Here is a 72,089-nt window from a genome sequence, read left to right on the forward strand (position 1 = left end):
TCTGACGTGGTAAATTACTATCTCCTATCTAAGCAGGGTTACAGACAGATCATAGCACTGTTATTATGTTGAGCAGGTGTTATGAGGCTGAGATGCACTCCTAGCTCATGACACATAATAAAGAGAAAGTAGTTCACCAAAAAGGCATTCACTTAACTGTGGTAGAGATATCCTTCACAATAGAAGGGCAAATTTCAACACAGAAACACAATAGGAAAAGAGCAACACAATAAAATGCCTCCAAAGGTTTAAAACTCTCACAACAAATAAATTGAGTGAAGTGGAGGAAACACTGGATAAGAATTCAAAAAATCAATTGTTAAAGAAATTTTAATTTTTAAACAGAACACTTTTGTCGTATTTGGATACAGGTACTAGAGGGCATTATTTTAGTAGTAAATTCAGTTATTCAAAAAATTTTAAAACTAAAGTTTGTGATATATTGGACAAGTGAAACTTTTTCAAGTATGAATTTTATGAAATTTAAATATGTATCAAGTATCTCTTGTACAATTTAGCGTCTACATTGAGAGGGGCTGTCAAGATATTAAGGTAACACTATTTATACAAATAGGATTTGTATGAATGTTCTATGATGATTCATTAAGCAACATGTAAATTTGATTCTAAATAATGACATTCAGAAAAGAAATACATTTCTGAGTTTGTAAGACAATCACACTTAGAAGATTTTAAGTGCTAAAGATATCTCTCTAAAGTAAATCTATCAATAATTCAAACGTCCTTATTGTACAATTTTCAAATTTTTTATTTCAATCCAAAATTGTACATAGGTCTGGAGAGTAAAGGGAGTAGATAGTTAACAGATTAAAAAGGACACTATTTCTTTTAAAGATATTTCTGCTTTATGTGTAAAGGTACCATTAGCGTTAATGGGAGTTAAACACATAAATGCACAGTGCATCAATAGAAGAGTGGAAACTATAATCTATTAAATGAATGAATTAAATCATTATGAGTAATTCTTTGGCACATGACCTCCTCTAAGTTTTATCAAGTACATAGTCTGACATTTTGAAATGGTACTTAAAAAGATTTTACACCCTAATTGAACAGCCATTCACTGAGCTTATTTTTCACTTAGATATCTCCTAATAACTGTGAAGTAGGGCTTTTAAAATAGGAGATGGGATGGTAAAAGCAGTAATTTTGCATAAGGGAATATTTAATAAGTGAAAGCTATTAGCTCACTAAAGGACAAAAAATAGATTAATCTTTCAAAGATACGTCATTTTGGAGTTATAAATTGTTCATTGCTTTAGGGAAAATCTTATAGTTGTATAAAGGTAGATTTACATTTACACCATTTTCTTCATAATTTTTAAGAACATATATTTTCCATAATCATTAATTTGACTATTCAAAAATCATCACCAAATATTAAAAGATTATCAAATTTGGGTGAAGTTTACTTCTTATAAATTCTGATATATTTTCCTTTGAAGATGATGCTAAGAATTTAACTTTATTACTATCATATCACTTTATTTTATTTATATGCATGCTATTATATAAAAGAAAATATAATTCCATGTCCTTTGATATAATGATTTAAAAAAACCAAAAACAAATAGTAATCTTACTGACAGATCAATGGTTTCTAATTAAAAATGTCGTAGCCCACAAAAATTATTAGATATTAACAGCTTTCACAACAATCATACACAAGTTCAATTCTATTGCTTTTATTTTCAGTTAAATTATGATACTCTAAGTGCAATTCACACTGAGCTTTAAAATTTCTGTTATTTGTTTTGGCAAAATTAATCACGCTTCCTTCTTATAATACATAACACCATTATTCAAAGATCTCAAAATCTCATGAGTCCATGATTTTAGATTTACCACAAAAAATAAACTCAGAACTATCTATATGGTAATTCATGGAAAATATTCTGATGGATCCTTGAGGTCATAGTTATTAAGACAAAAGAATGGAGCACAGATTTTACAATATTGAAGAATAAAGATTGGGGGCACTACTGGTAGGTAATTTATTATTAGAGTTTTCTATCCTTTTATCATATATAAAATTAATTTTAAAAGAAATTTTTTGACCCAAAATCACATGCCTATAACTACATTTTATAAGAACTTGTCCTGATACAAATATCTTTTCTGAATTTTTCACTTTCCAATTTTATTTCTCTTATTTCTTACCTCCATCCCTTACTTTCCTCCTTCTTTTCTCATTCTGATATAATATTTTATTTTTTTAAAATTATAATAATACATAATGAATAACTTTCATCACCAAAAGCTTTTAAAAAGTATTTTGTAAGTGTTAATTATATAAGATTTCTTTTAGGGAGTTTATGCTACTGACTCTATAATACATTTTAAGTGCCTTAAATATATTTTTAAGTAAAAACTTTATGAGGATGATACTAATATTTTCTCTATTTTACACTCATTACTGAGACACAGAGATCTTAAGTAACTTGTTTAGCCGAAGGGTGAAGATTAGACCCCAATATACTATGGCTCTAATCCAAGTAATCATCATGCTATGATGCTATCACAAATTGTAGCAGGCATCCAAAAACAAAAAAGTTTTTCTCCTGAAAACTGAAAATGAAAAAACTATGAAAGTGTTAATTAGTAAGTAAGATTTTTATATTAAGTCAGGTGCATGCTCATTCCATCTAGGAATCTGAGAACAATCTAATACAATCTGTTTTTAAAACCATATCTCATGCTGTGATTTATAAACCTATTTAAAACTTTATGAATTAAATTATATTTTCTTTATAAACCACACCTTGGGACTATTTATCTTGGGCATTTAGTATCAATTAGAGGGAACAGTATACTTCCTGTATTTTCCCCTTAACTTTGCTTCATTTTATAGGTCAAAATAGAGTGAGAAAAAAATAAAGATTTTTTTTTTTTTGGTGGCATAGAAGTAATGTTTATTTGAAAACTGACTCTATTAAAATAGTAAAGTAAACTTTGCTTCTTTTAGAGAGAGAGAGAGAGAGAGAGAGAGAGAGAGAGAGAATTTGTTTTCAATATTTATTTTTTAATTCTCGGCAGACACAACATCTTTGTTTGTATGTGGTGCTGAGGATTGAACCTGGGCCACATGCATGCCAGGCGAGTACGCTACCGCTTGAGCCACATCCCCAGCCCTTTGCTTTTTCTTATGGTAAGGTGTTTAGAAGATAAGAAATAAAACTAATTTTTGCATTCAATGATATTTTAAGGAAAGGTCCTAGACAACCTAGAGGAATTGAATTTAATATTTCCATGAGAACAATTTGATTTGAAGTATAGCCATGCTACACATTTTGGAAGTTGTGTTGAATGAATCCAAGAGAATTTCACACTGATTTTCTCTAGTTTGTTCACATTTCACATTCAAGCTTTTAGGCTTATGTTGAAAAATCAATGATTTTAGATCACATAATCACCACATTTCTAAATAAATGATATTGTTTAGTAGGGAGAGGAGGGAAAAGAGTACCAGGTGATGAAATAATATAGGATGCATAATTTAAAAGATAGTTAATATGTTACTATTTAATATTTTGTGAGCATTTATGTCTGTAAAATACTTTTAGAAAAAATGCTTATTGCAAAAATGGAAATACAATAATTTTGAGAAGTTTAAAGGAAAAACACTGGAATGTGAAGGTATGAGAATACTGTTATCAACAAGTATGAAACTGTTAAATTTGGGAGAAAATACAGATAAAAAAAAATTTCTGGGAAGAAATAGCAACCCGCAGCTGAGGTTACAGCAGCTGTCATCAGGTTCAGGAGAACCACATCAACTGATTCCTGGCTTTTAGAGAGGAGGATTTTGTGAGAAGTATCATTGATATCTATTTCCTTAGTATAGCTCCTATCTGTAGATAAAACATACAGAGTGAAAATTGTAAATAGCTATGACAATTAAATATTTTAATTCAGGATTTATTTTTTAGTTCTTTCATTAAAAAATTATTACCAAAGGAAACATTTTATGTTTAATAGAAAGCTTAAAACAGCAAAAAGAGAAAACACCTCATATTTAACTCATGCTTGCACAAAAATTTCATGTTGATTATTGTTATTTAATGTATTGTTTTTTATAATTACATGATGTATATTCTGCAAAAGTATGTGAGATTTTTAACAAAAAAATTACGTTTTTATCAGAAACAAATTTTTTGATGCACAAAAAAAATACATTGTCCTAAATTGTAGGTAAGTCACAAATAAATAATACAATGATTCCACATATGTAGTCAAGGGAATAAGGATTAAAACTAAAATACTGAACTCTAAATCTAGAGTAGCAAATCTCTTTTTCTTCCTCTTCCATTATTCTCCCCCCCCCCAGGGAATATTCAAGTTTTGCCCACAGTAATTTAGAAGCACTGGTCCTGAAATAGAGGGGAAAGACATCACCGACCATAATTGAACCATTCACTCAGCTTTCCTTTGAGAGCATGTTTGATTGACATAATATCAAAATAGAATACACATCTAGAAATAGACTTAAAACTGCTTTTGGAATTAGGACTAAATGGTTCATGAGATTGATGAGACAAAGTTACTATTACTCCAAATCACTGGCTTGAGTCCAGCTTACATGAAAGTGACTAATTCATTACCAGCAAACAATCTTCAGAAAATTATATGGTATTCTAAGTTAATATCTGTCTCCAAATGAAGAGATCTTTCAACAAATGCTGGTTACAAAAAAATAAGTCCAGCTAACCAAAGAAACTAAAAAAAAAAAAAAGACACCACTTACTTGAAGTATGTATCCTGTATCTTATAGGTGTTGGACAAACATTTTAAATACCTGTAATTATAAAATGAGATTATTGAACAAATGGTTCCTGAACCATTATATCAGGATGTGTGTACAAGAGATTATAAATATGATGAAGAGATCATTCAGTTCATTAGAAACTTTTGAGGAATATCATTTTTAATGTGTTTTTTGACTAAATGTTCCACTGGAATTATATTGTATTTCCTTAGATTTCTGAATTCTTACTTTTCTTTCCCTGTTAAAATTTAGCCTCCAGGTCTAACCCAACATATGGAACACTCCAAATGACATGGACAGTTTCTATACCTTATAAAGTTCCAGGATTGTGTTCTGGAGGATACCATTTTTGTGGTCCTCTCCTAGTTCCTCCAACTTCAGTAGTGTGCATTTCCTGAGCCTTGAGGGGAGACAGGATAAATAGATGAAAGTTGGGATTAGTGGACAGGTTAATAAATATTAACCTATTTTTAGTTTAGAGAGGTAGTCAGTGTATAAGTAGACTTATTTCAGTCAATGTATAAGTAGATATTTTACTAAGATTTCACTAGTTAAACTGAAATTAAAAACAATATTATAATTGAGTCAGGAACAGTGGCACGAGCCTGTAATCCCTTTTTGGGAAGCTGAGGCAGGAAGATAGGGAGTTCAAAGCCAGCCTCAGCAACAGTGGGGCACAAAGCAATTAAGTGAGAAACTGTTTCTAAATAAAATTCAAAATAGGAAAGGGATGTGGCTCAGTGGTTAAGTGCCCCAGGTTCAAACCACAACACACACACACACACACTCACACACACATACACTCAATATATATCCATAAAAATAATTCTTTAAAATCTAATTAAAAATTTATCTATAAAAGCAAATAAAATATCTTTTTTTCTTGAGCTTCAGTGATTTACTTTGAGAATAAACCAATCTGAATTAACTCTCCCACTTCCAATTCCACTCCTCAGAAAAAGAAGAAAAAGGAAAGAAAAATTAAAAATAAAAAAAAGAATATACATAATCCTCAAGAAAAAATTTAGTGGTAAACATGACTAAATAAATAGTCCCTGACGATGAAAATTACATTGCCTTATGCTCAGAGATGGCCCACGTGTACCTTATTTACTTCTAACTTTAATGAAAATTATAGTAACTAAAATTTTTTGAGAAAGAAATCATGTAAATAAGTACTTCAAAAATAAAAGGCAATGGAGAATAATGCAGTCTACAAGGCAGAAGATGGTTTGCCTAGATAAAAAATAATCTATTGATACAAACACCTAAAAGTGATAGAAAATTCAAAAGGAGATTGATTGACATATTTGCACAAGGAAAACAAAAGAAAGATTCTCTGGTGATTGGGTAGTAATGTTGCTTCTGTAGAGGTAACAATAGCTTCCTAAAATAAATTAAAATGACCCCTCCTGCTGCAAAATGTCACACTATTCCCATTTCTCTGAGAAAAATCATTCAGGGACTCCTTCTCTTTACATGTTCTTCATGAAAGCAGAGACTTATGAATGTATTCTAGAAACTTCCAAGAAGACATGAAATAAAAGTTTCTATCAAAGCTAGCATAATAAAACTGAAGTAGGATTCTAATAATTCACATTAAAAATCAAAGTCAATGCTTGGAAAGTGTGACTTTAGAACACATCTCTCTCAGAACATTAACAAATACATACACATTAACACATTAAATTAGATATACATTAATTCTAAATAGTTTCAGTTAACACCAATAAAACTTCCCACTTTCCTAAAAGCTGTGGCATTTTAAAAAATTATTTATTACAGTGGGCTGGGGTTGTGACTCAGTTGTAGAGTGCTTGCCTAGCATGCATGAGGCATGGGTTTGATCCCTGGCACCACATAAAAATAAAACAAAATAAAGGTATTGTGTTCATCTACAACTAAAAAAATTATTTTAAAAAAATTACTACAGTAAAATTCAGGTATACACTGCTCTTAGGAGAAAATTCAACCACATAAATGCCATCAGAGAAAAAATTTAAGAATATATGTAACCTCGCATTCTAATTAAAAGATGTAAACAGCATCTAAAAAAATGGTTCTTGAGCTTTCTTACATACTAATTATATCAAATGATAAATACTTCATCTTAAATATGCAAATAGTACTAATGAAAACTTATGAGAAAGAAATAATATTTTCCTATAGCACTGCAATATCTCAAGGAAATGAGAGAAAACATGACACAGAAAAGACAAGTATTTGATGTCATAGGATGAATGACATATTATGCAAAAATATATCACTAGGTCAAACTAATTAAGGAAATTTCCAGAGTATTTGCTTACTTACCTTAAAAACAGTATCAATAGCTTTAATAATCAATAACCAATATAGGCAATTCAGCTTAACTGGGTTGTGATAAAAACCTAGCTGTAACATTAAACTTTTTGAGAGGTTGGTTTTCTGAAGGCACTGCAACAACTTTATGATGAACTATTGCAGCAAAATTCTAGTGGTAGGATTGTGTAAATTATAGGCCTGTTACCTTGAAGATAAATAATAGAAAGTAGCTACTTTTATACTAGAGAACAATATTCTGCAATTTAATGTAGGGTGAATAAGTGACTTTAGGGATCCCATGAAGCTTCTTAGGAGACACTCTGTTCAATTAATAAAAAAGATGATATGAAAAAGTGAATTAAAACAAATCAACAAATACATCATATTTATATTCACCATTTTCCTTTTTAAACATTTAGTAGTAATGCTATTGTTGTTTACTCAGGGCCAATAATAAAACTGATGGGTGAAAACAATTTAGAAAAAATAAATGTAGTTATGACTGAGGTCTAACATAAGTTTAAGTGAGTATAATAAATAATCGTGTTGTTCTAGAACTTTTTCAATTATTTTCAATCTTTGAGTTTGGTATTCTAACTGAATACCCAGAGAAAATATCTGTGATCCACTTCTATGTTCTCTAATTTTATTAACTTGACTGTTTAATTAGAGTTACTAAATCTTATTTTAAACAAAGGCTAGAATTAAAATAATAGAAGAGAAATATTGCAATTAAAACATACCAATAATGCTACAGGAGCATAAAGGAATTTGAACTCCTGTGCCACTATTAAAGACATGACAAGAGGATTAAAGTTATCTGGACTTGGGACAGACAATGAGATTCAACCAGGGTAATATTGAGGTAGTAGAAGGGAGAGCAAACAACAGGGGAAGAAAAGAAAAATGAGGAGAATATTTTTGCTGAGAAGACAGACAATCAAAAGAACATTCATTCTACTGCCTGGTGGAGATATGTGGGTAGTACCTGTTGACATCATTAGTGTGTGTTTTGGTGCAGAGGACATGTAGGATTACTGTACACAGCAGATTAGGATGACAGGTAGTGTCATGTTATAAAGTCAAATATCATTCAACACTGATGGGATGTCCAAATATGATTGCCTATCAATTCATTTTCTGAAAATTTTAAAAGTACATAGTCCATGGTTCTATCCTCACTACCTGTGGTTCTGACGCACTATAATTTCTAATGGTTAGTCAGATTGGGAAGGAACTTCTGCAACTCATCAGCAATAGAAAGCCAAGATGTTTTTGACATGGTCTTTTCTTGATAACTGTACCATCTGTGTTTCAGGAGCTGTGACATTTCCAGTTTCGATAAGTATGATCAAGACCACATTTTCAGAGTTTACTACACAGACTACCAGATGCAAAGTACTCTGACAATTACCCTGTCTCTTAAGTTGTTCACCCCCCCTTCATTGTTGCATTTTCCCTGCTTAGTTGCTCAATTACTTATTGTCTAGTCCCACTCCCACCCTCATCCACGTATGCATACTTCCAAAGAATCTCAAAGAGAGTAAAATGTGGCTGACCTTTCAATGCTTATTTTCCTACCCCCAGAACACTGCATGGTACTGGAATGGGTACTGAAAAAGTGTTGTTATAGTTTACATAAAAGGATGATATGTAAATTATGGGGGGATGTTTATGTGTGTGTGTGTGTGTGTGTGTGTGTGTGTGTGTGTGTGTGTGTGTGTAAATCTAGGCCAAAGTTCTGGGTCCCATTCTATAGAACACACAACTAAAGTTGATTTCTCTGCAAAAAATTCCTCTATGAAGATGGCCAGAAGTTATTATACATATCTGCTCTATGAAGGGATGAACAGCTTCAAAATCAACTTTTAGGGTTGGGAATGTTGCTCATTGGTAAAGCATTTGCCTGGTATATGTGAGGCACTGGATTCAATTCTCAGCACTGAATATATATAAATTATTAAAAGGGTCTCTCAACAACTAATATTAGTGTGTGATTTTATATATACAAAATTAGTTTTTAAGTCAATCAGCATTTAGTAATTTTGGATTCTGCAGGGACTTGAAAAGAAACAGTCTTGTATAAGTCTTCAAAATCTTTGAAATAATCTTTGAGAGAGCAAAGAAAAAAATGTTAATTATGAGCTTAGTACAGTTTATAATCTCATTTATAAATCAAAGTTTATAGTATGAAAGTGCATTTAAGATATTCTATTTAATATATTTATTTTAAAATGAGAAATATAGGCACCAGAAAGAAAAATGATTACAAAAGAGAGAAACAATTAATAGGACTTAGACCTTGATTATCAAGATCTAATTAAAGTAATTTTAAGTTGAAAATAAAATATTAACTAACTAAATTTTAAAATGAAACAGAATAACTCATTGTAGGCTAGAATTATAGTATTTTCTGAAATTTTAACATGGAGTCAACTTGATTGTTTTCAATAGATCTTTATCAAATAAATTTAAAATATATAAATTAGTCACTAATCATACAAAGAAAATATCAGAGAAAGTTACTTGAAATTAGAACTTGCATTGTCCTATTTATTCTTATGATAAATAAAAGTTTACTAATTCATAAAGCAATGAAAAATTTAGCATTGTGTATAAAAAAGGAATTTGGTAACCTGTGTTGTGGGATGATATTTAATTTTAAAGCTTGTTTTCTGTAGTGATAAGGATAATTTCCAAATCTTCTTTGTAATGTGCTCCATATGTCTTGTGATAAAATACTGTGCACAGAAGAGAACACTGCTGAAAATGCATTTGGTTAGTAATGTGCAACATGGGAGGCACACTGGCAACAAGAAAATGTTCTGTACACAGCATGTTAAACTTTTAAAAGACAATCTTTTTTTAAAAATACTTTTTTAGATATTGATGGACCTTTATTTTATTAATTTATTTATATGTTGTGCTGAGAATCAAACCCAGTGCCTCACACATGCTATGTAAGTGCTCTAACACTGAGCCATAACTGCAGCCCCAAAAGATCATCTTAATTAAATAAGCGGAACTTGTATTCCATCTTGCTAGGAAAGCAGCAATCTGTTATTCAATCATCCAGCAGAGAGAAATGATACAGCTGTTTCAATGTGGTCTAGTAAAAGCAACAAGTAATTGAATATATCACAGTCATTGTCTAAATATTCCATAAAATTATTATTTCTCCAAAGTTTTTGAAATGGAAAGAAAGGCATTCTCAAAAAAAAAACAGATATTTTTCTCTTTATTAAAAAAAGAGGGCATGATATTAAGAAAAAAGGGCATGATCACCAACTGAAATAAATAAGTCTCTTTAGCCCCTACAAATTATAGTTTAGGATAAAACATCTAAAAGCCTACTTTGTTATTTTGTATACATAAGTTTCTATTTTGTCTTCATTAAGCATAAGAAATCCTATCAAGGAAAAGCTTACATAACCTCAGAGGGGAAAATAGAACCCTGGAACATTATTGACCAAAATTGTAAACAAGAAAGTCTATGTAAAAGTCATGTAATTCACACATTTGAAAAAAGTTTTTTTTTTCCAATATTGATCATTAAAAACATTTTAGAAATATAATTCTTATTTGTATGAAATAAGTACTCTTTAGAACATGAGTGACAACAGCAATATTAGTCCTAGTGCATTTCACACTGGAAACAGAATACATAAAATTTCATACAAATTTGCTTTCTAGAGCAAGGTTAAAAAAGACAAGAAACTCTCTGAAAAATTCCTTGGGGAAAAGAAGCAACTGTACCAAAAACAATTGAACAGATTATGTCTACTATCCAAAGGAATCAGTTTTCCTTCAATATCTTCTCAGTTCTCTACACAGCATGAGATGTAGAAAAAGAGCAATATCTTGAAGAATGAAGCATGGAATCTACTGGGGAGGGGACCTAAAACATACTAAATATATTTGTGGCAGAATTAATTCCAACACCCAGGAGGAAGCTGATAATGTTAGAGTGAGCTGTCAAGTGAAACGGGAAATTTTTTTCCATGCATTTTCTAATGAGTTTTACTACACCCCCAGTATTTATTTTAAGACATTCTGCTTGTCAAGGTGGAACTCCTGTACTCATTTTCAGATTAGTGACTATTTTAAAAAAAAATCTTTACTCCATTATAAAATATTAATAAAATAGTCCACTTCAGTATAATTCCCTTTATCCTGAAGGCACCTCATTGATTTCTTTAAAAAGCCAACTAAAATAAAAGAGCCCACTGAAGGGTTCCACTGTTATTCATTCTTTGCTTTTGTCCTAACTTATGACTTACATGTATAAATTTATCTTGTTCTATGATCTAAATTCTTGGATGTTTCAAGTTATACAAGTTTGATGGTAAGTCTTATGGCATCTAATATGTGACTTTGACTATGACATTTAGTACATAATATTAGCTATTTCTAAAATCTGCTCTGTTTTCTATCACACTTAAGACTTTTTAAAAACCATTTTTTTCTTGCTTTAAATCATTGGAGATTAAATTCAGAAAGCATGTATCCCAATTTAGAGTAAATTAGTTTAAATCAAGGCAACTAAAATAATTTTTTAGATAAAAAGATTTAATATAATTAAATTTCCATCAAAAGCTTATTGAAGTTTGATAGGAATATTATATGTATTCTCCATTATCCAGAGTTAAATTAGCTTTACTTTGGAAGGTAAAAAACAAACATTTTAAAGTTTCTTTTCTTCAATTAACGTTGCAGATATATAAGAAATTTGGAAGGCCTTATTTAATAGTACAAGATTAAAGTAAACCATAGTATGTACTTCTAAATACATATGAAATTTAAATCAGACAATAAAAGAATACTAAATATTTTGTTAGTAGTAAGTTCTCAAATATTCTGTACAACTTTTTCTTACTTTTCAGAAAATTTAAAATGTTAAATATTTATACTGTTCAATTCCTAAGTGATGCCTCAATTTAAATGAATAGGCCATATCTCATAATCAATTTATAGCAACTAAAAATGAATATTAAACTTAAATACTACCTGTGCATTTCTCATGTTGTTCATCCGTTTGAGATTTAATTTTAAATAATTTCATAATCAAGTTATTTATAGAATTATATAACTCATTAGGAGATTTTAAATAATTAGATTTTTAATAAACCCAATTATTTAAAAGGCTGTGTCTTTAAAGTATTTCCAGTTTGTCTTAAATGGAATATTTCCACCTTAATTGAAAATTAGAATAAAATATGCAAAATGATTTTAGGAATCACATATGTGTATGCTTAGTTATTGGTGCTATTAATAATGGCAAAAAAAGAATGATGGAAAATGTTAGACTGTTTTTCATTTAGTTTTCTTTCTTTTTCAAGTCTATCATACTCTAGCAAAAAAAGCATTTATGAGTGAACTTTTTCCCCAAAAATGTGAAGTCAGGATGCTGCAGTCTGACTGGGCACAAATCACTAAGCTGCCACAAAGCACTTGTATATCAAACAGAAAGCTTTATTGCCCAAACTCCACCAGCACTCCAGGCACACTCCTCGCTTACTCTTCCAGCACTCCACAGGGCTCCCGCCCCAACTCTCTGGGAACCCCATGACAACTCAACTCCAAAGTAGTGGGTGCTCGAGGCAGCAAGAGCTGCCCTATTGCCGGAAAGGTCTAATATACAACTGAATACACAGCTTAACTAACCATCATCATCTCAATGGCTTGCTGATGGCACCTTTCAACCATTCCCTCTGGCAAAATGCCAGGTGTCATTCTGACTAGGCTGTGGCCCTCAACATCAGGATATTAAATGATGATCTTAATTGTCCAAGATTTATTTTGGTTTAAAAAATTAGAAATTATTTACCATTGCAATAGACTAGAAATATGGAAACAAGTTTTGCAATGGGAACAGCTATCCAGATACATAGTGTGTGTGTTTGTGTGTGTGTGTGTGTGTGTGTGTGTGTGTGTGTGTGTGAGAGAGAGAGAGAGAGAGAGAGAGAGAGAGAGAGAGAGAGAGAGAGAGAGATCCACCTGTCTGATATCCTGTTTCTTTTTTTTAACCTTTAAATTGTGTTCTAAAAACTCCAAATGTCCTACAAGAAGATTTTTATTTCTGTCATTTGTACTGTATGATTCTGAAGGGACAAAAGTTTACACTTAAGCAAATCAACAAAGAAGCAATATAAATACAACAAAAAGTCTTATTACATTTCAATACCACATGCAAATAAACTGCAGTTTTTCAGTTTTACATTAGGCTGTATTACTCACAACTTCATCAATCCACCAAAATATGGAAGGTAATACTTACATTTAAATTGGATAAATAAAGTAGTGAATAAAAGCCTTCATAGTTACATTCAGATAGACCATGACTGTCAACTGTGACTTATTCAGAAGCTATATATTACCTCTATTCAAATGCATCCTCAGAAAGATCCAAAAGAAACTGGCCAGTTAGGAATGCTCTAAAGGTGGTACGATATCTTTCCTGCTTGGCCTTCAATGTCAAAGTTATCATTTTTGACCAAATGTTGTACTGATCAAATATTCACTATGTATTGAATGCCTAGCTCCTATTTAAATTAAGTAAATATTGGTGACACATCTGATATAATGAGTTAATATTGATACTAGTTTTCTCTCTTTGGTTGAAATACATACAGGATTGTGATATGCACACATACATATATAGACACAAACAGGTCATTTGTTTGCATACCTAACATACATAGATTGTGCTGTAATCACTCCTTATAAATAAACCTTGGGATGGTCCAAGACTAACAAGGAACATTGCAATTTTTATTGTCAGGGTTTTTTTTTTAATTGGGAGAAATATTTTAATAGCAACTATGCTGGAAAAGAATATTTTAATACAGAAACATCATCACATATTTCACCTAAATCAAAGGGAAAATATGATTTAATTTTAAAATTTGCATTTTAAAGCAATATTTTTGGAACAATTATCCATCACTTTTTTGGCAGTTAGTCTATGTTGTTATTACAGATAAATAATAGTTTTCCAGTACTATTCTTGGTTTAATAACTGTTTTTTTGTGCATTTCTCATTAGATGTGTTTGGGGTTTTAAAATTTTTTTTAGTTGTAGTTGAACACAATACCTTTATTTATTTATTTTTATGTGGTGCTGAGGATTGGACGCAGTGCCTCACACATGCTAGGTGAGAACTCTACTGCTGAGCCACAACCCCAGCCGCTAGAAGTGTTTTAATATTGTTATTTTAGGCGAGATAATTTTTCTATTATTTTTAGCTGGCTATTGTTGGTATGAAGTAAGAATATTTATGAGTATATTGAGCTTGAATCTATGTACTTTGATAAATTCTTCTATTAATTTTGATCCTTTGTTCATTGACTTTCTTGGAATTTTGAGGTCATCATATCACTTGCAAATAATTAATATTTTTCCTCTCTTTCCCAATAGTTAACTCTCATGTTTTCTGCTGTATTATACATTAGCTAAAGTCACTCCAAATAGTTGAATTATAGCTTGCATGCATGTTTTATTGTTTGGGATATAATAGAATTTCCATTGCGTCTCACATGTATTTAACTTTTTTATATTATCATAAACAGGGTTTATCATGATAAATATTTTTCTACATAAGAGATATTGTAGTAAATATTTACCAAATATGTACAATAGTCTTTTGATTAGCCTATAATTTTTTAAATTTATTTTTTAGATGTTGATGAAACTTTATTTATTTATTTATATGTGGTACAATGCCCTACTACTGAGCCACAAATCCAGTCCCTGATTAGCCTATAATTTTAAAATTAATACTTGTAAAAATATTTTAATATCATAAAACAAAATTTCCAATAGGAAGTAACAATGAGCGTTTTTTACTATCATGAAAATTGAAAAAAATGAGACTTATGTCTGTGGCTTGAAGTTTCAGGAAAATAGGAACTACAGAAATGATAATTTTTAATTAATGATTTGAATAAAACATGAGTTTTAAAATAAATGTTTATAAATACACACTTGCATTTATTAAAATAACTTCAAAGTAAATGTGTGCTTGATTTTTATGAGTAGGACATATTTCAGGATGTTTTAAGCAGGAACAAAACCAATATTTATTTTTGGCACCAAAATGAATTGGGATCTTTGGGATTATGACACAAGAGATTCAAAAGACTGAAGTACAGAATTATTAAAATTGAAGTAGTACATGAGATATGAAGGCAAAGAACTGACTTTATCCCTGGTTATGTTTTTAACTATCTATATGTTTGTGGATTCATAATTTATTTTTCATGAACTATAATCAGTCTATATGAAATAAGAGGTAAATGACATGTTTCTAGTTTTTCATCAAGAATGTTTCTGTTTTATTTACTTTGTCCATACCCCCATGGCTATTGTCAATATTCTATCATTGAATTAAAGTATTAATAGGGGAAAAACAATAATTGTTCTCTGATATCCTTGACTAATTTGTTTTCTGGAGTGTCTACATAAGCCTTTATAGAAATGAACAGTTGGTTTATTTATATCAAATTGTGATGATTAACTGGACTATTGATTATGTAAAATATATTGGTTAAAATATAAGCAAAAATAATGGAATAAATTTCTAATACAGATCTACACATAATCAGATCAAAATGATGCTCGCTCTTAAAAATAATTTTTCAAAACATTACAAATCTCTTGACATATCATATTTCATACATTAGATTCAAGTGGGTTATGAACTCCCATTTTTACCCCAAATACAGATTGCAGAATTACATTGGTTATGCATCCACATTTTTACATAATGCCATATTAGTAACTGTTGTATAATTTTAACAAAAGAAGTCAATAAATTTATATACGTCAAGAATATCTCTAATCTGGTTGAGTATTTGAAGTTATAAGTAGATTCACACAGAAATTTCTATACACAAATTTACATACTAAAATTTCTATACATACATATATCTACATGGATACACAATATTCATGCCTGATCCTTTACTTAAAAATATCTTAGACTAGGAAGATTATCTTTCAAGTTACTAGTTTTTTTTGTTATCTTTATTCATAATAAATTTTAGTTTGGTTACTTAAGCTAATTTTTCCCTTAATAAAATTTACATCCAAGTACACACATGGACACTGGTACACTAACATATACAGGAAACAGAGAAAAAAATAATAGGATAATCCCAAGGAATCTCTAATAAATTTTTGCTATACCAATTTCAGACCCACCAATACACCTAAATTTTGAGAAATATTTTGGTAATTTTTCTAATATCTACTTTTCTGGTTGTAATTGTGCAGTTTTCTAAGGAATTGCCATACTGCTTTCCATATTGGCTGCACCAATTTGCAGTCTCACCAGCAATGTATGAATGTGCCTTTCCCCACACATCCTCTCCAATACTTATTTGTTGTTTGTATTTTTAATAGCTGCCATTCTTACTGGAGTAAGATGAAATATTAGAGTAATTTTGATATGTATTTCTCTAATTGCTAGAGATATTGAATATTTTTTCATATATTTGTTGATTGACTGTATATCATCTTTGGAGATCTGTAAAACTAAGAGAACCATAATAGCTAAAGCCATCCTTTACAAGAAGAGTGAAGCAGGTGGCATCACCATACCAGACCTTAAACTATACTACAGAGAAATAGTAACAAAAATGACATGGTATTGGAACCAAAATAGATTTGTAGACCAGTGGTACAGAATATAGGACACAGAGACAAACCTACATAATTACAGTTATCTTATGTTAGACAAAGGCACCAAAAATATTGAATAAAAGTTAGCCACTTCAACAAATGGTGCTGGGAAAACTGGAAATTCATATGCAACAAAATAAAATCAAGCCCCTATCTCTCACCATGCACAAAACTAAGCTCAAAGTACATCAAGGACCTAGAAATTAAATCAGAGACCCTGCACCTAACAGAAGGAAAAGTAGGCCCAAATATCCATCATGTTGGATTAGGCCCCAACTTTCTTAGTAAGACTCCTATAGACCAAAATTAAAATCAAGAATTAATAAATGGGATGGATTCAAACAAAAAAGCTTCTTCTCAGCAAAAGAAATAATCAGGGAAGTGAATATAGAGCCTATAGAATGGGAGATTTTTACCACTTGTGCATCAGATAGAGCACTAATCTCTAGGATATATAAAAAAGTAAAAAATCTTAACAATAATATAATGAAATAACACAATCAATAAATGGGCCAAGGAGCTGAACAAACACTTCTCAGTGTAGTTTTAATTTGCATTTTTAAACTTCTAGAGATGTTGAACTTTTTAAAACATATTTGTTTACTGATCATATTTCTTTTGTGAAATACCTGTTCAGTTCCTTAGCCCATTTATTGATTGGGTTATTTAAGTTATATTTTGTTTTCTTTTGGTACAGATGGAAAAAATTTTTCTCCCATTCTGTAGGCTCTCTGTTCATGTTCTTGACTGTCTCCTTTGCTATGAAGAATCTTTTTACTTTAATACTATCTCATTTGTTGATTCTTCATTTTGCTTCTTGTGCTTTAGGAGTCCTGTTGAGGAATTTGGTTCATACACAGATAGGATGGAGATTTGGGCCTAATTTTTCTTCTAGTAGGTGTAGGGTCTCTGGTCTAATGCCTTCATTATTGATGTACTTTGAGTTGTTCAGCTCCTAATATTATCACCTTGTTGGCTAGATTTCAACCTATGAATATTGAAAGGAGATTAATATTTGGATAATGTTAGACTCAGTTATTTCCTCCATATAGGTATACAGATGGCCAACAAGCACACTAATAGATGTTCAACATCACTAGTCATTCAGTAAATACAAAACAATACTATAGTGAGATATTTTTATAGCAATCAGGATGCTAATATAAGAAAAATTTATATCAAACTTCGCAAGTATCGAAATAGGGAACATTTTGTGCACTACTGTTAGGAAACTGCAATGTTACAGCTACTGTGAGAAAAGTATGCCATTTCCTTCCTAAAAAAGTAGGATTCTTATGAATTATGTTCTGAGTATATATAACCAAAATATTTGAAAGCAATTCTCAAGTCAATAGTAGTACATCTATGTTCATAGCAGCATTATTCACAGCAGCTAAAATATACAGATAAGCTAAATATCAATTGATGAATTTTAATAAAAATATGATATATAGTATATATACATACATATCTAAAATATGTTGCATTATATATATATATATATATACACACACAAATTCATATGTACAAAGGATAATAATCAATCTCAAAATAAGGCAGTTCTCACATATGACACAATATATGTAAATCTTGACATTATGCCAAGAGAAATGAGTCACAAAAAAGACATTTACTGTATGATTTCACTTATAAAAGTAGACAAAATAATAGACACAGAAAGCAAAATGTTTGATGCTAGGTCTGAAGTCGGGGGAAAAAGAAAAGTATTGCATAATTGAGAAAAATTTTAGTTTTTAAAATTGAAAGCAGTATAGAGGTGGATGACACTAATCGTTATATTACATTATGATTGTGTCTAATAATATTAAACTGTATACTTAGAATTGTTTAAATTGGTAGATTCTTTCATGTATTTTACAACATCAAAAAATGGGAAAAAATGTATTGCCACTCTTTTTATTAATAAATTTGACAACAATGATACACAAGTTGAGAATAGGACTACTATTGCCTACACCTACTTTAAAAAAGTATTGTTATATGCCAATTTAAAAATAACTTTTTTTTTTGGTCAGAAGAGATGGCTATCATTTGTGTGGAGCAAGTCAAGTACTAAATAACTTTGGAATGCTTTATGCCAAAAATGTGTTTAAAGATTAGAGGTGGTGAAATAAACAGATTGCCAATCATCAAATTAAAGACTATTGGAATGTTAATAGTGATTATTGGGTTACTTGATTTCAAACACTGGATAAATAAAAATCCAAGAAGCCAAATTGCTACTAAAGAACAATTTGGAATTATATTTGTCACTGGTATATAATACATATCAACTAGTTAATCTAAAACTTGATTCAATTTTCTGGTCCAATGGGGACTTAATGATTTCAATAGCATTTAGCAATATGGAAGTAATATTCCAGGTATGCCCATTCACATGATATATATATATATATATACAGTACTAATGCAGCTCTGCAAATGACTGGTTATATAATGGCCCTAGGGAAAAAAATTAAGAATGCTCTAATATAGAACTTTGGATAAAAATATATAGTTTTCCCTCAATACCTGCTGGGGACTGGTGCTTGGAACCTCAGTAGATACTGAATTCCATGAATCTTCAACTCTCTTATATAAATTGATAGTATTTGTGTATAACCTAAACAAATCCTCATTTATACTTTAAATAATCTCTAACTTACCTGTAACATCTAATATAATGGAAATGCTACATATTTACTTGTTATGCTGTATTTTTCAGGGAATATTGACAAGCAAAATTTTTACATCTTAATTACAGACACACCATTTTCTCTAACTCTTTTCAATTCTGGAGTTATGTAGGATCAACTGTATAAGTACATGCTATTCAAAATTGCTCTTTACATTGTGTTATCAGGCAAGATAGTATTTAAGAAACATGAGACATGTAGAAATGATTGGTGCAACAGCCTTAAAGAGCATTTTTCCCTATTTAGTTGAATATTTATTTACGCTACAGGAATATTATAAATGTTATTTGCTTACCTTGTTTTGCTTTGTGTTAGAAAAGGCAGGCAAGGAGTTTTTTGTTTAGATATGGGGTCTCTCTCAAAAGCTCATGTGAGATAGATAATCCAATAAAGTTCAGAGGTGATTAGATGATGAGAGTTGTAACTAAAAAACTGGCTTTACCCACTGATATAGATTAACTGGGAGGAAAGTGTTGGCAGGTAGGATGTGACTGCAGAAAGAGGTCCCAGAAGGTGTTTGTTTTGAGGTATATATTTTATCTCTGGTGAGCTGAATGCTTGTGCTTGCACTCTCTCTCTCTCTCTCTCTCTCTCTCTCTCTCTCTCTCTCTCCCTCTCTCTCTCCTGTTTCCATGTTCTGAGTTACTTTGTTACTTTCATCTGTTTTGTCCTTCTGCTGCCTCACTTGGGTCCAGAGCAATGGAATTGGCTCTCTATGAATTGAGACCTCTGAAACGTTTTTGTTCTACATTTCCTTTATCAGGTCTTTTGGTCACAGCACCAAAAATGCTAACTAAAACACAAGTTAGGGGAAAAAAGAACATAAAATTACTTGAAATGTGTTAATGAAGAAAATATATGCTATTTGTATACAAGATTGAGTACTGTTATTAGAGAAAAAGGTATAAAGATCCTTTTCATCATTTTATGTTTGTTAAATTACAACTGATGAAGAAAAGTCTATTTTTATAGAGGAATCCCAAATAATAAATGAGGAGAAGAGATAAAATTAACATATAAATTGTTTGTAACTTTAAGCAAGTACATATTCTGAAAAAAGTCACCAATAACCACTAAATATTAGATATGCTATGGTGATAAACAGTGTATTCCCATAGTGTGATATTATTACATAATAGATAAATTGCAAATTGCATATGTAATCAAGCTTGGGATCAATAATTGTAAGTCTTCTGATGTGATTCAAAATGAATTGCTTAACATTATTTACTGGTATTGAAATATTACTTTAGCTAAATTTAATTCTTTTGGTATAGGTTCTGATCTGTATGAAATTTATGAAATGAAATATTTTATAAGATATATATATATATATATATATATATATATATAATCAAAAAGTTAATGGGTAAAAAGTGTCATACTTCTAAATTTAAAAAAAATTAAAAAGTATATAATATCAAGTAACAAGACACATAACTGGATATTTGATTAAAATATATAACATTTTGAGAAATGTTTAGAGGGTTTAAGAAACATTAAATATTAAGAAACATAGATTTATTACTTTAAGTTTAATAAAAATGAATTCTTGTAGGAGAAATCCCATGTGCTTATGAAATGCATAGTAATGTATTTAGGAATGAAAAGTAATTTTGTGAGAAGCATTTCTCCACAAATACTTTAAACAGCTTCACACTCACACACACACACACACACACACACACACACACACATACACACACACACACACAAACCCAGAAACACACAAATACATGATAATACAAATGTGTTATGATTACTTTGGAATATCAACTTTATTTAATTAAGAGATGTCTAGAATTAAGAGATTCCTGGTTATGTCAATGAGGGCATTTCCAGAGATAATTGTTTTTTGGGACATCAAAATAAAGAGGGAGATCAGTGCTGGTATGGGCAACAGTGTCCAATAAACTGGGATACAAGATGGAGCAAAGGGTCAAAAAAGGAAGGAGCCCAGACAGAGGCAAGCATGATTCTTGAATAGGTGCATAGATTGCTGCAGCCATCATCAAAGGACAGCAGACTTAAACTCCAACTCCTTCACTTTTCTAACATGAACTCTGACCAGTTATTCTCCAGGTAGTTTCTAGGCTTCAGTCACATACTTGGACCACATTGTTGGTTCAAGGCTCCATCTCCTTAGACCGAGCAGCTGCTGGTTCCCCTAGCTCTCCAGTGTGCAGATTGCCATTATGTTTTACCTTCCGAACATGTAAACAAATCTACGAAATCCCCTTTTATAATCTTACATGGAGATATCCTATTGGGACTAGAAGTGGTTCTAGAGAAATAAAATTGTACGTTGATATTTTCTTAGTTGATTTTGTGGTTTCTGGAGTTAATTGTCTACATTGAATAGACCTAATGTCCCTAAAGCTGGTAGTTCATGTCATGAACGCTTTAAAGCCATATACATAGTGAATGAATTTGACACTCATTATATGCCACTTGTGAGAGTCAAAATATTTAGTGACTCTATAAACGATATTTTTAACAGTTTTGGAAAACTAAGGAATATAATAATGTTCCCTGGATACTTCTTCACTGAACAACTAAGAAATATAATAATGTTCCCTGGATACTTCAAAACTGAACAAAAAAAGGAAGTAGCTCAGGAACTCATTTTTTAATTTTTCATCCCTAGGTGTGCGTATGCAATCTAAAGTCTTCTTAGTGTGTACTGAAGGATAAACTTCTCTCTTTCAGTCAATGAAAATTGACCATAAACCTCCAACCTCTCATAGATCGAATTACAATGCAATTTTAGCTCTTATCCATAAACAGTGTCTGCAATGAAAGTAAAGTTACTGCTAGGAAAAAAAGGACATTCTGTAATTTTGAGAACAGTTGAGAGGACACTGAATAGGCTGGGGAAATTCCTACATTCTGTTGGGTTTTAGAGGAAGCGACTTTCCAATCCTTAGTGCCAGTGACATCTCCACCCCCAAGTACATACTCTGGTTTTGATCTCTTTATCTCTCTGAAAGAATGGATTCTTCATTGCCTGTGGAAAAAAAGGATCCTTCTTGATGATATTGCCCAGCCAGACAATGCTGGTACTCCTCAGGGCCCACATTCACCACCTACTTCTACTTCTAGACCTATAACTAGACCCAAATCTAAGTAGCCTCATGAAGGAGAGTTACAAAGTGTGAACCATGAGGAAGTGCATTACACCAAAGGAACTTCCTGAGTTTTACAATGTATACAGAGGTCTGAGGAACATGTGTGTGAATGGATTTTAAGCATGTGGGATAATGGTAGAAGAAACATAAAATTAGACTAGGCTGAACCTATTAATATTGGCTGGTTAAGCAGATATTCTGAATTTAATGTAGCAGTTTAAATTGCTAAAAAATTTACTAATAATTTATTCAGTGGGTTGTCTGAATAAGGATCAAATTGTAATTGTGAATGAGCTGAAAATGCCTTATATTCCTTGGTTTACTGTTGATTATGGGACTCAAATTTTCAGAGAAACTGGAATGCTGGATTTTGCAAATAAGACCTTCTTCTCCACAATATAAAGGTCTAGAAGATGTGCATTCATTACTACTTTAAGAAAGATTTATGAGAGGAGAATCAGTATCCTTGATGAGCTCTTTCATTGCTCTTCTTTATATGTCATTTTTTACTATGAGAGCTGAAATTACCCAATTAGAAAACTGAAATGCAATGAGTATTATTGGATTTCAAAGTATCAGAGACCAAGTGACAGCACTCAACAACTACAGGCAACTTGGTTCATACCATAATGCATAGCAAAGTAGAAGCAATAACTAGAATCTTCTGACTTATGTACATCTAAGACCTTGGATAATCAGTCATGGTATTTTCAGAAGTCATTATGATGGAAAATTAAAGTGCATACTCCATTTATATAAGCATAAAAATTTCAGAGCAAATGTGCAATAACAGAAAATCATAGTTTCTCAGCCAATGCCAAGACTTCAGTCAGTTTAAGTCTCAAGGGAATAAGTTAAGGGAAGGCAAGTTACTTTTGAAGAAGGACGTTGTTACAGTACCAAAAAGTTAAAATGTTAATCTTTCTCCCATTCTTCCCCTAAGGGGCCTATGGACTTTAACCAGGGTAAATGTAAATTAGGGAAAAGGCTATGATCTAGTCTTTGGGGGACTATTCAATACCATCTCTGAATTGACATTGATCCTGGGAGATTCAAAATGTCACTGTTACCCTCTGTTCAAAATAGGGACTTAGAGAGGTCAGTGATTTATGGAACATTAGCCAAGACTTGAATAGGAGTGTTTACTGGGTCCCGTAATGCATCTTGTGGTTGTTTCCCCACTCCCAGCATGCACATTCAGGATAGAAATACTTAGAATACTGGTTTTCTAACATGTGGATTGATGGTTATAAAGGTGCCAGAAAGGCTAAATCAAAGCTGGTAGAACTTCCTTTGCTTAGGAGAATAGTAAATCAAACACAATATTGCATCACTGGTGGGATTACATAGATTAGTGTGACCACCAACAACGTGAAGGATGCAGGTGTGGTAGTTCCTACTACAGTCCCATTTAACTCCCCTATTTGACCTGTGCCAAAGGTAGATGGATCTTGGAGAATAACAGTTAATTTTCACTAGCATAATAAGGTAATGACTCCAATAACAGCTGTTGTAGCAGATGTAGTTTATTTTCTTGAGCAGATTAATACATCTCCTACTACCTGGTAAGTAGCTATTGATCTGGCAAATGCCTATATTTCCACACCTATTCACAGGGCTTATTAGTAGTAATTTCCTTTCATCTGTCAAAGCCAGTAATACAATTTTAATGTCTTTTTCAGAGGCATCAATTCTCCAACCTTGTTTTATAACTTAATTCACAGAAATTTTTTACAAAGTGTCACACTGCTCCATTGCATTGATGACATTAAGTGACCTGTCTTTGAGTCTCCTAATATTTTCTTCCATATCATCTAATCATTTTAACTCCTCTATGAGATTTTTAATTTCAGTTATAAGATTCTTCAGCTCGATTATGTGATACATCTGGTACTTTGTATCTTTTCACTTAAATTCTCATCATTTTTCTTGCATTGTTTTCCGGACCTCAGTGAGTATCTTTGTGTTTCTTCTAATTCTTCATGAATCAAATATCTCTGCTTAGTTCCTAGGATTTATTTTAATACTTTACTTGGTATATATTCCCCCATATTTTCATTTTATTTCACTCTCTCTGTTGTATTCTATGCATTAGATCAGAAAACTACTTCTCAATCTTGTCAGAATGGCCTCATATACATGTATTTCACTAATTTATCCACCCAAAGATTTTAAGCTATCTATCATATCTATATTCTTTTCCAGAGTGCTGTCTCTTTTGTGGTTGCCCACTGGAGCTTCAGATATACCACATCCTGTTAATTTCCTAAGACTGAAAAAGTAGAAATGAGACATTCTAGATGTAACTAGAGAGGTTGGAGTGTTGGATATGCATTGTGGTTTCTTCTTTTTTCACAATGAAACTAAGCAGAGGCATTTGTTTCTCACTATCTCTGCAGCAAGTCACAAAAGGATCCATAGGTAATTCTGAGGTAACATTCAGGCTGAGTTTGTTAGTCCTGGGAAGGTAGATACTTAAAGTTAGCTCTTTGCTTCTCATGCTCCTTGTTTTCTGTGGTCTATTATTACTAAAGAGTACAAAGTATCATTAATTCCTAGTTTTATTCTTTAAGAGAACTCTTTGAATGAGAGGTATGGAAATTGTGACATCCATTGAAGAACCAAATGTATAACAGAAAAATTGATAGACTCAGCTTTGTCACTGGGGTGAGCTGAGAGAAAATACAAAGAAGTCATGCCAAGGTCTGACCCAATTTTCCAGAGGGCAACTATTAGTTATTTCTGTTTGCTTCCAAATACATGCTTGTTAAAAGTTAGTAGCCACTGGAAATATGTTCTATAAGTTCCCTTTAAAGATTAAATAGGAACTCTACATTTTTGCCCCCTTTCTCTGGTACTCCAATAGGTTATAGCCCAGGGAAGTGTTCACATACCTGATTAAAAACATGTCTTTTTTCTGTGATCTAGGGATATTAAATCATACACCTTTCCCTTTATGATGCCAAGCTAAGTGGTTCATGATGAAGTACTTGGAAAGGTGGTTATAAAAGGTGGAGCACTCAAGTCATGAAATAAGCCAATTTCAGGCAAAAATGGGGAGCTAAATATTTTAAAACCCTTCTGGAGCTATGAAACCACTGGAAGTGCACACAAGCCCATAAAAACTTTTTTTGGGATTTGGATACAGTTATGTATAATCAGTTTCTTGTGCTTCCAGCATTAGGAAGTTTAGAATACAATCCTGTTAAAAACTGTAAGATTGGAGTGATCAGTGCCTTGACAAACTCCTTCAGGGGATATTAATAGACCTGTAGTTATCACTGGGGTGAGCTGAGGCAGAAAGTTTGGAAGTGCATGTCATCCTACCCCAAGCTGGGCACAGGATACTAGTTGTCTACCTCTTTAATTGCTAGATACAAGTTAGTCAGAACCATACCACCAAGTAAAGACTGAGAGATGATGACTGTCTTCCAGAAAGAAACAAGGGGCTGCATTTTAAAATTGCATCTCTAAAGTACTCCTGGGAGATGAACTGCCTCAGTGTGCTCTGATTCTTGCATAACATTGCCACATTTATCTGTGGTCTAGTGTGTTTCTAATCTCTTTCCAGCCTAGAGTTAACAACGTAAGATTTAAATTGTGGGACACTTTAGCATTAGGTACATAATTGAGGTCAAACTTTTCTCTCCATGTGGTGAAGTTGAACGTTGGGTATTCTCATCATGGCACAGTGACAAGAATACAGTCTGAGTCCAAGGATGCCTTAGCTTTTATTATTTACTTGACAAGGATTTTCTCAATTGATTGGTGGTTCAGAGTTTCTCAGCTGGCCTCTGACAATCTCTGAGTGACTTGATCTATGGTTAGATGTATACTTGGTATGTCTCTTGGAGGTAGTCTACCATGTGTCTTGTGTCCCCTCTGCTGATTCCATCTATATTTATCCATATAACTCAAAAACCCATGTGATTTCCTTTTCAGACCTTTTACTTTTTCTTTATTAGGCAAGAATAATGTTTATTTAATTTACAATCTTACAACATCTTTCTTTTGTATTTATATATAATCATTCTTCAGTATGCATAGGGGCTTATTTCCATGACTACCCCCTCCCAGATAGCAAAGTCTATGGAATCAAAGTTCTTAATATGAAAAAATACATGGTATCAGCATACAACTTACACACATTTTTTTCATATACTTGGAATTATGTCTAGTTTACTTATATTAATAAAATCTTAATATTATGAAAATATGGATATTCTGTATCATTTAGTGCATAATGACATAATATACATATTCAGAATAAATGCAGTTTCCTTAAAATGATTTTGATCTATGCTTAGTCAATGCAGAACTTACAGCTTCACATACTGACCTATATTTATGTTTTGTTGCTCCATTGCTCCATTTGCTTACTATGCAGTGTGATCAACAAAAAAAAGCATTGTTATCACAATAGATATGAAGATTTTTGTGCCTCAGCTCAGGACCTCTGAAAAAGAATTTGCATTTCACATTATTTTTAAATGGCTCTGGTAATTTTTAAGAAGTGCTAGTTTAAAGGAAAATTACCAATTGAGATAAATTTCACTACTTACTCCTGACAAAGACCTAGGAATACATTACAGAAAAATAAAAGGTTAGTTTACTTTTTGTGTCTATAGAACAGATTCCATTCTGCAATATTTGCACATAATTTTTATTGATTGTTACAATCTTTGGCATAAAAACAATCATGCCCACATTGAAATACAGTTTCTTTTCTTGTTTCTAGTTTTTAACATTATAGCGAATACTTACAAAGATGTTTTATTTTGGTTTTGTGTTTATTTTTCTTACCAGATACTTATCTTCTTTTCTTAGCAGTCAAAAGGATTTTAATTTTCTGGGTTTTGCTAGAATTATTGTGAACATTATCAATCTATATGTTTAGATATTTTAAAATGATATAAATATATATATTTTCTATTGGCTACAGTCTATGTTTGTTATAAATATGTCATGTAGGAACTAAAATAATTTTTGTTCTCTTATGTATCTTGTAATTTAAATTATACAACAATTGCAGCAGGTGCAAATACTTTATAAAATTTTTGGAAGCTAATCAAATAATCAAATCTCTCAATGGATATGTAGATTATCTAAAGAAGTGTATCTTACAGCAAATTTGTCTTTGGGAGAAAACCATATTATATGATGATGTAGAATGCTTTGCTTTTTCCAACTATATATGAGTATAGAGATTCTAGATTGCAGCAGACATGATATAACTCTATGTGAAAGTATGAAATAAAAAACTGCCCTGAAGTGACAAACTGCAGTAAGTTACAGTGCTGTTACGATGTAGTGGAACTTGAACTTCCTTCATTTATTCATGCCTTTATTTCTCAAATATTTATTTAACATCTGATATAGACTGGACACTGTCAAATCTGTTGTAGATAAAGCATTGAACAAAATACTAAATGATATCTATAGTCACAAACTTACTTTTAGTGACAGGAAATGCAAGCTAAACAATTAAGGAACCAACATATATACTAAAAAGGGGAGGGTAAGTGATATGAAGAAAAAATATTCCTCAAAGAGTAATAAAGGGAACTATTATAAGTAAAAGTGACCAAAGAAGTCATCACTGTTAGAAAATGACATTTAGATGATTAGCAAAATGCAAGGGAGTGAGAAACTCAGATATGGAGAGCGAAAAAAAGGAGAAGGTTCCATGCACAAAGGATTTCAAGGCAAAGATATTAAAGGATGATAATCTTACCATTGTAGAAATAATAAGTAATAAATATCTGGGTGTGGAATAAAAATGCCAAATGACAGTGTATATACCAGTTTAAAGATATTAGTTTTGACTATAATAGGCAGACATTGGAATTTTTGGAGCAAAATAACATGATGTTACATTTGAGAAATATTTAATTTTGTTTGACTTGTTGAGAATAGAGCATAGATGAACAAGGATAGTAACACAGAGGCTATTTGGGGGTCTACTGTGAAAGTAGTATTCTGTGAAAGGGGTGATCATGTTTTGAACAGAGTAATGATGCAGGATATACTAATTCTGGAGACTTCTGTTAATCTCTATCTATATACATGTTTTTATATATACATAGACACATTTTTAAGAAGTTATAGTAGACAGAATAATAATCTCCTAAATATGCTTATGTCCTATCCTAAACACAAGAACTCATGAATATACAACTTTACCTGAGACAGGGATTTTGAATTTAAGGAACTTGAGACAGGGGTATCACACTGGATTATCTGCACATGCCCAATGCAATCATCATGGTCCTGAAAAGTTGGAAAGGGAGACAAAACTAGAGAGTTAGAAGGATATACAGAGATAAGCAGCATTATTTTTCTGTGAAGATGTTGAAAGAGAACCAATTAATTTGGAAGAGGCTAGGAAAATTGCCTCTTTACACTCCTGAAAGGGATAAAGCTCTACTAATAACTTGATTTCAGATTAGTGAGACCTGCCTAAGATGTCTGACCTATGGAACTTCATGATGATACACTTGTGCTATTTTAAGCCATTGTTTTTGGTCACTTACATGCCATTAGTACACAGATTTTGTCACCTGAATGTGAAGTATTTTGATAACAAACACCTTAAAAAGTGGGTATAGCATTGGAATTGGGTGGTAGACAGAGACAAGGCAGTATTGAAAAGCAAGATAGAAAAGACTCAGATTGTTTCAAAAGACCATGAATAGAGACAAGGATGTTAGCAATTCTGCTAGAGACTCTTCAGTAGGAAATGAGGATCATGGTTCAGAACATACTTCACTAAACACAATACTCAAATCATCTGCTGATAGGAATATGTTTGTTAAAGACACTGCTGATGAGGACTGAATAGGAAATGAGGAATTCCTTATCGGAAATAGTAGGAAATAGAATCCTAATTATATAGTGATGGACAGTTTAGCAGATTGTGCCCTGCAGTTAAGTGAAAATCAGAACCTAAAAACATTTTATAAGACATTTAGCTGATGAGATTTTTAAAGCAAAAATGTTGAAAGTGTGCACTGATGTTTTCCTGATGTGAAGAATAAAAATGTAATAGTCTCATACTCAATAAGTGGATTTGAGGTTGCCCCCCCCAAAAAAAAATCTTTGCTTTTACATAAATAGTGTCTATGCCTTTCTCCATTTTGAAGTTTCCTCCAACACACTCTGCAGTGGATGGCACCAAAAGGTAAGGAATGCCTTAGACACAAGGTTTAGTACCACACTGTGATTTCGAGAAGGAATGACATGACTGTAATTAATTGGCAAACAATAACAACCAAAAATTAAAGGGAAAATCAGTAATATGTTGACAAGACATGGCCAAGCTCTCTATGCTCATAAGGGGAATCAAGTTATTCCTTCCTACTAGTTTATGAAACAAGCTGGGATGCAGCTATATACAGAGCTGCCACCAAACTGCCCCTGAATTTGTGTCCCTACCCTTCCAGTGATTTCTCCCTGCTCCTTCTTCTGAGTTCCTCCACCACTCCCTGTCTCTACTACTCATTTGGTTCAACATTCCATCTTACAGTGTGGTCAAAGTTGTACCCTGCCAAACTCCTCTTGAATTCCTTCTTGTGTAACATCCTTTATTTACTGCCCAACACAATATCTCATATAGAACAGATGCTCACTTTGCGAGTGATTAACAAAATGATTCTAATTTCAATAAACTTTGACTCATCTCAAACCAAAAACTCAAAAAACTTTCAAACCTTTCCATACAAATGACAGATGTCTACTAGGTAAGCAAGTTCATGTGAGTTTTTTCAAATTTTCAGATTATGATTCATAATCATCCTGAAATTCTGTAAGAACCTAAATCAAAGAAGCCAATCCTATCTTACTATTTCAGTGTTATGCACATTGATTAAATGCATATATTTTGGCAAATTGCAATTCAGGCACAGCATATGTGATACTTGGGCATAATAAAATACTAAATTAATTTCATCCTAAACCATTTGGAACTATTGCAATTATACCGAAGGAATTAGAAGGAATAGTGTTGTTTGTTTGTTTGCTTGTTTGTTTAGTACTAAGGATTTAACCCAGGAGAACTCTACCACTGAACCACTTCCCCAGCCCCTGTAATTTTTTTTTTAAATTTTGGGACAGGGTCTTGATAAATTGCTTAGGGCCTTGCTAAGTTGCTGAAGCTAGCTTTGAACTTGAGATCCTCCCACCTCAGCCCCCTAGCAGCTTGGATTACAGGCATGCACTGCGATGCCCCACTAGGAACAGTGCTTTAACCCCCAGAGAAATAACTTTTAGAAATCAATAATGAATATAATATCTCCACTTACAAAAAATTAAAAAGAATGTGAACAATGAACAAATTGCTGAGAAATGTTTTTAAAAGCATTAGCCTCATGTATGATAACCTATAGGAATTAAAGCAGCTAACAGAAGCAATTTTCCTTTTAAAATTGGCAAAGTTTTCTGAGTGACAATAAATCTCAATGAAAGAAGTTTAAATAAATGAGCATTTGTCTATGCTACTGGTAAGAGAGGATTGTTTACAAAGCAGCTTAAAACAGGCATACTTTAAATCCAGGAATATCAACTAGGAGGATTAAAACATTCCTAGAAAATAATCAAATATAAGCATCAAAAATATATATGACAGTGCTTATCAGATAATTTCTATTTTTAATTGGAAACAATGAAATAAGAACTAAAAATAAAGGAATTACTAAGTTACAATGTATCCATGTGAGGAAATGTTATATACTCATTAAATATTTCAATTACAGTGATAGAAAAAAAAACATAATGAAGTGACATTGTTTTCTATTTAAATTAGCATGTATTACATATGGACAGTGACAGGCAATGAACAAAAGTGTTATATGCAGACATATCTGGCAAATAGTTGAAGACATGTTTCATCTTTTTATGTGTCTCTATTATCTTAATTCTTTATAATAGGCATGTATGTATAATCAGAAATAATGTTTCTTTAGAAAAACACTAATTGAGGCAAATTTCAGGCATCCCCACCTCATATTGAAATGGTTCCCCCAATTTTTTTTTATTTTTAGGGTTTTATCTTTGCACATACTAAATACAAAAGAGAAAACACTACAAAATCTTCTTTCCCACAGGCTACCTCCTGAGGCATAATAATTACAACTTAAATATCCAAATGTTCAAATGCTCTCTCAGTACCTGTATGTTTCCCCTAGTTTCTGATTTATTTTTCATCTTTAAAAGTTTACAGAATTATCTGTCTCTGAAGACTTACATATGAACTGTATGCTTTTTATGTCTCCTTCTTTGGAGAATAGAACTTAAATTATTACTACAACTGAGGGGAAAAAGACTCGTTTTATGTGGTTTCCTAAAGTAATTTAGATTTGTGTGAATTAAAAATGGCATATTTATCATTGTTCAAATGAAGTCCCAATTTGGGGGGGTGGGCATAGCTTTTGCTTTAAGGAACTTAATTTTTATGATCAGAAAACCACTCTTTAGCTACTAAAGTTTTCAACATATTGCAAATCTTTCAGATCTAAGTTCCAAATGAAGTTGCTCTTATAGTTTTTCTATTTCTTATATTTGGGAGAGGTAAGGAGGATTTGGGTCTTTAAAAGTCAGATCAAAATAAAGCACAAAATGTCTTAATAATATCAATCAAAAGAAAAAGTAATACAATGTCAATCAGGTTTGTCTTTTTAAAAATTCTCAAACAAAAAGTAAACAAAATGCACACCTTATTCTGCCCCCTCTTTGCTATCTTCTTCCACTCCTTCCAACCTACCCAACCCTCTGTGTGCATTTCCCACACCCCACATGCACTTCACTCTCACTTATTAACCGAATGTTTTTCAAGTTCCCTTTAGAACTCTTCTAGTCCCTAGGAAAGAAAAGTAATGGGGATCTCATCACCTAACACCTTATATTTGTTTGAGGCTCAACCTCACAGGAACAGCTTTCTCACCTAGTTATTCTGATCCTGAGCAAAGCTAATTTCTAAACTCTAAAAATACCTTCCACTCTGGCAGGAACTCCACACAGTCTCAGGAACAGAAAAAAAACTCTAGGTAACATTAAATCATCAAAAACTGAGAAATTTGGACCCCCAATTCAAGGGCACAGTGTCTCTGAATTCCCCCACAGGGCCTCGGGTCTCAGGTAAGGAGATCCCACAAAGTAAACCCTCAGGACATGATTAGAAGCTCTGCCTTGCTCTGCATAATACCAATGCACTGGAATTTCTGTGAATCACAGCAGAGTAGAATCTCAGACTTTGAACTCCACAGGAAAACACACAGCAAAAATAATAGCATAATGCAATGTTTTCAAATGCATAAATCTTCATTTGTTTACTTTAAATATTTTAAAATATGTCCTATTACATTTATTCTTGATTAAACCTCTTCTAGATAGTAATTCATTAATGGTTTCTTTACAGTTGCTGTGCAAACAGTTCATTCATATCTATGACATATCAAATCTCAGAGACATGTTCTTTAATTGCATTTATTTATTTCTAATCTTCTTAAGCTCTTACTACTGTAATGCCTGACTAAATATACACTAAGCTCTATTATTTAAAAGGTAAAATATATTTAAGATATATTTTATCAATAAAATTCACAACTCAACAATGTTCTATTATAATAATAATAATAATTATTATTATTATTATTATTATTATTATTATTATTATTATTATTATTATTATTTTTAGCCTCAGACATTATTTAAAACTTCCTGGTAGAATAGTTGTGGTTAAACAAAATAAGTTCTGAATGGTTGCTTGAGATTTTGGATTGCCCACTAAAATGCCAAAATTTTCATTGTGACTGTAGTTGGGATCAGAGAACTTTTATAATACGATTTAGAAGAGATATCAGAAGAACCCATCTAAAAAACAGGATATATATCTTCCTATTGTTATGATTTTTAGGCCTTGAGCAGCTTCCATGGCCACCATGAAGATGTCTCAATAGTTGTCTACTACTGGCTGAGACATAAAAATGTACTCATTTCTTTGGCTTCAGAAAGTTGGGCCAGAAAGAAATAAGAGTGTATTTTCATCTGTTATTTTTTCTTTTTCTTAAGAGTGAGTGAGAGAGAGAATTTTTAGTATTCATTTTTTAGTTTTCCACGGACACAACACCTTTTTTTGTATGTGGTGCAGACACAACACCTTTTTTTTGTATGTGGTGCTGAGGATCAAACCCGGGACTGCACGCATGCCAGGCAACCTGCTATTGCCTGAGCCACATCCCCAGCCCCTGTAATTTTTTCTTGATTCAGTTTTTCTGCTTCTCTTAAAGCTGTGATTCCCTAATTTCAGCATCATCATAAGCTTGTTAAAAGACAACTCGCTGGAATTGTGGCTGGGTAGAACACTTGCTTGGCATATGTGAGTCACTGGGTTCAATTCTCAGCACCACTAAAAATTAAAAAATAAAAAGGTGCATTGACAACTTAAAAAAAACAAACAAACAAACAACAACAACAAAAAAAAACCCCACTCGTTGCTTCCGCCCCTCAGAGCACCTCATTGGCAGGTTTAGGGTGGAGCCCAACAATTTGCATTTTTAACAAGGTTCCCAGTAGTGCTGAGGCTGCCAGTCAGGACACCATACTTTGAGAATTACAACAGTTGATATCTGGGATGAGAAAAACCAATGGTCTCAGGTGAAGGGGACTGCAATAGTCTCAGGTGAAAGGGATCACAGAGAAGATTAAAAAAAAACACACACTGAAAAGAGAGGGAACATTCCAAAGACAAAATCCAACCTTCACACTTTCTTCAGAACTTAACCTGACTGCAGAGACCACTGAAACACTTCTTGCCCACTCCTGGACCCTGCAACTGCCTGGAATGTCTGCTCCCTCCCAACCTTCTATTCCTGCAGATCCCAAACATTGGAAAGCTGCAAGACATGGTCTTCAGGCTGCTTCTCTTCTATTACTCCGTTTACTCCATTAGCTTTACATTCCATACACTGATGACTCCCAATCACTATCCCAGACCTTCCCACCCTAAAAACATCCAAGTGCCACTGACTATGTGACATTTACCAGCTGATGGATGAAGAGCATCTTAAAGTAGATACAACCACACAACCTTGATTGCAGTCACTGCCTGCAAAACTGCTTTTTCCCACTATTCATACAGGTCCCTCTGGCTCTCTTTTACTGACCACGCATATCCAATCCTTTCCCTGAATCTGACCCTTCCCCTCCCTCCCTTGCAAACCGTCATCTTCTCTCACCTAGTTAATTATAATAATGACCTAACTGCTCTCCCTACCTCCACTGTCTACCCTCCACAAAGCCTGATCCACACTGGCCAGAGGATATTTCATATCAAACATTAGATTATGCCATGCCTTTGTTCAAAGTGTTCATTGGCTTCCCAAATTTTTCCAGACCCAACATGATCTGACTCTGCCCATTCTTGTTGCATCACCTCCTTCCACTCTCCTCCTCCCTTACCCTGTGGCAGCCACAGTGACCATTCTTCAGCATGCCCAGATGGTATCCACCTCAGGACCTTTACATGTGTTTTTGGAATGTTCTCCCTGTGGGTGTGACCATGGCTGGGTCCCATTCAAGAGTTTCTAAGGAAGCATTCCCAGAACACTCCCATCTCTTTGACCTACTTAATTTATTTTTCTATCACTTCTTGATATTTTATGACAGTTTATTTGTTTGTAAGTACCATATTTCCCACTAAAGTGGATGCTCCATGAGGCCAGGGACTTCTGTCTCCCTTGGGCACACTGTAGCCCTATCACAAAGTCCAGCACACAGAAGGCACGGGGGAAATAATTGCTGAATGAATGAACAAATCTTCCCCCAATCGCCATAGAGAGGACTCCACTCTAAAACATTTCTTACCATCTCTTTAATTATAGCAACAGAAATTAAGCTGATTCTAATGATAAAAATTTGTTTATAAAGTAAGTCCTATTGAGTGGACAGAAAAGACAGAAATTATATTGTAAAATATGTAATGTCTCTAAATAGTTCCTCTTGGTGTTCCAACACCCTTCACAAAAAAGTGCTACCCTGCACTTTGCTATGATCTTTAATTGTTCTAACTGGAGGGATGAAGTTGACACCCACCCTGCCCTGCCCTTTGTGGGCTGCATTCCTCTAGCATTTCTGAGCTGTAACACTGAAGGGATTCACTACCCAATAACAGCACAACAAATGCTTCACCTTGCCAGGATGGTAGCATTGACAGAAAGTATAAATGCTGTGAGTTCTAACCTAATAGTCTCTTAATGACTTGTAAAAATAAAATGAAGAACCTTGTGTTGAATTTTGTTAGATCTGGAAAAAAAGCAGCTCTTTCCCAGCCACCTATTTGGACAATATCAATTAATGCAAGTGTTGAAGGAAGTGAATCTCATGGGTTCTTCCCTCCAGTCACCAGAACTTACTATAGTTATCATAACCTCTGAGAATAGAATTAATGTCTGGAGAGCAGCAAAAATGCACAGACCCCCAAAATGCTCAAAACCCAGGATTCTACTTTTGTGATGGTTACAGTTGGAAGAGACAGCACACTCAAAGGTTGCATTACCAGAAAATGTTGCTATTCTCAGCGAGATGCAAAAAGTGGCAAGGGACTTGAGTTTAAAAGTACAAACACAAGAGAATCCCACCTTAATGGGTACTATTATGACATCCAGTTCAATATAATGAGGCTATTTCCAAGATCTGGCCAGCAGCCCAAATTAGCACAGCTTTACTGATGTGGATACAGCAAATTCTGTTTGAACAAGAAATCTCTGGGAAAAAAGATCCTTTCACAGGCTCTATTCATTTAGCAATAAATCAAAGGGAAAATATCCTTCTGGTAAAGACAGTAGCTCCCATCCTAGTAAAATATTAGATGTTCTAAATAAAATAATACTCTATGGGACATACTTATTGATGGCTACTTTGTGAAAACATCATTACTGTTGATATTAAATTGGTAAAGAGGAAATGGAATTGGGCCTAGGAGTGAGGATATTATTGCATGCAGTTGAGTAGGTACCAAGTCCACCCAAAGAGTGAAGAAAATGAGTCACTTTGTGGAGACCCCATAGAAAACAAAAGAGTCAACTCTCCATGGACTTTTGCAACACATCTTCAAGGAGTTAAAAATTACTTCATAAATATTAAGAATCATATGAAATTGTCAATATTGGCAATTTCAAAATATTCTGTTTTAATACACAGAAATGGCAATTTCACATAGTTCACCCTAAAACAATATCACCATGGTAAAGACAGCATATCAAAGAGGACATTGGTGAGCACTGGAGTCCAGGCTCTGGGTTCATATGCCTGCTGGACCACTCACTAGCTGTGTTATATCAGCTAAGTCACTCAACCCCACTGACTGAGCCTCTTGCACAAAGTAGCAGGACCTCAGATGTGAATCCTTACTCCTTAAGTTTCCTAAGCAAGAAAATTAATAAAGCAACTTGCCACCCTCCTTCAGCTTAGAGCTACTGATCATCTTCCAGCTTCTCACAGACAGAGCAGCAATGCCTGCAAATTATCCCGTACAAAGAAAAATAAATAAATAAAAATTTTGCAAAACCTAAAACAATTAACAACAATTTTTAAATGTAATACATCTGCAAAGACTATTTTGAATCTATAATGATTAAAATTCACCAGGACTCATAATAGTATTCAGTCCCCCAAATATTGAAAATTCCTTTTCAAAGCAAAACAAAAAATGAGCCCAACATCACTCTAACAGAACAAAAATCAACTCAAATACAGCTACTCTTTCTTCTTGAGGTAATGAGATCACAGAGACTGCCTTGGTCCACATCCTTGTGAGAGTTACTGTTGGGCTCCTTAGCTTGCAGCCAGATACTTTGCTGCCAATTATGAACTCTCTTACTACACACACACACACACAAAAAAAAAAACCCCACCCCACCCAATGAGCCCAACTCTTCCTACAGCTTTCAGTACCCACTCCCATATCTAGTCAGCAGTCTCATAGCTCATATACCTGTGAGTTTCACACCTGTGAGCTCATTCCCCCAGGGTGTCCTGTGTTGTGCCTTGGCACTTTGGGCTCTCCTTATTTTTTTTTAACTGTGGATGGCAGCACTTCCCTCAATGAAAGCATCTCAGTCATCTGCAAGCCTATGAGCAATCAAGTAGGACACCATTTGTACTTATGCTTGTTTCCTTTTTCTGCAGGCACTGTCATTCATTTGGATAGTCCTCAAACTTGTCTCAGCACCTATCATATATAGTGCTCAATAAATCTTTTATGAATGCTTAAAGACACACTCATACTAAAAAAGTGAAGGAGGGGGATGGGGTTGTGGCTCAAAGGTAGAGTGCTCACCTAGCATGGGCAAGGCTCTGGGTTCAATCCTCAGCACCACATAAAAATAAAATAAAATAAAATAAAGGTATTGTGTCCAACTACAACTAAAAAATAAATATTTTTTAAAAAAAAGTGAAGGAGGATCTACCAGTCCCTTCCAGACACATCAGAATGACTTCTTTTTTTTTTATTCTTGGATAAATACCTCTCTCCCTAAGGCTCATGCTTTCCTTCCTTCAGCCCAATACCAACACATATCTATCGTGTGCTTACTGCAGACTAAAAATTATTTGATTTAATGTCACTAAAATAACCAATAACAATCAACATTTACTCAATGCTACTTTGTGGGAATCACAGTGCCATTATCTCATTTAAAGTTCACAATGACTCTCTGAAGTAGACTCTATTCTACCTGAATTTGCAGATTAAAAAAGAATAAGGAAATTAAGCCAATTACCCACAGGCATAGAGCTAGTGAGCGGTAGTACTGGGAGTAGTCAGCAGAGTCTAATATGCTATGTTACATAATAAAAATATGCACTAATATATTATTTCATAACACATTTTTAAAATATCTTCTAATACAACCCTATGTGTTTTAGGACTTGAAACACCCAACTTAGAAGCCTAGGGGGTAGATGGGCATCATGGAGCACACCTGTAATCCCCACTAGTCTGAAGCCTAAAGCAGGAGGACTGCAAGATGAAGGCCAGCCTAGAACTCAAGTTTTTGAGACCCTGTCTCAAAACACTTTTTAAAAAGAGGTGGGTATTCAGGGGGTAGGGTGATTACCTAGCATGTCGGAGACCCTGGATACAATCCTCAGGATCTCTACCACCCCCCCCAAAAAAAAATAAATTAAAAGAAACCTAGAAGTTAGACTGCATCATGTTCTAACAGCAGCAGAATTATAATGTCAAAGAAGGCCCTTTGGCCCTGCAAATCTTAAACAAATCATAGAGAGACTTTGCACCTCCCTGGCCTCCAATCTGCTATTTGATGACCTACTCTGTATCTTACACTTTCTTTCTAAAGATAATTTTTAAAATACAAGAATCCTACATGTAGAAGTACTGTTCAATGTGTTTAATATTCAATTTAGAATACTGGTATCCATAAAATCTTTAAAAACTGTGTTTTATGCATAGGTGCTAAAAATATTTTATTACTAAAGCCAGGTCAACATGTTGAAGATATATCAGTAATAATTTGAGAAAGACAAAGGTTTGGGGGAAAGCAGTTTCCAGTTATGATGAAACATGCTCAGTTCCAACAAAACAGTTCAGAGTAAAGAAGGTAATGAAGGAAAGAAAACCTCAGTTAGACAAGAATAGCAAGACAATCGCTATTTGCATGTGATTTTCAGAGTGACACTGTTACAAGAGTGACTACTGGGAAAAGAATATGTGACAATGATCACAGGTAACTTGCTTATGTCAAAAATCCAATCCTCAAAATCCCATCCTTTTCCTGACAGCTCCACTCTCACTTTTAGCTCCTTTGAATTATGTGCCTTCAGCAAATAGTGTAAACTAACCATATCATTTCTGACTTGTTTCTTTTCCCCTGTATTCTTAGGTATTTCAAGGACTCTCTTCTATTTTGCCCACTAAAGTGTAACTGGTCTTGAGTTGTCCAGATTTCTGCTTCACATATCTATGCAATTAATCATTGCAACCTGCCACATTCTGCCAAATAGTGGTGATACAGCCATGTGCTGGCAATGCAGAACAATGAGGAACACACAAAAGGCCTCAGCATACACCATAAGAAAGGCCAGTGTTTCATGTTTTATGCACTTTGCATTATACTTAGTAACATTAACAAGATCAACAAAACACTGGTTCCAACTAAATTAGAGATTTGGTAGAAGCTGTTTCTTAGAAACTTCTTTTTCCCTAGGAAAGTAGCCTGTGTAAAGCAGTTTCAACATCCCTGGAACAAAGAAGGCACTTGGGAAATTCTGGTTGACCCTCCCTCCAAGCAGAAATCTCTGCTTCCTTTAGAGCACATGATGATAAGAGCAAAGCACAGGGTGAGCCCATCCAACTGCAGAAGTCACCACACACACAGAGCACAATGCTCAGAGGGCTGGGAGTCAAGAGACTGCAGAAAAGAGAGGAAATAAAACCTACATTTTTTGGATGTGAGGATTTAAAATTCACATTCATGAGGGAACTACTCTTTTTTTTCCAAAAGCATTTTAATTGACATCACAAAATTCAAAAAAGCTAATAATAGCTCTTGGAGCCAAATACTTTTCTAGCTACTCCTCTATTATCTCTTGTAGTCCTCTGTAAATCTCTAAAAGGTGGGAACAAGTGTCTACTTTCACAAAAGGAAAAACAAGGGTTAAAGGGGTAGCATGACCTACTTAAGATCTCACAGTTATTATGGAACAGTTTTGATTCCCATCCAGACCCACCTGATGCCAAGACCCATGGCTACCCTGCCTGGTTGCTTAGAATGATATAGGGACTTTACAACCAACAAAATCACAAGCTCACTGCAATATCATCTCCTTGAGCAAAATTCATAGATGGCAAACAGATGGGCTAGGCTCAGAAAGACGCAAAAACATGAATCCTCTACAAATAGGAAGTCACCACACATCCTTCTCAGCTCTGTCATCACCATGGACAATCACTCTCCATGGCCTGAGATAGGAGAAAGGGAACTGAGGTTGGGGCAGTCTCTCCTTAAAGCAAGGTGCAACATTAATGCTCCATTGATAGGGATTCAGGTATTCCAATTTGTCTAAACTCCAGACAATCTTTATTTGTATGGCACTTATGCATAGATACGAGCACTTTAACTCAGAGAATTTTTAATCACCATTTAATCATCTGGAAAGACATCACAAACCAATTAGAACAGAGAGGTAAGCACCAGATAAAGGGAAAGCAATAGCAGTAAATATAATTTACTAAAATTATAAAGATAGACATATCCTCCCCCATTAAACACGCACATACCGTGAACCAAACATAACAGCATTCCTCAAATGAGTAGACTAAGTAGGAAACAAAGACATGCTTTTGGGGGTTCAAGTAAAGCCTTCCTTGAATTTCTCCACCTATATACAATACTTGCATGAGTCCCTGCCTTCAAATAAGGCAATGATCCATGTCTTCCCATGATGTGACTCAAAGAAGACAACACTTTTCTCCCAAAAGCTAGACTCCAAGAAAACCAGAAGAGGGTGGGAAGGCAGGTCATTGAGCACATACCAAGCAGCCAACACCTAGGAACTAACAGGATGGTTCTGTGAGTCACTAGGTTAAGGCAACAACAAAGGAAAGACTGGAGGTCAGAATGGCCTGGGGAAAAGGAAGCAGCCAGGAAGTGGCCATGCCAAGGGGCCAGAGGATGGCACAGCAGCCCAGAGAATGCTGGAGAGTTCTCCATTCCAGTTCTTCAATAGAACCCCTAGAGGAGAATGGCAGCTATCATCAAATCTTCCCCATTTCCCCCAAAGGCAGAAAAGAGTCAACACACACACACACACACACACACACACACACCATCTAGGAAATACCCCACTGCCACAACAGGTAAATCATGTCAAATCTGACAAAAAAGGATGACTTCTCTTACTAATCCACGTGTGTGTGTATGTGTGTGTGTGTGTGTGTGTGTGTGTGTGTGTGTGTGTGTGTTTGGCTTCTGGGGATTTAACTAAAAGGAGCTTTACAACTGATATAAAACTAGAGAGTTCTTTTTTATTTATAATTTTAAGACAGGGTCTTGCTAAGTTGCTGAAAGTCTAACAAATTTCTAAGGCTGACCTTGAACATGTAATCCTCCTGCCTCACCTCCTGAGTCACTGAAATTATCAGCTTATACCATGCCACTCAACTGAAAATGATATATTCTTAATTGAATATAATGGAGAAGACATCACTGCTACATCTTAGCTAGTGAAATGTATACACTAAGCAGCAACACAGAGGTAGCTTTTCAAATCTTGAATTCAGGTCAAAGCTTATCTTGAAGCTGGATAAGCTGAACACTACAGGCTTTATTCATTTAAATCCATTCCTCTCTCCCTGACTTGTTCCTCTCCGAAACCACAAACCTCTCATTCTCATACACAGAGAAGGACAGGATGCCACAGTTGACACAAAATCCTTTAATTCTGGCTTTAGGAGGATGAGAGATTTGAAGGTAGGTGAGTCAATGGGCATAAAGCGATAATTAGGGAAAAGAAATGAGTTCAATGTTCTATTACACAGTAGGGTAGAATAATGTAACCTATTTCAAAACAGGATTTTGGGGCTGGGGTTGTGATTTAGTGGTAGAGTGCTTGCCTAGCATGTGTGAAGCACTGGGTTTGAGCCTCAGCACCACATAAAAAATAAATGAAATGAAAATATTGTGTCCATGTATAACTAAAAATATTTTAAAACAAAAAAATAAAAGAATTCAAGTGGTCTTAGCAAAAAGAAATCATGACTGAGGTAAAAAATATGCTAATTACCCCAATTCAATTATTTCATAACATGTACTAAAGCAACACACTATAGCCATAAATACAACAGTACAATTATATGCTAATAAACATTTTTATAATGTTCTGGTTTCATCACTTACTCATCATCTCTGAGCCTCAGTTTCCTCACCTAGAAAATAAGAAGTGTGATTTCTCTAAACCAAACATCACGCAGAGTGTTCAAGAAACAAATTAGGCAATAGTACTTTGAAAGAAATACGCAGTCAGCGAATGCTTTTTAAAATATTCAAAGTTTATAAGCTTATAAAAGATGAATTCTAAACCAAATAAATATACATTATTTTGCTAATAAATTATAATAAAGACTATATGAAGGATAAGATTAAATTGAGTAATGGTAGTGTGAATATCAAAAGGGATTAAATATCCCAACTCTTCAGTTTAATAAAATGTTTGGTATTTAAAAAATTACTATTAATACCAATGTGTCTCCAATTTGTTTTGGTAATCATAAAGGTACATAAAAGACCATCTGAAAATGACAACTAGAACTTGGCTATTCAATATTATCATAGTAAAGATTAAACACAATTGTGAATCAAATCTAATTTGTTGGTATACATTAGGGTACAATATTTTTGTAGTTCTAGAAATTAATGTTATTTTGAATTGCCAAAAAGATTATTAAACTTATGCAATGAGTTCTCCTTGGATCTGAGGAATGAAAGTAAATTATTTTATATTTGCTGTAACTTGGGAAGTCAAAATGTGCTTCATCTGATATCACTTATAATATAAAAGAGTGGTTTTGCTAACAGCAAAATAAAATCTATTTTGATAATTATATATAATTATTAACCAAGTCTTAAGAAGCATGTCCTAAAATTTACTACTAATGACAATATCATTGCCCTTTAAATAAATTCTAACAAATTTGAATTTGAGCACCTCAATGAATTTAACACCAGTTATGTATTTAAAGAACAAACCAGTATGAGCATATTTTATGTTTGCTTCTTTAAAGAGGTTTATAAAGTTTTATAACCACAGAATATGCTAACATTTAAAAATTCTAATTGTGAAAAACACGTTTTTCATAATGGTTAACTGTGAGAACATGTAATAGTATTAAAACAAGAATAAAAAAATATGGGGCCATTATCATGTGGGCCCTTTCTCCCTTTGATATAAGGAAGGATGTTTCTCTGGCATTTGCCCTAACTGTTTGAGAGAGAGAATTTTTTAAATATTTATTTTTTAGTTTTTGGCATACACAACATCTTTGTTTGTATGTGGTGCGAGGATTGAACTCGGGGTGCACACATACCAGGCAAGTGCGCTACTGCTTGAGCCACATCCCCAGCCCTGTTCTACAAATTTAAAGGAGGTATTTAGAAAACAACAAGCATGGTATATAACACTAATAAGTATTTTTTTCTATCTGTTCTACTTTTAGTAGCACAGTAATAGAAATTTTAACATGGAAAACTTTTTTTTTCCTCCTACATGCTCTGTAAATCACTTTAAATGTAAAACATCATGTGAGATTTTCCACTAAAGCAGTGTTTCATCTAAACAGATTAAATAAGCAGAAAAGCTCTCCTTACCAACAAAAAGTGGTTTAAAATATTTAATCTGTCTGATTACACAATTACAAATTACTCACTAAATCTACTTTCTTACTTTCCAAGTACAATATCAAAATAGTACTTACTTATAATTCTCATTAGAATTCTAGTTTAAAATATATTAATATTTAGGACTACCTTCTACAGAAGTCCCCTCACAGAATATCATATATCAATCAAACTTATTGAGGTCATACACCAATGAGTACTTGATGGATATTAGTGGCAGATTGTTTTTAATGTCATCAGTAAACTAGCTCTCATCTGTATTTTTTGCAAGCTTCTACACACAGTAATTTTGAATGCTATAAATATGTCATCATAAATGATACAGTGACTAGACAGGAGAATGCTATGTAAGTAGAAAGTACCATGATGTCTCTGGCTTACTTTAGAATTATTTAGCAGGGAAAAATAAACATAAAATAGATATACATATAGGTAGAGACAAAATAAATACAGCCAACATTAACATTTGTTGAAACTAGATGATATGTACATGGATATTCATTGTACTAGACTAACCACAGGCACCCACCAGAGGACTGAGTGTGTGTGTAATGCTTGTGATGTCTCAGACATACAAAGCACTTTGTTAAAGAATGTCCATTTCCTTTCCATGGTAAGTAGACATAATTTTTCACCCTCTAATACTTCTATTGCTCAGAGTGGCTTATGTTATGAGTTATGCATTGCCATTTTCTCTTGTTTATTTTAATAATATGAAAAATTACATTCATAAAATAAATGGTTTTGTTTCATGATACCCCAAATAGTGGTAAATTTTTCACTCTATATTGAAGTACAGTTTTCTTGCTATTGCAAAAATCTAATAACATTTAACACTATTTACTAAAATGAGAGTCTTCTTAATAACAAGCTATTATTCTTGAATACTGAAACATCACCTACACCAAATTCATTTTGTAAGTCTATTGAATTGACTTTTCTTATTAAACTGGGCACCGAGCAAATAGTTTTAATGCAAGCATAATATTTCCAACTACTACATTTTTAATTTGGCAATCTAAAACAATGTGGAATGAATCCAATTCTCATTGATTGGATTCCAAAAAGCACCCTTAACCCACCACAAAGACAAAACAGCATTTTTACTATCTGGTGTCAACGCTCTCAAGTAGAGAAATTCTGAGGTCCCCTAAAAATCACAAGAATTTCAATGTCTAAAAAACCAAACTGCATACACAAAAGGCTCTTTATAAAGGCTTCAACCCTAAGCAATTCCACTTTCACAAACATTATACAGAACATAACATACTTTCCTCAGGAAGTGCACACCCCACCATGTGATCAGACTGAAGGGCCACACCAGCAACCAGAAAGAATTATGGTTTCTAATAAGAATAGATTGAAAAGATGCTGCTGCAGCTTCCCAATGGGTTGCACCCACAGATGGCACCCAGAGCTTAGCTCCTCACCTGTGAAGTTGTCAGGACCAGGAGGGGTGCCCCACTAAGAGTTACAGCTTATGATTGGCTCTCTTGTCAGTCTCGGTTTTTGTTCACAACTTCAGTGATGTTTGCAGGTGGTGAAGCATAACAATGGAAGATATTTCGACTAGAAGCGCCCCTTTCACCAGTGCTAGGATGGGTGTAAGGTAGAGAAACAAGATGAGGCCCAGTGTGCCAGCTGGCCATCCCTGGGGCTCACACACCACCAGGGCCATTACCAGGATGAGGGTTTCCGTCAGTCGGTTTGCATGTGCTTAGGTTCCCACTCCCCACCACCCTGGGGAGCCACCAAGGTTGTTTGGGTGCAGAGCACAGTGTTCCTTACACAGGTGGTAAGCGCAGCGCAGATGGAAAGTTTCGCAGCCATGCACCTGGTGGCACAAGGTCTTCTCCATCAGGTCCTGAGATTCATACCCCATAAGCTCCGCCACCCTGTGGAGAGGATTTCGGGTGGGCTGGGTGCCCCAGTGCCCTCAACTCCCGACCAAACACAGTTCCAGACCTGGGTGCCCGCCCTCAGTTGCAGAACCTGGTTTGTTGCCTCATCTGCAGAATGGGTCATTCAGATCAAGGGGAATCTGTCCCTGACTAAGAAGGGTTGCATTACACTAGAAACAGCCATTTTTGGTCCTGCCCACCCACCCGGAGTCCAGAAAGATGAGCTTCATGTCCAGGCTGGCTCAAAACATGAACATGTTACTGTGCAGCTTGATCTCCGTGACAGCGCTAGGAGGCAGCGAGTGACCCACAGCCACCAGGCCCACATTCTGGTAACAGCCGTCAAAGGGGGACATGTCCAAGCTGTATTGGCCGATCTTCAGGGAGCCACTGCAGTGACTGACCTGTGGCAGAGTGGGAGGGCGAAGGACTCAGCCCCACTCAGGAAGAGCCCCAGAAAGATGAGGAGGGGTTTGAAACATGTGGAAACTACTCAGCCAGAAATATTGTCTGGGCCATGCCCTTCTGGGAAGGGGCCCAAAGTGAGAGGACTCTAAAGTATCTCAAGAGAGTGACTGCAGGTACAACTGAACTCACTTGGGAGCTTGTAAAAATGAAGATGCCTAGACCTCCACCAACCCTAACGGTCTTAGGATGTTCAATCGCATTCAACCTGAGAACCACAGCTTTGAGCTGAAGCTTTGATTCTTAACTTCTTTGGAGGTCCAAATCTGGCGCTCGGCTTAAACTCCTAGGAATCCACCAAGGGTTCCTCACCACTTCAGAGGTTTTCAGGATTCTTCAGACCCATCTCTGAGAGGCCCATGGCTGTGGAGTACTAGGCCAGTCAGACCCAGTCTTTAAGCTTCATTTCCAGTAGTTCATACAGTTCGGGGACCGATAGAGCATCTGGACCCGCTGCTCTTTGAAACAAAGGTACTACATATGGCTCACACAGGACTGTCCCTGATGTGAAAATGACCCTCAGACGCTGCAGATGCCTTGGGTCCCCGCCCCGTCCAAAACACCCAACCACTGCTGGGTGTCAATCTTTCACCTCAGCCACTTACCTTGTAGTCCCGCAGGTGAGGCCAGCCTTCCGCTTGGCTAAGACACACTTCATCCTCAGGAAGAAGGAGCGCTCGATCTCGTGCTCTGAGAGAGAGAGAGAGAGAGGAGCAGAGGGAAGATCAGGACATGAGACGTGCGACTGAGCGGCTCCAGCCACGATAAACTTGGGGAAAACCACAAACTGAGCGCCATGTGCTTAAGCATCGCAGACAAGTGTCTGCCTTACACTGTACAAAGTGACGGTGGTAGGGTGGGTGGGCGGTGGGCACTGCGGTCATCTTGTCGTGGTCAGAAGGGTGGATGTATTCAAAAATGCTGTTTCTGGTCAGCTCTATTTGTAAAGACAAGAGTATCATCACCTGTGCAGTAATAGAATGTCCCATGGAGAAGCTGAAAACTTGGTGTGTGGGGGGGTCTGTTGGGCCATGAAAACAGGAGCCAGCAATTGGCCCTGAGTTCTGATTTCATTTCTCCCCTTGCTACCTATTGCATCCTATGTACACCTCAGCTCCCTTATCTGTGAGATAATAACTAGTAGTCCTTATAGTAGTAGTAGTAGTAGTAGTAGCAGCAGCTCTGGTAAAGAGTATCTTACCAGAAAAAAATAAGTATCTGGCTTATTGTAAAGCCTCAAAAAAGTAGCAATTGCCTGGGCTTTGGGTGGAAGCTAATGGATAAGGGAAGTCTAGGAATGAGAAGATCCAGATCTGTTTAATGAATCCCTCCATCAGCTGAGAAGTCTCTAGCCCAGAAATGCAGACATCAAAGGATTGGGGAAGCCCCACCCTCCTGCTTCCAACTCTGGCTGTAAACACTGCAGGATGGAAGTGTAGACCATTCACTACCTGAGAAAGACCCAGGTGAACTGAGGCTGTCTCTGATATGTACATGATCTTCCCATCTGGGGCCCCCACAAAGATGAAGCCGTCCAGGGTCTGGGAGGCAGAAATAGAGTGAATGGAGAGGCTTCTGGGCCATCTGTTGAAATGCAGGGGTGGGGAAAGGCAAAAGTTAGAAACATTCAGACACAAATGCAGAGAGATAGAAAAGAGAGAGACTGTTGGGAAACAGGACATAGAACCAGTCACAAGAGGCCCTCCTTTTTTTTTCATTCATTCCAATTTTGTAAGCATCTGAAGCATTTAACACACTAGAAGATATCCAGAGGAAGTTGTGGACAATGCTCATGTTGCATAGGCTCAGGATTTACCAAAGGGGACAAAGAAAACATGTTTGTAATAGACATGAGCACAAATTCTGGAGATAAATCACAGAAGTAGATTAGGTTCTACTGAAAGAACCAGAGGTTTTCTGTGTCAGGCTTGAAGGGCTCTGTAGGGATGTTGTTAGATCATGAAAAGAATAATAGCAGTGTTTGGGAAAGATCCGATCCCTACTGCACTGGTCAACATGGACGAACCTAGAGTCTGAAATCTATAGAGACAATTAAGCTGGTCAATGGCACTAGAAAGTGTACAGGAAAGGGGGATTTAGGAGATGAGAGAAGGGGAGTCAAAGATGCCTTACAGGAGCTGATGTTTGAGCAGAACTTTGGAAAGGGAGGTTGGGCTAGAGAAGGGAAGAAGAGCATCCTAGGCAGAAGGGATAATGTGGCAAAGGCAGGGACTTTGCGGGAGGATGAATCTGATGTATTCTGAAGTGATGTGCTTGGTGTACTACAGGTGGAGCTGAAAAAGTACACCCACAATGAATTTTTGAAATGTGGAATGTCAATTTGAGGAATCTGAAGTTGTTCTTATAGATATATAGGATTCCAACAGAGGTTTTCTAAGCAGGAAAATAACATACTTAGATATATTATTTTAATCTTGGAAATGACCTACAGAAGGAAGGAAGGAATGGGGGTGAAGAGGTCGGAACAGATAGCTGCAGCGGAGATGGGTCAAGTCTGAAACTGAGTGATCAAAAAAGAGATGAAGAAAGATGAGAATCTTTGCCTCTGAGCTGTAGCCCCAGCCCTGAGCCCCCTATTTTGTAGGATGAACAAGTTGAGGGAGGATAAAAAAATGGGCATCTAATTCTTAATGTCAAAATGTGGTGGGGCCTTTGTAGAGCCTAATGGGTAGAAGAGCTGACAGACTGCAGGGATGTTGGAGCAAATGGGGAAGGGAGTGAGCCACTGAAATAAGGAATGGAAGTCAATCCTACCAGAAGTTTGGGGTAAAAAAAGAAGAGATATTGGGTAAGAGCTAGGAGGGGTGAGGGATTGTCTAGGGGTTTCATTTTCTTGTTTATATTGCCAGAAGAGATTGGCTGGGATTATGGTAAAATGGGGGGACAGCTGAGAGACATCTGATGAAAGGTGTTGAAATGAAGGGAATTACAGCACCTTTTCTAGATAAATTCAAAAGTATGGAAGCCAGGCCAGCAAAAAAAAGCTCATACCCTTTTTTCTTTGTTCAGTGCAACTAAAATCTCTTGTTTCTTGAGGGAAAAGAGTATGGGTACTAGTAGAACATGAAGGCTGTGGGACCCTGCGGAGAGATTATGTTCATTCGGGTCCTGGAGGAAGAATTGAGGGCTTCCCTTAAACTTCTTAGGTTCCAAGCTACCACTTCCAGTGGACTTGAATAATAATAAAGAGGGTGTGTGGTAGGGGACAAGTGTCAAACCTAAAAATGCCATCGGGAGTTTTATTATTTAAAATATTTGTTCTGTGACTTAGGCCGGCAACAGACAATTTTAAACCGTGTGCACTGCAAACAACAATGTAATCAGCACCTCACATGGGTTCAACTCATTACCTGGGGGTGTGTATGTGTGGAATCCAGAGCCTGGCCTGGCCTGGGGCCAGGGGGAGTCTGGGAACTATGAGGAAGAGATGAAATGAGTTGCAGACCCAGCTGGAACCCCAAAATGTAGGTTAAAGCACAGATGGGCACTTCTACCAGATTCCTGTTATTTCCTTGGGAAATCCTTTATTTCAGATGGTTCTGCGGCTCTATCTTGGCAGCTTGGCCCTGGGCTTCCAGTGCCAGTGGACGGAGAGATGACAAAAGATGCCCCCTGCCTTGGTCTCAGCACCCTGATGGAGCCTTGCTGGGCTGTTTTCCACACCCCAAGCCTTGGTTGCCACTTGCCTCCCTCTCAGCCTGGAGAGTCGCCCTCCGCCCATCCTCGCCTAGGTAAAAGCTTTAGTTCTAATTTTGAGATGCTGTTAGGCTGAGAGAGCCATGTCCAGAATAGATCTTTACATTTTACTTTTTAGTTAGTTAGTTTTTAAGAAAGCAGAGGCCCATCCAGGAAACCAGGACCTGGAAGGATGTGAGCCACTGGGAGACGTGTGTCCTACCTGGAGGATATGGGAGCCCAGTTCGTGGCCAACGTGGTCCAGGGGGCTGGTCCGACTTGAGTTGCCCCCTGCCTCACCAAGCCCTGGGAAGAAATAGAAACAAACTTTAGTATCAGAATCCCAGCCCGAGTGTCAGTTGGGGACCAATTTGCATTTTTTGTGATTTGTTACCCATTAATGCAAGAAGCCCCTGATAATATTTCCCATACCCTCCACCCAACCTGCACAGTGGGAAAAGGTTATTCCAGAGAATAAATTTTGTCCCCTCCCTGGGTTCCGAACAGAGGCCAACCTCTGGCTCTGAGGGAACCAGGTGTCTCAGCTAGGAAGGCTCTCCTGGAGTGCTTTCCTGGCTGTACCTCAAGGGGCCTCTGCGCTAGAGAAGCCCCCAACATTACACAACAGCGATCACTTTTGCGTAGGTTCACTAGGTTGTTTAAGGAAAGGAGAGACACTCATTTATTGCCCAAAGTTTTCATCATCTTCCTTACCAAGAGGCAGAGGATGTCCCCCCACATAGTGAACCTCTGCCCGCAAAGTGGCCCCAAAAAACTGGCCAGGTTCATCTGGTCCCTGGCGTCCTCTGTGATTGGCTGCGTGACTTTCTAGACATTCTCCTCTCCTGGATCTGACTTTAATCACCTTCGAAAAAATCCTTGAGCTTGCGGTTGACTTTCAGTCTGACGCTTACCAGCATCCCTTCCTAATCCTTCATCTTCCTTTTCCTTGTGAGCCCCAGCATTTCACACCCTAGTCCTGTCCCCTCCACCTCCAAAAAGGGGCAGGGGGACTTTCCTGAAGTCGGTTACCCTGAGGTGCTAACAATTTCTTAGCAATATTTTCATTGCATTCTTGACATAGAAAGTAATTCCATTCTCTACTTGTCAGGTACCGTCTCCTATTAACAAGGACAGTCCATTTATCTCCTCTGTTACCAGGTTAAGATCTTTTGAGGCTTTGCCAGTTTTTATGGTGATGCCTAAAACAGCAAACCTTCAAGACTCTCATGGTTGATTTTTTAAAAATTAATAGTCTACTCTATTACCTGTGTACATAAAGAAATAAAAAGGCAGAAGAAACTTGGACAGAGCTATGTTGAATTTGTTATAGATAATATCTCTAACGGGGCTTGTGGAATGATATCATCTAGAGAGTGAAGTCCTTCCATTCTTACATCATTGTACAAGGTTTAACATGACATCTTTTTATTTTTTTAGATGACCTTCTTCATTAGGGGAACATTCTTAAAATGTACGATGACAAAAACACTCTAAATGTGGCGCTGGGAAGAACCTTTCACAATAAAGCAAGGAGTTAGGTTTTTTTCAAGGTGTTGGCCAGGAGCTGCTTCCTAAGCAAGCAATCAAAATCCTGGCAAAGAGTAACACTGAATGCCCCTTAAGCTCAAATAGGGTCTTTCTGGGCGTTTGAACATCTAACTAAATCTAAAGATTTCCCCACCGCTTGGTAAACACTGAGGTCCCTGCCTGCAAAGGGACTCCTGACAATCCCCCGTGCAGACTGACCCCTCCTGTCTTTTTAGCCCACCCCAACTTCCCTCCCCAGAGTGACTCCACTGCCCTGGTTTCTTTCCTTCTCTGGACCATTCCAGGAGGTCCTTGTCACAGTCACCTGTAAACACCCCTTTCGTGTTGTCTCCTTCCACTTTGCTCCTCATGATTAAACCAATCTATTCTCCTTGATATCTGGCACCACATTTTCTTTTCTTTTAAGTCTCTGTTCAGACATTGCTACCCAGAAGAAGAGTCAGAAAGAGCTGACTGTGGAGGCTAACAGGGTAAAGGAAAAGGACCCTGCAGAGAGTGCCGAACTACATGGTTTGCCAACATATTATCAACCACCATAAACTACTGGAAGGGTCATCTGGCATCCCAGGTATTTCCCTGTTTCATGCTGATTGGTGGCTGCTAGGGTTGCTATGGATCCCCACCTAGCCTGACTGAGTCAGGGACACCTGGCACAGCAGATCTCTCCGGTTATTTGTAGATAAACAACTTAGCAGGGTGGGAATGTGCCTAGGAGAGCTCTGTGGATTTTTCCAAGGACAAAGATGATGTCCCTTCCTTGGACAGGTTTTTCACTAAGTCTTCCTTGTGTGGGGAGACCGACTGAAGCCCCCAGAAGTGTTGGAAACCTGTGCATGGCCAACAAACGTCTTCAATGTGAAATTCTGTTGGTCTCCAGGAGCGCCTACCCTACCAAATGATCTGAAGATCTCCCGGGCTGGGCTGTTAGGGGTGGGGGTGGGACACTGGTCTAGGACTTGCAGCCACCCTCCACTGTTTCTGGTATCGGGTAACGGCCTTATTATTATGTCCTGTGAGGGAAAATAAGACCTTTTAAAGGTCAATAAACAGCCCATCAGGGACGGGTTAACAGAGACCTCCCTCCCCCTCACTTATCCACTCTCCACCCACCCCCACCACCTTTTTAAGGAACCTTTTTGCTTTCACAAAGCATTGCCTTCTCTTTTGGTTTCCCTTGGAAATCTCCGTCACTCGGTTGAGTCTGGCTTAAGGTTTTATAAGGAACAGGCTACCCTCACCTGTCCGTCTTCCCTGACATAATACCAGGATGAACTCGCCCTTTGGGGTGCAGAGGACACTCCCCCAAGCCTGCATCAAGGGTCCTCCTTTCCAAAAGTCTCCAAGTGGGCCAGAGACCCCTCTCCATGTACCCCCTCCCTCTTGCGTTCAGTGTCGTGCTCTGGCACCCAATTTCAGTTGCGAGGGGGGAAGCTGAGATTTCCTTTCTGCACTTGACCTACTGCAGAAAATTTGCAAATCCTTTTGATTGTATGTTTAAAATGAGGAGGAAACCAGCTCCCTTGGCGGTGGGATTACAGTGGGAACAAGATCTAAAGATTCTCTTGTAATTCGGTGAGGCCGAGGGAACAGGGTTTTGCAAAGGAGAAAAGGAGCTCTGTGAGGGAGGTGATCACTAAATCGTTTTTTTAGACAAAAAGATTTTCCCCAGCTAAAGTGGCTGAAGACAAAAAAAAAAATTATCTATTTTGGAAGATTTCCAAGATATGCCACATTAACCTTAGAAGACAAATTTTGCTTCTCCCAGGCCCCCCTCTTTCCTTCAAGTCTGGTTTATCATATTTACATAAGTAGCATTAGAAGGGATGTATCTATTATGGATCTAAAGGGCTAGCTCACATTTCACGTGAAAACCCCTGTAAGTTTCAAGGTTGCTTTACCCTTGGTTCAAGGTGCCATTTCCATTTAAATACCCCCTGACCCAAGGATTACCTCGATGGACTGACTGCATGGGTTTTGTAATTTTCTGAAAATGAGATTTTGATTTATAAAACAAGAAACCAATTAGTAACCAAATGAGGCTAAGTAGGTCCACTAAAATTGACCTAATCCCACAGGCACCATTTAGGCCCATTCTTGCCGAATGAATAATCTGCCTCAGTCTAGCTGTGCCCAAAGCATCATCCAGCTGTGTTATTGCAAGCAGCAAAAATAAATGGATTGAAGTTTTCCTTCCAAATGAATTTCATACCCTTGACAAAATACAGATTACAGACCCTGCATCATTGCTGCGTTCACTCTGACAGGAAGAGGTGGAAGGAAAGAGCGTGTTCTTTCTTGTATTCTGTACACCCTCTACTGCCTCAGAAATGCATGCTCCCTGTAGTTGTTCCTGGGACCACTATCTACTCGATGGATCAAGGTATGCCTTTCAGGCAAGAAGGGGATAAATGCATAAACTACAGAAGCTGTCCCTCCTTTGGACGACCACCTAGAGACTGGGGCTGGGAAGACCCTGGAAGGCACAACTCCTAATGTTTAGTCCGAAGTCATTTGTCCAAGCTACCTGGGGTCAACTGCGACCAAGGGTGAGGGGGAGAAGGCTGGACCAGGAAGGAAATCCCAAAGCCTATGTACCCTGCAGAGCCTGGGCATCATCACTGAACACAAATGCTAGAATTCCTCCGCCACCTTGATACCACGCCACCTTGGTGTTGGGGTTTCCTGCGCCTCTGCAGCTGGACTCTCTGGGGAAGAGAGATGGAGATGGACACTTCCCATTGAGATAGACTCCTGGATCAGTCCTTGGGCAAAAGGTCGACTGGGGAATGGACATGCACCCTCTCCCTCCTCTAGTGCAGGGGCACTTCTAAGCCACCCGGCCTGTGTGACAGTGCTCCCTAGGGCATCCATGACCCTGCCCTGCCAGGCCTTGTCCTGCACCAGCTCCTCGGGGCCCCACAATGTATGACTCTCCTCTGTCTGCAATGCGTGTGCCCTGCCTTCCTTTGCCTGCCGCTCAGGGGCCAGAGACGCTCTGTGGCTGTGCCTGAGAAGCCACTAATGTTACTGCAAATGTGGGAATGGGGTGACTGGGCCACTGCAGAGAGAATGGGACTCACTGTGCCAACTTAATTGGCCTTGGACCTTCAGACCTTGATACAGGTGAAATGAACTTGAGACTGTGATATGGTAGCTGTCCCTAGCCTAGGCTGAGCCACAAAGGCACAGTAGTCGCCCACTGTGTGGGGAGACCTGAGGAGGAAAATTTGTTTCATTGTGGACATTCTTTTAGCATCCTCAGAATAGCAGGACCATTCCTAAATAATTGGGATTCCTCTTCCTAGCATAAAATTTAAATTTTTGTGGATCAAAGACTGGGAATGAATAACCCACTAAAATCATTAATATTATAAGAGTCTGAAACTTTTTTAAAAAACAAAAATTCCTGGATCTATAGAGAAATGCAGCATCAATCCGTGGCTTTGTATTCTGTGTCACCATTTGTCAGGAAAAGTTTCAAGCTACTGGGATTCCCTAGAACTGAAAAACAACTCTTGTAGAAATCAGGTTTTTTACTCTGTAAGCTTAGTATTGTTTTAGCTTCAAGTACATGATCATACCTTATTTGAAATCATCACCATAGCTTTTTATACCTGTTTTTTTAATATTTTTTCAGGTTATTATTTTTTGGTAGTTATCTGTCTCCTTAAGAAAAAAAGTGTTCCTCCCACCCCAGTGGCTAGACCTACAATTTCTAGCAAATAAATCTGCCTTGCAAATAATCTGCACAAAATTTAGTTCTTCACTCCACATTTTAAATCAACATCAAAACTAGAATCAAACGGAGAAAATCAGTGTAGAGCATAAACTGTGCTTAAAGGCTTTTAAATGAGAAAAACTTCTGTAAGAAAATAAACATGGAAACTTAATGGTCAATCATTTCCTTGAGCAGAAAGAAAAACAGTCTTGAATCACCGATGCACGTGGGAAATGGGCGCCGCTTTCTTTTCTTAAGTTCTCTGCTTCAAAAAATATAATACAATTAGGGATTTCAATCTAGAGATGAATATTATAGAAAGGGTCTGTGGAGGTTTGCTTATTCATACTCTCTTTCCTGAACACTCACTCATTTCAATTGTGATTATTTTTATTTTCTAAAGAGGTTTTGACAATGAAATGGCAGATATTACCAAGACGGAACAGCTATAGACTTGAAAACATATTTGATTCCTTCAAAGTTCATTCCACATGCCACTATGCCCAGTAAAATTGTATTATAGATGGATAATTAATATGTATTTCTTTTTAGTTGAATTTGTCCTATTTAGCACACAAACAAGGTCAAGACATCTCTTTTTTATCCTGTCTTTCCAGCTTTGATAGCACGTAAGATTTATATATTTCTACATGCCTCAATCTTTCCTTTTCTAGACTATTTAGAAAAGACTATTATCAGTCAGAAGATATGTGCTTTTAATGATGTCACAATAATGTTATCAGAATTTCTTTTTTACTTTACTTTTTTTACTATTAAATCTCAAATTCAACATAGAAATCTAATGTTTTATTCTTAATTATTTGGAATATCCATATCCCATCCTCTTTTCTCTATCATCCCCCCTTTATTAGTTTATTATTCTCTACTCAGGTAAAATAAGTTTAAAAGCTGAAACAGGCCACCAAATAAAAGCTAATAGACTCTTGAGTGAAAAACCACACTTAGCAAGGAAGATTGGAAAGGAAATGATCTATATTTTAATTACTTTTCTCCTTTAAAAATAAGTATGGGGAATTTTATTTGTTCATTTAATTTATAGCTTTTTGCATTGTACGGTTATATAGTTGAATTTGATATGAACAAAAAAAAACAAATTTTACAATCTCATTATGCCTATAGCTATGTCACCAGATTTATAATTATTTGAGAGTGTCTTACAAGAATCTTTGTTTAATGGAATATTTACCATAATAATCCCCGACGTTTGCTCTTCAGTCCTATTGCATCTGAGATGACTCTGAGTCCCTTTATGCAAAACATGAATCCCAGGTAACTCTTTCCGACCACCCACTGTGAAGACAACAGCATCAGAGCCTAAGAGATCTGTGGCTCCGCCATCACACCCTTGCCCCGACTCCGAGAAACTGCTGTGAAGGGGCCTCGGCGCCCTCGGCTTTCCTAGCAAGGATCAGTCATTTTTGTTTGTTTTTTAAGATACAAAGAAAGGAGCAGCGGGACTGAGCACCCTGCAAATAACGCTCGCCTTCCCTCACCCATGTCAGCCACGTTCTCCAGCCTACTGGGAACCTGCCCAAAAAACAAAATACATATTTTGGAAGACCCTCAGAAGATCTTCAGCCTTGGGTCTCTGCACTGGCGCCCAGGCCAGGCACACGTCCCAGGAAAGTAAGTTTCAGCCAATCAGAATCCTCCACAGCTCTGCGGACAATGCCTTTCAGGCCCGACCTTGGCAGATCTGGAGCTGGGTCTCTGTAACGTGGGTCTCAAGTCTGAGGGTTTCCCAACAAGTGGCACTGACTCATCAAGCCCCTCGGGGCTCCAGAAGGGAAGAGACCCAGCAGGGGAGGTAACCCTCGGGGTACCCAGCGCCAGGTTAACAGGTGGCACACTCACCGGCAGCCGCTTCGCAGGCGCCAGGGGAGGGAAGCTTCCCAGCCTAGCACCCCCAGCCTCAGAGCTGGGACGACGCTGGGCGGGCCTAGGGTGTCTTCTGCTTTACCTACCTTAAGTCCTGAAGGGCTGCAAAGGGTGCGAAGACGCCCACCTCTTAATTGTACTCATGTCTATGGTCCAACTGAACAACTATGCCGGCCTCTCCGATTCCCGCTAGCAGAGTGGTGCAGAGCATTCCCTGGCTCCTGTCCCTTGATCATTAATTGGGGGAGGGGTACGTGAAGGAACTAGGAGGATGCCGGCTTTGGGACGAAAGAGGTGGTTTAAGAATCCTCCTCCTCGGTTGTTGCCAGTATTATTCCTAATTGGAAGCCCAAAGCGCCCCTCAGTAACTTCTTTACAGCTCAAGGCGCTTAGCTTCCACTTCACTCCCGGGCTCCCTTTCTCCCACCCTTTCTCAATGCCACTCACCAGTCTTCCCACCTCCTATTGGCCGGATGCGCCTGTGGGGCAGCGTTCATTGGCTAATGGAGCTGAGTGATGACAGGACGCCCCCACTGCCCCCAAGTGCCCCCGTCTGGGCTCCCAGTCCTACCACCCGCGGGGCCACCGCAAACCTAATGAGACCAGGGTGCAGGGGTCCAGTTGCCAAGCTGCCACCGTCTTTCCGGGCCTCTGGGGCCTGCTGGGTGTTGTGCACGCCCCGTGCTATCCCTGCTCCCCTGGTTGGGTGTCTGAGCACTCAGCTTGACGCACCAGCGTAATGGTGCTGAGAGCACTTAGAGGTTGTGTGCTGCAACCCCCAGGGTGCAGAGGGCGGGCTTGGAGGCTGGGGCTGCTGGCAGGCAATACCGTTGCTTCCCGGAATGAGCAGTCTGCCCAAACGCTATTTTCTCTCCCATTTCTCTGAAACCAGAAGGACACCGAATTCATCACCAGAGGAAATAAATACAATGCCTGTCTTTACTCCCAAAGAAGAGCGTCTTTTTTGAAAGGCGTCGGATTTGTGGCTCATTTGCTCACTGTGGAAATCTCTGTTGGGGGAGTTTCTTCCTATGGCAAGCAGCAAATGGACACTAGGAGAAAAGAGGCTATATTTCAGGTCCAAATAGAAGTGATTGACAGATATCTCACAACAACCCATTATCTTAAATATCAGCCGACTCTTTAGTTGGGTTTTGTTTCAAAAAATAAAAGCCCAACGTGAATATTCTTTACAGAAAGGATACAGTCTGCAAAATTGAACTTAAAATGTCTACAATTCCCCCACTAGGAGCTTTTTAAACGAACGCTCCCAAGTGTTGTTGCTGACAAATGATGGTTTAGAGATCCTTTAATTTGGATTGCCCTTTCTTTCTGTCATCTGAGAAAAGACAACAGATAGCAAGTCCCAGAATTGGTTTCCTAATTTGAGAATATCTTGAAAATGCAGAATAAATTTCCTATAGGAAGCCAAGAGACTGGGTCAATTCAGGATGTATTTGTATGAATATACCTCCTCACTTGCAGAACCATAGACATATAGAGGAATTATTATCTGATTTAGTTAGATGTACGTAGATCTATCCATATCTAACAAAAATGCAGAATCTAGCAGTGTTCCTGCTTTCTACTGGATACAATTCAAACAAGTGGAATAAAAAAGAAAGTCATGTTTGTATTAGTAGTACTTTCAATTGAGCCCAGTATCTGATGTGTTGACAAAAGCACTGTTGGGCTGCTTCCCAACCAGACACATCAGAGGGACTGAACAGAAAGTATTAACAGGGCAGTAGAGGGAGCTAGGAAAAGGAAAAGCAACCTTGAGTTTATCGAGGACTGAATCAAGTAGGTAGGCTAAAATTCCCTTTGTATAGAATACAAATGTAGTAAATATGGGTGCATCTTCCTCATTGGGGTAGGCTCATTGTCTGGCAAGTTCCTACCCCCTTTGCTTTGAAATTCCTTCCAGTAAAGTCACTTACCTTGTGTGAACACCCCTCTCATTTTGAGATAGCTGGTCATGAGTGAGTCTGATTATGGAAGCTTTGTCCAGCTGAGAGGTGATAGCTGAGGGCAAAGGCAGTAATTCAGCAAGTTCATAAAACTCACTGTTTTCCTTCTCCCTCCTAGTCTGGGCAGCATTTTTGGACTTCTCTTTCATTGTGTCTCGTTCCCCCCTTCTTCTTACAACGTGAGCTCCACAGATTCATCCAAAACCAAAAATCAATTTTCAATTAGATATCATACTTGGCAAAAACATAAGACATACTTTAAATGAAGAGGCTGAAGTCTGCACCAGGGAATGCAGTGCTGGTAGTAAAAGGACAGCACAGAGAACAGAAAATATCTTCTTTGAAAAAGTGTACAATAGGAAAGTTGCTGATCCACGGCAATTTGGGCAATCCTGAGGTTTCTAGTCTCATATGCTGTCAGGGCAACCGAGGAACCAACCTTTTCTTGTATTCAGTGCTGTGAACCCCATTCCTTGGACAATCTTTATCCTCCCATTTATGGCGCTGATTGCTGCTGAAAAAAAAAATACTCTAGAGAGGGGTGTGTGCCATTCTACTGATGTTCAGAACACCTTTAAGAGTGTTTGTTTAAAAATACAGACATCTGCTATCTCCTTGCTGCTCAATGGCATAAGCTCTAAGTTGATGTCAGCTTTCTGGTGTTATTTTCACATCTGGGCAACACCTGGCAAGAAGGGGTCAAAGGTTGGGATAGTCAGAAAAGGGGGAAAGAACCAAACAGATTTTGTGGGTGTTTCAAAACTGGAACCAGCTAGTGGGCTGTAATCTAGAAGGAGGAGTCATTTCTCCAGTGGGTGTAGCCACTTGGAGACCTACTCTGGGCAGTACGCATCACCAAATGGTGTACAGTAGCAAGAGATGGTTAGGAAGATTGAGATGTTATGTTGTCTGGTCGCTTTTACACAAAATTCCAGAAAGATCAGATAAGGTCAAGTCAGCTACTACAGTAGCGGTAGCAATTGGAACCAGTGGGAGAGATTCGGAGGGCGTGAAAGAACCTTTCCTAGCTCTCCTCTTTCTGCCAGTGTGGACAGATATCAGGATAAGATGGAGCCACCGGGCGCAAAGCCACTTTAGGGTTAAGAAGCAGTTTTCTATTGTTCTAGACAGGATTCCAGTGAAGTCTGCAGCTGCTCTAAACCCTATCTCTTTTGCAAATAGCGTGCAGGTGTGGAAGTGCTTTTCTGGAGTCTGAAACCTGTACTCTGTAGGGACTCTGGTGGGCGGGGGCGTGTGGAGAGCCTGCATTTCCCCCCTTTTCATGCAGGGTGAGTTTTAAACGGAAGAAATGTAGTATTTTTTCCTCAGAAGCAAAAGGGGAAAAATCAGTTTTGAAGTTTTTACACCAAAGGCGGATGTTGTGGGCTGCCTAGCGGGTTACTCCAAGGCCCCAAGGTATTTCTTTTGTTGATGAACCCAGTAAAGGTCATTTAATAAACAAAGTGAACATAGGGCCCTGAGGTAACAGCCCCTCACTAAATCCTTGGCATACAACTGTGTGAGCCGTGTTTACCCAGAGAGTGAATCAGCACAGCGACATAACACCTGCTTTTCTAATCTCTGAACTCAGTTTGGAGCAAGGACTCTTTCACTTCCCCACCCGACCCAAGGACCCAACTTGGCACCCTCTTGGCAATCCCTCCCACCAGCCCCGCACGCATCTGCGCCTTGCCAGCCTGGGACGTGAACCCTGAACCAGAACTTCAGGTGCCTCCCACGTGTTCTGTGAGTTTGCCTTTGCCTCCAGCATGGGAAATTTTAAATAAGTTTCTTGAGACTAAGAGGCTAATCCTACCAATCTCTTTTCCAATATAAGACGAAAGCAAAGAGATGGGCACAGCGAGCCACCCACACCCAACAGGGATCATACAGAATCTAGGCTGTAGCCTCCTTTGTATTAAAACTTAGCCCTGTGGTCCAGAGGTGGTCTACACTGCCCCTGGAGGAGACCCAATTAAGTGAGGAAACTGATCCTGATCTATACAGACATCTCCCCCAACCAAGAAGGGCAAACAGATGAAAGGCAGCACATTGTTTCCTGAGCCCCTTCCACCTTTGGGACTCCCTAGAATGCTGCCTTCATGGAACCTGCTAGCAGCTGTGGCCCAGACACCTGGACATGCATAAGCCCAGGGCTCTGGTGGGGTGAGCTGTGAGCTCGCTGTGGCGGATTGGGAATCATGCCTGTGCCTGCGAAGTCTCCTGCACTGCATGTGTTCAGAAAGAAAAAGAGGGGGGCCCCCAAGAGCCGCCTGACCTTTTCGACATCAGGCCAACTCTGACTAGAGATGCTGTAGCTTGTATTATAAAACAAAAGGTCAATGCCAAGAGGAATTCCCAAAACAAACTGCCAAACTGGATTGTAGCACTGCAGCACAGACCTGGGCCCATTGCCATTCCGATCCTGCTCCAGTATAGACCTCCGTCCTGTCTTCCTGTAATTACTCTCTGTTCCCAGCTATCTGAACATTTTAATCAAAATAAGAGTGATTTCTGATGCTTTTCTTTTTAAAACTGCCAGAAAGACACACAGTGTCATCTTCTCATATCACATGTGCACAGATGCACAAAAAACACAGACATGGATTTTACTCAATGAGCAAGGTCAGAATGAGGGATATATTTATAATCAAGATGAAAAATTCAAAGGTGTCCACTTAAACATCTCCGTATGATATATCCAAATGTTCACTCTTTACCATGGAAAAAGGAAATTTTATCCAGAAAACGTTAAGGTCTTTAGAAATAAATACTCACATGTTTCTTCCATGTATACAAGGTGGGTTTTTTGGTTTGCTTTGGTTTGGTTTGTTTTTGTGGTACTGGGGATGGGACTAAACAAGTTAATGTTAATCTCATCCTTGACCCATTTTATTACCATATTTAGATGTTGACAACTCTGTGAAGTTGTGATATTGAAGCAGAAAGAAGGGATAAGCCTACCAGAAAAGAAAGGAAAAGAGGAAACAAAATAAAGGGGAAGTAGCCATTCTTAATGCCTTAAAATTACAGGAAATATTACTTCTTTGATCAGGAAGTTTTGAAAAGTATATTTTCTGCCAAAGAAAGAAAGAAACCACACACACACACAAATATACACACACACACACACCCACACACAGAGAAAATAAAGCAACTTGAAAGATAAGAGTGGTGAATATAAGAAAGGATTCTGCACAGTTTCTCTAAATATTCTGAATAATGTTATCCATCCAGATTTTCAAACCACATTCTAAAATATAACCTTTAATTGGTTACTGAAAAAATGAGTGCTTTAAAACATTTATTAGAAGTTGCAATAGCTACAAAGGAAAGTCTGAAACTGTTTATTCTGAAGAGAGAGTCAGGTGGGTTGCCTTCTGTTCCCAGAGAGGGCCATTTTTACAGTTTTTTCCCCTTCCAGAAACCAACTAAGAATGATGCGTGCACATAAGCCAGCAATTGTGGACCTAGGAACACAACAGAGATATTCAAACCTGATGATGAACATGGACTAACAACTTCAGGTTGAAAGATACTTTGATTCCTAAATTGTTTCTGTATTTCAGAGGAAACTACAATCTTGGTAAAACTGCCTATGGGGGGGGACCCTGCTAATAGCCAAGAGGGACTGGGTAATGTCATTGGCCTGGGAAAGGCTGAAATCCCTGAGAATGGGCTGGATTCAGAGGGCAGGTGCCTATGTAACTTCAGGTCTTTAACACAAACTCTTCACAACCTTTGAGACCTTTTGGACTAGGTTTCTAGAGAATTTCTACCTCTGAGTCCCCTTCTCAGGACCCAGGTGGCAGTGCACCCCAAATTATGTTACAAACACCTAGCCCTGCACTCTTGAGGCAGGGTGAGTAAGGGATTCTGGTGAGGTGAATTCTTTAAATCCATAAACAGATTATATACTTCCAGACCTGGCTGATCCTCAGGGTTACCTAGTACAGAGGTGAGAAAGGAAGGCATCTTTTAAATATGGGCTGTGGGGGGCCTATCTGATTTAGGAATCAGAAATTCCTTTTGAACTCCCAAATTGGCATTCTGTAAGATGAGAGGCAAGGCGAATCTGATCACCAGGCAGCCACAAACGTGGGTGGGAGCGGGAGTAAGGGTCCACTGATCCAGAGGCATGAGTGCATCTCCTGCAGCTCAGTAAGGGGGCAGGGATCTGCAGCAATTTAGCAAGACTACCACACTGCAGGACTAAGGGGTTTGAATCTCCTGGCACAGAGCCAAAAGTAGCTGCTGCCTGCAATTGCTTTTGTGGTGTTGCCTCAGGACCCTGGGCCAGAGATCAAGTGCTTCAAGTCTAGGTAGCACATCCCTATGTCCATCTTTATCTCTGGGCCAAGGATACCCATTATCTGCCCTTGAAATGCTGGGTGCTTAGCGTGGTGTATTTGAAACTTGAGTATGCACAGAAATCTCCTGTTGTGTTGGTTAAAATATAGATTTCTGGGTCCCATTATAGAGTTCAAGATCAGTAGAACTAGAGTGGGACCCAGTGATTGACTTTTCAGGTGCTGCTGCTGCACACTTAGAGAACTATTGCTTTAGTCTGCTTTTTCTAAGTCTATTTATTTTATTTTATTTTTTCTTTTTTTTCTTTTTAGATATACATAACAGTAGAGTGTATTTTGACATATTATATATGCATGGAGTGTAACTTATTCTAATTAGGATCCTATTCTTGTACATGATTTCAGTCTTGCTTTGATTAGGAGGGAAAAATATTGTAGTGTCTAGGGCATGTGACATGGGATGATATGGCTGACAGATTGAGGCCCAGGAGTGAAAATCTCCTCTAGAAAAGTGACGGGATCTCTGAAGGTGGCTCCTTTCTGTTTTCTAAGGAAAGAGCATGGCCTCAAGATCAGGGAGAGTAGGCCATGACTCCAGCCAGACCACACTTCTATGGGGAGTTTGGCCTCAGAATGATAGAGAAGTGCTTTCCACCATTAGAATGTTCCAGGGTTTGGGGGTTTTGGCTTTTGCAAGAAAGAAGTCCAGAGAATTCAGGACAAAACTAGGCACTGGTTCTTCTGTTGGTCCCAATTTGTTTTCCTAATTTTAAAAGAATATGTATGGATAAAGGGTCCAAGGTATGTGTGGTATTGTGGCAGGGGAATAGTCCATAGAGAAAGAGGCCCTGACATTGGGCTGGGGAGGTCTAGGCCTGCTCCCTCCTCTTCAGATCACATCTTAACATTATAATTTTGTTGGCAATTAGGAATTTCTGTCATGTTTTTATGTGCTCCTTCCTCCATAAGAAGATATTTTAAATTATATTTTATAACTATTGGTATAAAGATGGATGCAATTCATGCTGGATTTATTATCATATACTTATTATTATGTTTATTTTTATTCTGATTATAAAAGAAATTAGAGTTAAAACATTCTCATAACCCATAAAATTATATGGGATCAGGGAATATGGCTAAGTGCAAAATGGTTAAGTCAGCACTACTCCTGAAAGGGTATGGAAGCTGCTCATGCCTCTTTTAAGCTGTGATATTTATCTCTGAGTCAAGTTCCACATCTGGTGTGAAACTGGTTGGCCCCTTAGTACATCTACTAAAAAGTCTGTCCACCCAAAAACCGGGTAGAAAAATTCAGACAATTAGGTTACCAGCATAATCTTATCAGCTGGCCTGTGTAATTTATTTTCTTTATCTGAAAATCCAAATTATTCCATGAAATCCAATTGATGTAAACCAATAAAATATATATTTGGACTATTCTTCTCTGCTGCTATACAATGACTTAAGTTCCTAATATCTTTCTAGAATTTCTTTAAAGCAAACACTATGATTAATATTTTATACCCTCTTCTGCACCTATTTTTTTGTTTTTATTTTTTTACTTCTCATGACAATATGCACGGATCTTCTTTATCCTTTCTTTCCTAAACACCATGTAGCATTCTGTTTTAAGGATATAGTGGTGCTATTTACAACTGAAGGCATCAGTTTTGTTTTCTGTTATTGATATCACAAGCAATACTGCAATGAATAACACTTTATACATGCCATTCACCTGTGTACAAATGTACCCACAGAAGAGTTCTCAAAAGGGGAGTTGCTGGGCCAAAGTTTACATGGATTTGTACTTCTGATATACATTGCTAAATTGTCCTTCATGAGAATTGTGCCAACTGACATTCCCACCAACAATGTGGAAGGACAACTGTTTGCTCTATGACTGAAGCATCTTATCACTCCCCACCCCTTACTTTGATGGGTGAAAGTCATCAGTTTATTTTAATTTTTTTCTTTTATTAGGGAGATTCAGCCTAAAAGCCATTTTAATTTCTCATTTGTGAACTGTCAATGCAAGAACATTTGAAGGTGGGGCTTTCTCTGGCTCTAAATTGGTTAAAGCCCCTTGAAAAGGAAGAAGAGGTAGAACATGGTTTTTAAAAAGAGATGAGGGCTTCTTGAAGCCCTGGGAGCAGAGCTCTCTAATCAACCTGACAAATGGAGATAATTAGGAACACAGGTTCAAAGTTCAGAAGTCATCTACCAACACTTTTATTCATATAAAATATTTAGCACTCTCTAAGGCAAAACACAGAATAAAAATATGCAAATATAGTTCCAGCGTGTCTTTATCCAACAGACTTCATGACTAATTATAATAAATTCTATTATGTGTACATATTTTAAAATTGTGGTTAATTTCTGGATTCTGATTGCTTTGAAATTCAGTCACCCCAAATTGACATTTGATAAACCTTTTTCTGTAGTTTTACCTACAAACACACAGGGATTTTACCACAACAACAGCTCAAGTAGTGACATATGCTAGCCAATCACTTTTCATGATTTGAACAAATAACTTGGATAAAACAAGGGGATAGATTCAGCTCAGCATCAGTTTCACAGGAGGGAAAGCCATAATGTTTTGGTTAAGGATCTAAAAAAATGATGCATAGGAGAAAACAGAGGAAAACAAGTGTACTGCAAATGTGCAGCTATGGCAGTTTAGATCTTATCTGATATTTATTTTCATCCTGGAGAGCCAATAATCTGTTTTCAATGATAAATGTCATACCATAAGCCATCATGTATTCTCTCTGAATAATCAAAAGTCACAAAAAAGAAACCTTGATGACAATGTATTTTACTCCAACACTTATAATTTTATATTAACTCTTCTTAATTTTTAAAGACCTAATTTATTTAAGAGCCTGGCAGCATTGGGAGTATAACCCAGTTCCATATCAGATAGCATCCCCTCTCTTTCTCTTTCTCCTGACTCCCGCCTTCCTCCCATCAGAAAGACATGATAATGAGAAATTATTCCAGAGAAGGAGCTGCTTTAGAAACCAATAGATTTCATGGCAACTCCTGATTCCACATGACTCCTAATAACCAACATTTCAGTTAAAAATTGTCTGTCTGACAATTACTAATTGGGCATTATGTAAAATTGTGGATGTGTAACCGACGTGATTCTGCAATCCGCATTTGGGGTAAAATTGGGAGTTCATAACCCACTTCAATCTAATGTATGAAATATGATATGTCAAGAGCTTTGTAATGTTGTGAACAACCAATAAAAAAATAAAAAATTTAAAAAAAAAGCAGAAAGAGGTTCAAAAGCAAGTAATCCCTTCAGAAACCCTCCTGCTCTGAAAAGGCTTTTACTAATTCTTTGTACATCTAAACCAGAAATAGTATTTAAAACCAAAAGACAATGTGTACTTCCTTTGTCTAGATCTGTTGGCAAGTAGACAGCAAGTAAAAAGAGCAAATCTTCAAGCCCCAATCACTCAACAGTGAGCAACCCACCCCTCACTCAATGCCGTCACCTGCCTGAAAGTGAGATAATTTAAATAAAATGCTATTTCCAGTATAAGGGTTACAATTATCCTTTCGTTACCAACAGGGAAAGTGAGCAGCAGATTAAGCAGCTGAAGCTGTTAAAATAGTCCATTCTGGCTAGGCCTGCAAAGACACAAGCTATAGAATGCCTGGCATACATGCTTAGCACTTTTTATTCATCACTAAAATTAACACTTAAAAAAAATTGTCTGTCTGATATTCTGTCCAATGCTGGCGCTTTATGTGGGGTTTGCCCTAGTTTACATCTCAGAAATAAAGTATTAACCTCCAGTTTTATGAATAAGCAGCAGCAGCAGAGATATGTCACCACCTGTAAGCATGATGGAGCTAGTGATTTGTCAAGTATTTTTGTTTCTGATTTTCAGACTACCTGATAGAGATGGACACTGAATGAGAAATGTCCAGAGCTGGTAGCACATAATGTAGAAATCTGGGAGGTGTGTTCCACTGCAAATTGACAGGGAGAGTCAAATGTTCTCATTCCTCTCCAGACCAAGCATGGATCAGGCCATTGATGGCAGGTTGTGAGTGTTGGGCTTCTAGTCACAGACCACTGAACTGGAAGATGAAAACTAAATAAAAACAAAAATCATCCAAAATCATTTGGTTTTGCCCTAATGAAGAATGATCTGCTGGCCTCCCAAGACATATTGGCACCACTGTCAAAAGTCAAAAGAAATTTGTACCAGGACAGATTTGTAAAACCTCACATCTAACTATTTTATAATTCTTCACTGTAACCCAGAAGCAAATCGTCACTAGTGAGTCAAGTGATTGCTCTTGGAAACACTCCAAGTCTATGATGGAGTTTGGTACAAAAGTAAGGCTGAGCTAGTTTTTATTCCTGAGCTACTTCCATAGTTTCTGGGTCCACTTAGGGAGCATGGGCCTCAACTATAAAGAAAAAGACTGGAATTCAGCCCTGGATCAGTCCCGTGTCCCATGCAGAGAGTGTGACATTTTCCTGTTTGTACAAAAGCACTATACGATCTAGCTCCAGCTCTGCTGATGCTACCTTTGAGGATTTTTTAAAAGTTTGTGTGAAAAATGCCAAGGAGAATTTACCATAGTGCATTGGAAATAACTGTGTGGTGGCTGATGGATAACCAGCAAATGAAATTTTTACCCCAACATGGGACTGAAATAACAGAAGGTATATAGCAAATTTGCTTAGTGAGGGCATATTCCAGAGAAAGTGAAAGAATTAAAAAGGAATGTTTCTTTGAGGGAGAAAGAGATGAAAATGTGGAGGTGGGAAGCATTGAAACCAGTTTTACAAAAATCTTCACATCAACATGTACAAAATGGTTTAAAACTCAATTGATCAAGTTTAGAGGAAAATGCTTTAAAATATCTGGATATGTTTATTTTGAAATATTAAACAATCAGTTTGTGCATTAAAAAACCACTCTGCTTTGACTAACTGAAAATATAAAGAGATGTATGAACCTAGTGTAGACTCATAATATTTAATAATATTATAAGCCATCCATTCTTTTTTTTAAAAGAGAGAGTGAGAGAGGAGAGAGAGAGAGAATTTTTAGTATTTATTTTTCAGTTCTCGGCGGACACAACATCTTTGTTGGTATGTGGTGCTGAGGATCGAACCCGGGTCGCACGCATACCAGGTGAGCGCGCTACTGCTTGAGCCACATCCCCAGCCCCAGCCATCCATTCTTCAATGTTCAGAAATGCTGTAGTTTATACAGAACCTTTCCAACTTTTTAGAATGAGCTGAAACCTGACCAGTGAGACCAGTTCTTCAGTGTCTATGAAGTAACCTAAATGTGGTATGTGCTCACATTAGGAGAGAGTGCTTACCCCAGTTCCCAGTTGTCCTGTGATTTCTGCATGGAAGGAGTTAATTAAAGCTTCTGTGAATTTGTAATCTACCACATTCCTGTGAATAAAGGAACATAGGATATCTTCCTAAGTGGGCAAAAGGGAAGGCTGAAGAACAGAGAGCTGTGAAACATTTTTAGAACCATAGTGGGATAATCTTCACTCAGTTAAGGATTCTCTGAAAAGAAAAAAAAAAGACCAAGTAAAAAGAAATTAAATATATTGAAATTAGAGTAACCAAGGTTGGGAGGGAATAGCATCCCAATAGAAATGAAGGAAGCAGAAACATCTCTTTCTGAAAGGAGCTTAATAGTTAGCATAGATTTCTTTTCTTTTTTCCTTTTGTTTCTATTTTAGTCAGCTTTTTCACTGCTGTGACTGAAAGTTCCAACCAGAACACATGTAGAGGAGGAAGAGTTTATTTGAGGGCTCATGGTTTCAGAGGTCTCAGTCCACAGACAGCCGGCTCCATTCCTCGGGATTTTGAGGTGAGGCTGAACATCCTTGCAGAAGAGTATGGTGCAGGAAAGCAGCTCATGTGATGATCAGAAAGGAGAGAGAGAGAGAGAGAGAGAGAGAGAGAGAGAGAGAGAGAGAGAGAGAGATATTCCACTTTCCAGATACCAAATATATACCCTACAGTCATGTCCCAATGATCCACCTCCTGCAGCCACACCCTACCCATCTTCAGTTACCACTCAGTTAATCTCAGCTAATCCTATTAATTCACTGATTGGTTTAATTAAGAATCCTATAACACAATAATTTCTCCTTTAAACCTTTTTGTGTTGTTTACATATGAGTTTTGGGGGACTCCCTCACAGCCAAACATATAACATAGAGTTTTGCTAAGTTGTAGAGGCTGACCTCAAACTTGCAAACCTCCTGTTTCAACCTACTGAATTGCTGGGATTTCAGGAGTGTGCCAGTACTCCCGGTTTGGCAAGGATTTCTTAAAGCTTTATAAACTTCTTATTTTGAACTAATGACAGACTTACAGAAAGTTGCAAATAAATACACAGAGAAGTCCAGTACACCTTTAACCCAGCCTGCTCCATTATTAACATCTTGTATAACTATATTGCATATAAATAACAGAAAACTGACATTGGTATAATTCACAGGGCTTATTGGTTTTCTCTGGTTATATTTGCACTCGTGTGTGTGTGTGTGTGTGTGTGTGTGTGTGTGTGGTTTTATGTGGCATTGTGACATGTACAACTTGGTGTACCATCAGCACAAGTCTCCCTTATACTACCTCTTTACAGACACACCTGTATCTTTCCCTCTGTCCCCATCTCTAATCTCTGGTAACCATAAATCTTTCTTTATTTCTTTAATTTTATTATTTCAAGAATGGAATATAGAAAGATGGAATCCTAGGTCACTGTTTGAAACTGAAGTGTTTACTAGGCATACCTCCAGAGAGTCACCCATGTTGTTCTTTTTTGTTGCTGAGTGATATTCAAAGGTATGAATTTGCACAGTTTGCTTAATCACTTACCCACTGAAGTCATTTGGGTGTTTTCCAGTTTTATGATTCGTAAAGCTGCTATGAGCATTGTTGTACAAGTTTCTGCATGAATGTCAGTTCTCCTTTCTCTGGGACAGATGCCCAAGAGAGCAACTGCTGGATCATATAAGAAGTCCCTTGTTTTGAATTTTAAAAGAAATGGCCAAACAATTGTTATCACCATTTTTCAACCCTACCAACATGTGTGAGTGACCCATCTTCTCTACATGTCCACCATAATTTGGTACCACTGCTGTTTTATTTTAGCCATTCTGATGTCTGATATTGTGGCATTACTTTGCACCTCCCTAATGACTAGTAATAATGAATATCTTCTTAAGTACTTATTTGCCACATGTATGTCACTTTTGGTAAAATGTCAACTCATGTTTTTGTGCATGCTCTAATTGGATCATTTGTCTTTTTGATTTTACTGCTGAGTTTTGAGATTTTTATACATATACATACAAGTCCTTTTTGAAATTTTTAATTTGCAAATATTTTCTCTTTGTATGTAGTTCATCTTTTCATTTTGTTTACACTGTTTTTCATGCAGCAAAAGTTTAAAGTGTTGCAGGGTATCCAATTTTTCATTTTTTAAATTGACTTTTTAAAAGTCTTAGGACAACATCACCCACAAAGGTCATACACCAGCATAAAACAACAGCCCCATGAGGTTGTTTCCATGATGGCAATAAGAACAGGAATGGAATGTTTATAGAATAGATGGATCAGAGTGGAGATGGAAAGTGGGGGAATGTGAGAGAAGAGGTCACACTTTGCATGCATTATACTTTGAGCAAAATAAGGACATATGGCAAGGTCTTGGCAGAGGGCTGAAAATATTGGACTCAGTTTTGATAGAGTAACTCTGGCTATGTTTGAAGGGGGTCAGAAGGGAAACAGTGGGACTGCTATGGGGATCCAGGCCAAAACTTTACAAAGGGGATAGCAGTAGAGGTGGTGACAAGTGGCTGGATTTTGCACATATTTAAAAGTAAGTACATCAGTATTTTCTGATGAACTGGATTTGGTGTGAAAGAAAGAGGAAAAAGAAAGACTCCAAGATTAAAGGTAAAACAATATAAAAAAATTCAAAGTTAATGAGAAGGAAAGGAAAGGAGGGAAAGAGAAAGAGAAATGGAGCCAATGAAAAGGCAGCTCAGTCTTTGTATGGGGTGATTTATTAGTATTATTTAAAATTTAAAATCAAAATATACTTTGGTCCAACTATTGTTTAAATCAATCTGTCCTTCAGAGGTACTTGCCCATGTGCACATTTATATGTAAAAGGACTTGCTACAGAGCTGTTTGTCATAGTGATAAGCAGAAACAACCTCAACATACAGCATTTGGGGAAAGTTTTTTATATTATATTAACTATAAACCACCAAACTATAAACCACCATGTCCCATGAAACTAAGTGACATATATCTACACAATGCTCTCCAAGGTACATTGATAAATGAAAAGAAAGCAAATAGTGGAGTAATATATGAACCAGGTGAAAAAATTACATACACGGTTGCTTCTTCACATATATGTAAACATCTAGGAACAGGTCCGAAGTGACACATAGGAAACTCTTCATAGAGCAAGGAATGATGAGAGAAGACATCTATTTTTATTTTCATAATATGTTTAAGACTTTATTGAATGCTGTTTCAATGAA

General features: G+C 36.9%; 1 long non-coding RNA gene and 1 pseudogene across 1 annotated transcript; both read right to left on the reverse strand.

Annotated features, from left to right (window-relative positions):
- Positions 1-21,975: 21,975 nt before the first annotated feature.
- LOC144372831 (uncharacterized) lies at positions 21,976-45,713 on the reverse strand. Its single transcript, XR_013432699.1, has 4 exons — positions 45,433-45,713; positions 28,779-28,865; positions 26,935-27,051; positions 21,976-22,474 (listed from the first exon to the last, which is right to left on the reverse strand). It is a non-coding gene; the product is annotated as an uncharacterized LOC144372831 (long non-coding RNA).
- A 6-nt stretch (positions 45,714-45,719) lies between these two features.
- Positions 45,720-59,351, reverse strand: LOC144372833 (single-minded homolog 1-like; annotated as a pseudogene).
- Positions 59,352-72,089: the final 12,738 nt, after the last annotated feature.

Source organism: Ictidomys tridecemlineatus, unplaced genomic scaffold (assembly GCF_052094955.1).
Source record: "Ictidomys tridecemlineatus isolate mIctTri1 unplaced genomic scaffold, mIctTri1.hap1 Scaffold_170, whole genome shotgun sequence".
In the NCBI taxonomy this organism is placed as follows: Eukaryota; Metazoa; Chordata; class Mammalia; order Rodentia; family Sciuridae; genus Ictidomys; species Ictidomys tridecemlineatus.